Source organism: Pelecanus crispus, chromosome 6 (genome assembly GCF_030463565.1).
Source record: "Pelecanus crispus isolate bPelCri1 chromosome 6, bPelCri1.pri, whole genome shotgun sequence".
Taxonomy (NCBI): Eukaryota; Metazoa; Chordata; class Aves; order Pelecaniformes; family Pelecanidae; genus Pelecanus; species Pelecanus crispus.
The window spans coordinates 28974371-29045196 of record NC_134648.1 but is presented as its reverse complement, the minus strand read 5'-3'; the positions used below and the strand labels follow the sequence as shown (position 1 = coordinate 29045196).

The following is a 70826-nucleotide window of genomic DNA, read 5'->3' as shown; positions in this document are numbered from 1 at the left end:
ATACTCACCTTTAGGGTTTCATGTACTGCAGAGAGTATTTGAGATTTGTTCTGGGTCAAGAAATTACTATGAAGACATGCATTTCTACTTTGTAGTTAGTTATGTTTCTAAAATTATTAAATTACAGATGGAGCTAAAGAAGCCTACTGACTTGGTACTCCTAAGCTATTAACACTCCCAACCTCTTTAGCAGCACAAAGGCAGGAAACTGTGAAGAGCTTAAGGTTCAGGGAACACCCCTCACTGCAGTGGAAAACGACCGCTTTCATCACTGAAAGTAAAAACAACTTCTCTCTAAACCACTGAAAGGAAGCTCCAATACACAACTGAGGGATACAAACAGTAGCTGGTTCATACCTGCAGCTACACACCTCCCTCTAGCCGTTCCAGTCTTCACTCTGAAAGATAAGGAAGAAAAAAAAGACATTGAGTACTCCAGAGTTAAAATCAGGTAATAACAATCATCACAACATGAATTCCATCTTGTAAAACACTGAGGACTGTGAAAGTGTATTTCTAATAACAGAAGTCATCAAGAGGTGGTAACAATCCTCATTAGACTCCAAAAAAAAGTTGCACATTTCAAAAATACAGAGGATAAGTGAAAGGGTGCAAAAGAAAGGACTGCAAACACAACATGGCTGAAAACAGAAGTCTTGTAGCTTCCTAATAATATTCAGTGGACTTATCCTACCTGTCTGTTTTTTTGGCTCTCACGACAGAGGCAGAGTTACCAACAGCAGTACCCACAATCCTAAACTCCTATATTACATCATTTTGATAGCAGCAGCACTAACAGATGACAATGATCCTGCAGATGGGAACTCTAATATAAGATAGCATCGATGGAAACGTATGAAAAAGCTCCGAATTAGGGAACACAAAGAACTAGCAACACAAGGAAAAAATGTTATTTCTACATCTTAAGCAAATCATCAATCAGGAACCATACAGACTTTCTGTACTAGCACCTCAGAAGTAGGGGACACTACTCTGTGATTCAGGGTTCTCTTTTTGCAGATTCAGTAATTGACCCACAAGACATGCTAGCATGTATTTAAATACAAACCGTGGATTTTTTAGGGGGTTTGGTGGGTTGGTTGTTTTTTTTTTTAAAGGAATTTCTTCTCTCCTTCCTGCTAGGTTATTTTGCAGCACTACGCTCATGCTTGTCTAGCAGTATTTTACAGAAAATGCAAATCTGTTTATTTAACTATAGGTACAAAACCAAAAACTGCATCCATCTGCAAGAAGAGTTACGCAAGGCTATTTGAGTTCCCACATTTTCACCCTTCATAACCTTTGTTCTATATTCTTTGAGAAGTGTGGATAAGTGATCCAGATGCTCTTCTAACTTGTCTTGTAATATACTTGGATATTTATCACATACACTCATCCTCTCTTTTCCAGAGGGAGATCTCTTGAGAATTTTTTATCCCTATTTTGTAGTAATTTTCAATTTTTCTAATTTCTTCCTAATTTGTTCAACTGATTTAGTAAAATATTATACCTTCTAAAGGAACACAGAATCCTAAACACAACAACAACAAAATTTTCTACTAATACTAGTTAAGAACAATAAAAACTAATCCATGAATCCTCAGTTATCTGAAATATGTATTTTCAAAATTATGGATTTATCTTTTCTAGAACATTGCTGAAAACTGACTATTGGTCAGGGAACGCTTTACATACTTACTTTTGCTCTGTTTCACAATAACATTCTGGATTATGAAGCTCCTACTAGTGATTCAGGCAAATACGTTACCTGAGGACACCTCCTTCCACTTCACCTACATTCCTTTGCTTTTTTGAAGTTTAATTAAAGAATATTTGTTTATGACCAAAAAATAGTCTCAGATTCCTGCTAACAGACCTGGCTTCAAAACATCATGTAACACAACAGTTTTGTTTTCTTCCTTTTAAACCCAGTCTTTGCCAGCTATTTAAGCCCTGTGGAAGTTGTCATAAATGCTAAGTTATATTTCTGTGACAATCAGCTTTCAGAAAAAGCTGAAATACACAGCCCATCGATCTTGTAAATGCTGAAGAATATACTGGTAAACAACTTTTTAATGTTAAAACAAAAATCTTCCCTCTGCACATGTAACCGTGTAACACTCTAGAGAATTAATTTAAAAACTTCAAAGGAACCAAAAGTACAGCTAACATAGCCAGAGGAACCCATAATTCTTGGATACCTTTGGGAAAAAAATATACACCTCACTGAATCAAAGGCAAAATCCAAGACAATGAAAGTTTTAAAAAGCAAGCAGTAAATCTGACAACCACCTGTAGAAAGCCTGGGATAATAATCATAAATGTTTCTCAAAACAAAATTGTTTTGGTATGGTTCATTTAAGTGCATGCAGAACATAAATACACCGGATACTTTATCCAAGTTTATACATCAGACAAACCTAGCCCAAAGGCCAAAGAATCTGACAACCATATTTCTTCTCAGAAGAAATCAGGACTATGATACCTCAGATCAAGGTATATACAGCTGGCATGCTGCTAGCAATGCGTGTAGCGTAGCAATTTCTGTAATTAACTGACATGGCAGTAAGCTCTTGTGCAAACTGCAGATTCACCCTAGCGCACCATTAGATGCTGACAGTGAACTGCCTTCATAGTTGCATGAGTGTAGGTTCTTAGTGGGGATAGCAAAACAATTAACAGGTGTAAACTGGGACATCTCATCACAGCTTTTGCAAAGACCACTGAAGTTGCCCCCGACTGAAGTGCTGCATCTGTGTACAGATGTCACTTCCAACTTCTTCCGTACAAAGCTGGGAGAAACTATGACACCACCTGATAACTCCATGTAGAAAAATGAAGGTTTAATACTTAGATTTAACACTTAGCTCTGCCAGATCTAAGAGCGGCAAAATACACTCTCGCTGATGAACAAACAGTTGTAACTTCTGGTATGTAATATAACATAAATAGAACTGCAGCTGGTAATGAAAACAAGTGGCTCTAGCCACCAAGTACTAGACAACGGATACGAGCTCAATAAATCTAGTGATATTCCTTTGATACTTAGTGGCAAAACTTCAGTCTCACCAGCGCCCAGGACCACCTGTAACAGAATACCAGATCATTTAATGGATTCTGATCAATGAAATTACTGTTACAGTCAGCACTTGTCTAGACCAGTTAGTTCTTATTTCTCATTACACTTTCCAGGAATTAATGTTTGTGAGATGTCAAGATTACCACTGACAATTAAAGAGGCTAACAGATAAAACAGACCATATACCTCCACCTCAGATACACCCTGGCGTCAACACTCTTTCACATAAATCAACATTCGGTCTGGACTCACTGTGCATTTACGTACATTTAAGTACCAATATAGCCAATAACAAAAACTTGGAAATATAAAAATAACTATTTCTCTGGAGGAAGTGCAGGATGGAGATAACGACGCATCAGAGACTGAAGAAGCAAGTGCACTGGGTAAGTCAGATTATGAATAGAGAGGCTTATACAAATCAGATGAAGTTTCAATTACTGTACAGCTTAGGCCACAACCCACAAAAAGCCCGTCACTTTCTAGTAAACGTTACTTATGAGACAGCAAGACAACAGATAGCAACAAGAAACTCTAATAGTGCCAAAACCTTACCAAGGAAGCAGTCACACTTTCTTATCTGAGAAATGCCCGTCTTCCACTGCAAACTTCCACCCAAACCTCTCGGCACCAGAAGCTGCTTGCTCAATGCAAGGCAACAGCTCCTAATCACTGCGCCTGCTCACTTCATTTTTGCAGTCCGAGCTGTCAAATACTGTTTTCCTCAGTGTTCCCAGCACAAGTACTAATGTGCATACAGGTTAGCAGACAATCTGTACAGTTAGTAAGTAGACCAGTTGGATTATGACAGTATGTTCGACTATCAGAGCGTAAAGTTTGTTCAACTTAAGATATAATAGGAAGAACAGAATGAAGAATGGAAGAGGTGCACATTTTGGGACCACTGCAGATAACATAAAAAAAGAGAGAGGAAAACATTTTAAATGCCACGCTTCAAGTTACTGTAACCAGAACAGCATAAAATACTTAAGATTTGGGATGTAGACCATATCTGCAATCTCTGTTCCATGGCCAGTCAGCAATTACAGCTTAAACATTCCCAAGATCAATCATTAGTCTTACAACCCATAATGAAAGTGTCAAGAGACACACCTCGAGAATGTAAACCAATCCCATGGCCTACTGTTGAAAACATGAGACTGGGGCTTAGAAGATACGAGTTCTGTTACTAACTATGGGACTGAAAAGCATTGGACAAGTCACTTCGTGGTCCTAAGAGTTTCCATTTGGACAGTATTATCATCTTTGTTTTCTTTGTGAAAAGATATTTTGAGAACTAGTGACAGAATGTATTCAACAGGAGTCAGAGAGTATCATCACATTGTTACAGCTGCATCTCAGCTGAAAACCTAGTAAACAACTTCATTAGAAAAAAAAGTTTCCACAAAACATTTGTCTGTTAATAAAAACCAAAGAATCTCACCAACAAAAGATTTAAGATTTCTATATCATTCCATATTACGGCATTAAGGGACTGTCACAATATCTCAAGAGTGGCAAATACAGAAGGTACACACCAACACAACATTTTTACTTTTTGAATGAGGATCCAAAACATTCCAAAAACACGCATTCATGTTTTGCTTTACGGATACTGTACACGCCACAGGAAGAACTATGAAATGTAGCCAGCATTTTATGTCTTCTTTTGGATAAAAGATTGAGGTGTAGTGAACAGAAACAGTATTCTCAGTTTAACCACTAAGCCTACTTCTAGAAGCAACAACGCTAGCTGAACTTTAATAACCTTATCCATCTCAGCCACAAGATTCAAATACTAACACTTTCACTTATCTATCATTAAAGGCAAGATAAAAAAAATCTCAATGGAAAAATCATTCCTGTGCCGTGTTTAGACACAGTTTGCATAGCTCTGTGTTAAAATAAGTCTTTTATAATGGTATCAAGGTACTTACACACTTCTCATTGCACAAGACAACAGATTCAAATCCAAACAGAGAAGATGTATTGCAGGTGTCCCCAACAAAGATCCACAAATGCAATCGCTATTCTGTACTATTACACCAGAAATACTAAAGGAGGACATAGCACATATGACCATTTCCAGCACCTACTGCCAGCTTCAGCGGGAAAATAATTTTGAGGTGTCCCAATTCTGAAAGATCAGAGTCAAACTGGATACAAAATTCTGAGTAGACCTGAAATTCTGCATTTGCAAAATGTTTAAGTATAAACATTTATATTTTATTTCAAAGAAACACAACTAAGAAAGACTGATTTACCTTAAGCTTGTATGTGTCTCCTGCTTGGCTTATATTAGACAAATACTTGCCATGAACTCTACCATGCAGAATCTGCCATTGCCACGCCTGCAAACCAAAGGGTAAAAATATGCTCAATTTTTTTTTTTTTTTTTTTGGTAATAGGCACATAGTCAAATCCTTTACAGAAGTAAATGGATCCAAGACTCAAATTACACTCATTTACATCTGCAAAGAACTGGAGTCAATGCTCTATTTTAAGGAATGAATATTGATTCAAATCACTTTCAACTACAAATAAATTTCATTAACCCTTCAAGAGATTTAATATTGGGTGTGTAGAGCTGAAGCTTTAAAAAACCCCCACTTCATACTATTTCCTTTTCTTCATCAGAGGCTAACACTGGCGTTGCTGTGGGAACATTAACTTAGGAATGTCCTGACTTTTGTTCAAAAGCCCAAACGAAATAAAATCTAACCATTTCCCTGCAAAGCAGTTCTTCCTCAGCTTCTACTTGAGCTCTCTGAAGGTTTTTCATTTGCCATCATTTGCAGCATCATTATATATACTTTGGTATCTTTTTTGCAATATTTACTTCCCTCTTCAATAAATTTATACAGTATCTAAAGCATAGAAACCATTGTAAATGATATAGAAAAACCAAAAAAATTCTGCATTAATTTACAAACTAATACCTACTGAAAACACATCAATGCATAAATACATGCAACACCTTGAAGCATTATTTTTGTCTGAATAGCATTTACAAATACAATGCCACACTTAAGATGAACTTTTCTCTGTCTGAAGAAGCCTAACTTTCATTCTTAGTTATGAACATATAAAGACGACTAATAGAATGTCTTTCCTACTGATATCAGCAGCCTTTTACTCCACAAACTACCCTCAGGCCCATTTTGTGACCCTGAAACACCCCCTCCAGGCTGCTTGCCTGTGGTGATTTATGCTCACTGAATCTTGTGCCAGTGCAGTTTCACTTGCTCCTCTCTCTTCCCAAGGCCCCAGAAACCCTCCCTGCTGTACAAGGCTGGATCTGTCACCCGATCTTAAGACTTTAGCTGGGTGGGAGGGATCAAGAGTGTCAACACACTTTGCCAAGAACTAGAAAGTCTCAGTACTTGCTTGTAGTTTTATGCACGTATTTTCAGATGTTCTTCACTTACACTCTTCTCCATCAATTCTTTCCATTCACTTTTCCTGGAAGGAACAGTGTGACATCATCTGGTTTCCAGTGCTAGCAGGAGGAGACTCCAGAAACTTTATGACAAAAACAAGTGCTATAAATACAGTTTTGGCTGCATTAGGACTCAGAATAAACATAAAAACCTCTTATATATCTTGCTGGATTCTCAGGGTTTCTATACCTCTTATCTAGATTCTGGAAGTACCTTATATTTCCTGAATCAAAACCTCACATGTAACAGTCTACATGGTACATTATCTTCTCTCTGTCCTCGTATCAGGAAAGTTCACCAATTTCTTCCCAAATGAACAGCAGGCTTCTCTGTACAGCAGCATCAAACACAGCATGTATCAAATACTGCACTCAAAGAAATACGTTATGACAACATTTAGTACCTCCCTGTCTAGAACCAAATTATATGTGCCACAGCAGGTAATACACACAAACAATCCTTACTTCATTTTTTGGGGGGTTATATTACTAGAGAAGACTGGATATAAGCTGTCCATAAAGACTGGATAGAAATGGGGTGGAAGACAAAGGAATAGATCAAGATATTCCTACTGTAGATCCAGTTTAAGCCGATGCTCTTGCCAAAAGAATAGAGCACAAATCCTTCCTCACCAGCTATCCATCCCTACCTCTGTATAACAAGCCTGAGAAAGGAAATGATCCAGGTGTGATCTAGCCTAAAAACAACAACAGGAAAATAATAGTTTTAACCCAGACATGTTCCCTGATTCAATTCACTGCACAATCACACAGATGCTCTTGGCAGCACAAAAAAACAAGGGGAAACGCGTGAAAGATGGAACAAGCCTCTTTCAGAGCAATACTGGCATATGCTCATTCAAATTACTCATGGAACTACATAATCAGATTTAGGTACTGAATTTCACATAATTAATTCTCTACTGTTTAATCCTTTTTAAAGGCCCCAAGTGATAAATAAGGCTTCCACTACTTTCGTTACGAAAACACCATACTTGTAAGAAGTGTGTGCATGTTCTTCCATATAATCACCTTTACTGTCCCAATTCTTTGTCAGTGGACTGCCTCCAATATGTAGAGACATGTCACTTCCTATCCTCCACTAAACTATACGATTCAGCTTTTTAAAAATCACAAATAAATCCTTTTCAACTTTCACTTTTCTTTTATTCTTCCTGGAGTTTAATACCTGTAATTGCTTTTTAACAGCAGTTATAAGTTTAACTAACTTCAAATGAACAGTGGACTTAATTCCAAATTCCCATAATCTTCCCATACATCAACCCTTAACATAACTTTATCATTGAAGTGCACGATTATGACATTAAAAAAAGGGATTCTTTTCATAAAAAATAAAAGCAATAAGGTAAGAAGAAAATAAAAAATTACCCCTTCTTGTGGAATCTCAGGACCTTCAAAGGATGTCAGACAAAAGTTAATTTCTGACTCGTCTCCAACCTTGATAAAACCCTTTCGGCAAACAGGATAATAATTCAGTCAATCCAGAATGGGTTACTGGGTATTCCCCCTGAAACTCAAAGTATATATGGCAAATATGATTTCCTGACCTTATACACCTAAAGCACTGTATTTTGACTCACTTGGACTCCTGGAAATAGGCAGAGCACTAAGTCACCCTTTTTGCACTAGTGGGCAATAGGTGCAAGACAAATTTACTACATATGTAGCTCAAAGCATCTGTCTTCCAAGAAACACAACTGACAGCTTAGCTTGGCTCTGAACAATATAATTTTCTTACATATTGATTTAAGAAGATTCTTACAAAATGGAAGACTTGAATCCCCTAATGCCATTCTACCGCCTGGTTTTATCTTTCACCTACTCAATGCACTTGGTGAACATATATTTCTTCAGCCTTCTACTTTTTTATGACATCTTTCACAGAATGGACAAACAATATTTTTTAAACATGCAATAATATACTTCCAAGAAGTCTTTGAAACTGCGCAGTCATATTCTTGCTACAAGACTACAAGCAAAAATTAAGTATGCTACCAGAAAACACTTTAAAGTACAGGAATTGTACAACCCTGATCACTGGCATCAAACAGTACCAAGATTTGCTTTTAATTGGTATTGTAAACTCAGAAACAGTTTAGATTATGTTTTTTCCACTTTGCTCTGGCTAGTATAAATGAAAGGATGTCAACTGGGGAGTCAGGAAGTGGAAAATAGGGAAGAAAGGCAGGCAGAGGGCTTTAGGAGGATGCGAGAACTGGGAAACATCCAGGGCACTTACAACAACAAGCTTAATGTCCCAGAAGCTGCATATTCACAATGAATTCCATAGGTGAAGACAGAACAACTACCGCAGCGTGTCCCCGTTATACAAAGAATGATCAGAAGACAGCCACACAACAAAGTTGCTTGAGTTCAAGCAGTTCAAGAATGAGATGACCCTCTGTCACACATCAATCACAGTTCCCTGCCTGCAAACACAGTGCGATTCAGACATTGCTGGGCAGCTGACATCCCCCAATTTGCCTCCAAAATACACATAGCTTTCTCAAGAGGAAATACACTGAAAAGGTAGGAAAGAAAAATAATTCAGACTGAGTTTGTGGAACATGGTCCTCAAGAATTATTTTAGCAAGATACTGCCTTCTGTTTCACAAGTGAAACAATGTTTTCCTCACTCAAATTCCTGAAACAAAAGGCCTGATGCCTATTTACATAGATACTCAAAAGGCAAGAGAATTTTTAAGTGGACAACATCCCCTAAAAGACAGAAAAAGTACCCTCTAACCTATTTCTCTCTTTCTCCCTCTCAAAAAATTTATTGCCAATGTTAATAATAGATCCAGCTGCAGCCACTATTCTGAGCACCTTTCCGCTACTCAGAGTATCAAGTTTACTACAGCATCAGCAGCTAACACACTTCCTGCACTATTTGTTCACCTGATCTACTACTTAAGAAAAGAAATTGTGAATAGTCATCCCAATGTGTGCAGGGCCTTAATATGAAGTTTATGCAAATGCACAGCCAGGGAAATCCTAGTTACAAATTTCCAGCTCTTCCTAACAAGGTATTTCCTACAACCCCATCCCTCAACTCCAACAAACGAGGCTGGCCAGGGTCAGCCCCTTGTCCATAATCCCCCTTGCCCATAACAAGCAAAGGCAGCGCTCAGTTCTTCCAGGACAGGATCTAGTTTTCATTAGTCTTCATGGCAGACAGTGACAACAGACTTTTTATAGCAAGATAAAGGCCCTGGCTAATCACTCCCCAAAGCAGGCAGGGACATTAAAACCCTCATCCCAGAAGGCCGCAGCTCTTCTGGAGGTTAAAACTGTATCTTTCTGATGCCGCTGACACCCACTACATACTTTCCCTGTAAGACAACTGCAGGACCCTAGACTCCCAACTTGAACTGCATTCTACAAAAAAAAAAGAAAACATCCACAAACAGATCACCTTTCACTTGGAACGCCAGTCCTCCCCAGAGACAGACAGACAGACGTAACGACAGAGACCGTAAACCCCAGTTCTCAATTCTGCTCAGCAAATGCCAAATGCACGCAAGGCCGGCCACACCGCCTAGTTAGCTAGCGTGCTGCTGCTGTACAAATATAGAAAGCAGAAAGTGGAACAACCGTTTCAGCAGAAGAGATTCTGCTCAGCTCTCCGAGAGGGAGGAGCAGGGAGCTGAACCAGCCGAACTGCTTTACCCATACATGGTCTCTGAAAGAGACCATTGCAAAGGCAAGTTCCTTTATACACACACACACCCCCTCATTCACCGTCACACTGTACAGGGGAAGAAAAAAATTAAAGCATACAGACTTAAAGGAGGAGTTACTGTTTTGAAATGAGTTCCAAGTCTATTTTGCTTGAGCCCACCTTAATAATGCAGAAATGTCCAACACTCTTCATCCAGCAGAATCTGGGCAGCAACTCAGACACAAGACAAGAATCTCCCTTCCAGGGAATCCCACATCCACCAGCATTCGGAACTACTGAACTGGCCAGGTCTTCCTTGTTGCTTTTGGATGCACACATCCACACACTGAGTTCTTGGTTTCACCTTCCCCCGCTCCCCCAAACTGAATTATAGCAATCTTTTTAAACACTTCTCCCTTTTTAAGCATTTCCCTAAACCAGTAAGCATGACCTTTCCCATTGGTTGATACAAACTACTATGGTGACCTCCCATATCACATCCACTTTCCCAGCAGTCCTTTAATGCCAGTGTTTAAACACAAACTAAACTTTTTTTCTATGCATTCTTCTTAAAAACCAGAAGAAATCCACCTCTATGCAGCATCTCTTCCCCCCCCCCCCCCCCCTTTTCATGTTCTGGCATGGAGAGAGTAAAATTAGTGTAACTGAAAACCTGAATCCCTAGGTATTCAAAAGGAAAAAAAAAGAAAAAAAAAAAAAAAAAAAGGTGGCATAGTCCCTGAATTTTTTAGTACATAGGTATGACAGTCTGCAAACTCAAAAGCAGCTTCATTTATATACAAAAGCATATTTTTTCAATAGATTTATTATCCTGTGCTGCTGCCTATTTCTTATACTTCACGTGTCCCACATTTCTGTGGTGATACGCAACTATCTTACACAAGTTATCCGAAAAGTTCTCTCACACAAATAAGTGTAAGTTGCAACTTTCAGCTACACCAGGAATGTAGTAACCAGTTCAGAACTAGGAGAAGTGCACTAGTCAGGTAGTTCTGTTAATGTGACTTGCAAGTAGGTGTAGAAGTACTAGTATTTAAACCAACAATCTCAATATTTTTCCAATTACTCATGACTGAGAGAATGGTTTAGGCCCCCTGCAAATTCAGGAAGATATTGGTTTACTTGGTATTAGCTGTATGCCTAAGCATATCCTGAATTATCTCCCTCACAAAAAGGATCAAGAATATGCGTCCTAGTCCTGCTCCCCTGAAAGCAGTCATGAAATACCTATTAAACTTAGTCTTGAATTAAGTGAAAAATACTTTAAACCCCAAAGAAATGCTAAAGAAAATTCTGCAGCAGAGAATTGGTGTCATAGCTGCTTCCGCACTGCGAAATACAGACAGTACCACCTACAGCCAATCTTATAGTGATCAAACTGTGGCACTGAATGTACAATCCAAAATGTAATATGGGTGGCTTTACTCCTTAAATATCAGAATATTCTCACTTATCTTTTCCTAAGTCACCAAGCATATCATCACAGATTTCTGAGCAGTCAAAACTGTGCTTTAGAGAAGTAAATATACCACCCTCTTCTCACCCCCCCCCAAAGATTTTGCCATTGTCAATGGTAAATTCTAATACCACTTATGACTGTGCAAGGAATCTTTACTGTTTTGCTCATAAACTGTGCTAGACACTGTACAGTCATAACACAATGACAGGCAAGACAAAAAACCCAGAAGACATACAGTTCTCTGCTAAGTTGACCTGTCATCAAGATGTATGTTTTTAATTTAGAAGTTTCAATGGAAAACAGGCATTTTTGGAAGGGAAGTAACAAGGAGGCACAGGTGAGTTGGCAAAAAGATTTTGAGATGGTGCTCTACTTAGTAATTCTTCTCTCATTTATAGTCTTAGATTCTTTTTACACTGTGTTGTGCCTACAGGAAATGCAACAGTGAGACATGACATTGAAAATATATGCTTTCTTCCTGGAAGACCAGTATTTCATTGCCTTCTGAAGAATCATTTATCAAAGCTGTATTTTGTAAAATTTTGCAGAGATATTAAGAAGCCTGGTGTCCATCCTGCAAATCTCTACAAATAGCAAATTAAAGAAGATGCTACCATTTTTATATGTGGACTTTGACACTGTGTGTTAAATACTTCCTTTGAATTACAGACTTCATAAATAACCTTCTCTTCCACTTTGAAAAAAGAAAGATACATGAATATTCCCTTTCCAACAGATTCTGAAGGATTTGTGGATAGCATGCATATGTTAGAATATCTTTTGAACTGCATAGTTTGAGGCAAAAATAGCACAGAATATTCATTGATTCAGTGAAAACCTGAATTTTAAATAACGTTTGAAGAACAATAGTTTTACTTTGATAGGCGCAATACTGAAATCTAGTGGATAAGAACTACATTATTTTTGTGAAAGATGCAGTATGAAACAGCCTGCAGATAGAAGCGAAAGCTACCAGAAAGAACAATTTTGATGGAGGTGAAAAAAGAGCCAAGGTCCTGAAAAACTCAAACTAATTTCAAGTAAAAACTATGTAAGAACTCAGGTGAAGTTCTCTGATGTCTTATGGGAATTGGGATAGAATTCAGTTCCAAGAGAACACAAATATGCAACCACTAAAAAAAAAAAAAATAAAAATTTGTCTGCAAAGCAAAGTCCACCAGATATCATACCAGCATGACACTGGATACTCAACACACACTCATCCTCTTATCCACATGCTCATTCAAGATCTCCTTGAGGTGTGCTGCTGAAAAGGACAAAGAGCCCAAAGTGCCTGCTCATGTGCATTCAGCAATATCTAAACCAGTTATTCCAAGTTCCATGTGAAAATCCCAGAGAGATATAATTTTAAGCCTAGTTTATATAATCTTAGTCTACCTGGAACTTGACCACTGCAAGCCAAGCCATCAAATCAGTTCTAAATCTACTCTAAATCAGTACAGATTCATCACCGAAACTTGCAGTTTGCCACTAGTACTCTGCCTCTAACAGAGCAGCCAGTAAACCAGCATATCTTTTCTAAAAGCAAAACAAACCAAAACAGATCATGATACACTGAGGATACTGCAGATAGAAGGGCAACATGCATACACGGGACAGAGAAGACAGCTTATGGATGATGATTCCACTCTGACACAAAGCTTTCACACACATATACCTGTGCCACAAACTATCGCCTGAACTGAAATTCTTCGCTAGGAGTTGAAAACTACTGAAGACTTCCGTTCAGCTATCTAGCTGCTCACTGTTCATCCTGAATTCAGTTAACAATGTTTTTTCTTTTAAAATGCACAGGGCTAAGATGGCTGGAAGCTTTATGCCACTCAAGGTGTCAGAAAGCAGACTTCCTTTAACCTGGGATGATGACTGTGCCCTTCTCCATTGCTGTCAAACAAATAAGCCTGCTCTGCCTATCACAGTTCAGACTTGTGAGCTATTCATCCTGCAGCAAAGCATCTGCAGACTAATTTGCGCAGGAGCTTTAAAGCAATTTACATTTTCTCCCTATCTCTATCCAACTTTCCTGCTTTGACCTAATGTATATTGTAGCTTTACATGCTTGAATCTCGCATCAGGTGCAAAACAGATGATGTTCAGCTGATGTTTGGGAAACCTCCTCTTGAAAATGCGAATGCTAAAATGCTCTCTTTTCACTGTTATGCCCCAAACAAAGTGTCTTGGCAGGACAATCTAAAATAGGTGTAGACAGCAACAGGAGAACAGGCTGTATCTTGCATTGTTTCGTATAACACAAGCATCCCTACTGACAGGAAGAAGGGCAACAAAACTACTGGTTACTTTTTTCCAATGAAGATAATCTCTCTTGCCTCAAGAAATCTTGTAACAGGATCACGAGTCAAGATACTGTGTTGATACTTCAAGAGAAATGCCCATTTAAGGGCCTAGATAACTTTTCTCAATTTACAACTCCCATTCTAACAAACCCTGAAGTATTTTATTCTGCTTTGATTTATACTGTTTTTTCCCCTGCCAAATAACTAACTGATCAATGGATAAAAATTATACCTTCTTGCCTGAAGGCAGTTACCAAGGCAGTGAATAACTCTGCACATAGTCTTGGGGAATGGTAAACTAAAGGACAAGAAGCAATACTGAACAGGCCTAGATTGAAATAAAACATTTAAGACGTTCATGGAAAGACTGATACATAAGAATGCAGAAATATAAATCTGAGTTTGATGGACTGTTGCTGCTGTTTCAGCAGCAAAACTCACATTATGACTTGGAAAACTGGACTGCCTCACGGACATATTGCTGAACAAGTCTCTATTTCAACAGCAAGAACACTGGGTTCTTCTTAGATACCAGAGTTAGAGACTAATAATCAGGAAATCTCAAAACGAAGGAGATTTTGTATCACTTCCCACCTAGCCTAAAAAAAAGCACTAAAGAAAAATTAGAGCAGGTCCTCTAAAGAGATTTGTGGCAGAAGACCTAGAAGGCAAACAGATGAAATTAAGAAACATAGTAACTAATAATCAATAACCACATTTCAGAAAAAGATGCAAGAAATAGTTAAGGAACAACCTGCTCATAACAAAGTTTCTTACTAAGTTCAGTTAGAGACTGGATTATAGGTAGTATTTTACTTACTGCAAGTCTAAATATTTAAGAACCACATAAACATCCATCTTATATGAAATTCAACTAATTCAGCATAATATTGCTTGCAGTAATTTCAAAAGAAAAGTTATACAATATTATAAATATTTCTCTTACGTCAGAGAGAATTTTGTGTCTCATCTAATGATTCTTCAATTGATGTAAGGGTTACCTGTAAGGGACCTTGCAAATTATGGATTTATTATTGATGCGATATACAATTATTGCATATCTATGATATAGTCACCTTCCCTGCTTTTCCCATTAGAGAAGTACCGTCAGGCAGCATGTCTTCAGAATCCCTACTCGTAGCAGAAGAAATAAAAGTTAAAAACACCTTCCTCCACCATGTAATGATCATCTTTCAAGTGCATCTAGTTTTGAAGGACTAGCAAAGAGGTGGATACAGTAATAAGTACACAGTACTGCTGTGGAGTTCTTTACCACATCTCCCATTGTGAAAGACGCAGGCAAGTTCTCATTATTGTAAGCCACATACTTTCAAAATAAAACTACCTAACACGTAAATCTTCATGTTTTAGTGTTCATAATTTTATGACAGTCACTTTTGAATTGTCTACAGATGCTGTGCTCCTCCTTTCTTTCACATGTAAACACAATTTCCTAAGCCTGCATCTATTACTTTGTTTCATATGCAAAAAAGAAGCAGATACATAAGGGCAAGCACATAACTAAGGAGGCAGTATCTGGGACTGATTTTTCTCTAATGTAACATCACAGACTTTGACAGGGAAAGAAAAAACAGAGCCATCCAAGAGTGATCATTGAGAAAGGGTGAACCAACCCCACAAAACAGCATATACCTTCCCAGAATAAATTTCAGTAATAATTTTGAAAGTGAGCACAGGCTGGAAGAGAACAGTAAGCATCTTTTAAAAAAAAAAAAAAAAAAAAAAATCCTTTAGATCATTGTATTTTAAAATCCCTATTTAGGGATTTTACTGGTATATACGTCTGTGCCCATGTCCCTGAGCAGATATAAGAATTGTACTCCTGCCCAGGGGACTCTTCATCAGCAGGAATGCAACTGAACGTATTAAGTTGCAGGATGCAAGCTGCACCCACCTTAACATTTCCTATTACAGCGTAAAGACTAAAGTAGTATTTTTAAACATCTACCACAGCAGTAATATTTCCAACAAAGCTGCCTCTTAAAGACTTGGGTCCAGAAACAACTCTAGGAAGTACAGTAACTCACATTAGGCAGAGCTCTTAAGAACATAGCTGAGGGGAAGAAAAAAAAAATGTGATGGGTTTATTATGAATATGCAATGCCAAGTCAGTGCAGTAAAGTCTGATGAACTAATCTATAGAAAAGCAACAGAGAAGACAGCTAAAGGCACGAGGACATAATTTAGCAATTATTGTGATCACTAGTTCAAAGAGTAAGACTGGAAGGATAGCCAGACACAAAAATTTAAATAAATAAATAAATCTAGATACTCAGAAATTCCAAGCTCTTGTAGACCAGAAGCAAAGCACATTTCAAGATGTAAAACCCCGCCAAATATTTTTCTAAATCCCCGTAAAACACACCCAGTGACCACAGTCAAGCAGTACAATACAAGATAGCTGCAATATCTGAAAAATGCTCCCCGACAACTTCTGGCAGAAGAGAATGTCTGTGCTGTAAAGGTGAAAATGTCTGGGCCACAATTCCTCAGGAATTTAAAGGACTGAAGGTTCCACACTTCATTATAATGCTGGCTCTCAACTTCCTACTCATAAATAGTCCTATAAAAATCTCATGCTGTTATCAACCTTTACTGCTTCTTCATGTATTTATCACTCATTTTACTTTCAGTCTCTCCTGGTTTTTGTATTTCCCTTCCTACTTCGTTCCAGTAGTGTCCGTCACACCTTCTCACACTTGAGATCGCAAATCCTCACACCCTGCTTGTACTGCTCGTATACCAGTATACGTTTTACTACTCCAAAAGGCAGACCTCTACCGTGGCCCCGACGACATGTAACCGCACCCCAGGTTCTTGGGATAAGCCCCCGGGCCGCTCCGCGACGCTTCTGCCGCCCAGCCCGGCAGGGCGACTGCGGCCGTAGCCCGGGGCAGCCGCTCCCCCGCCCGCAGGGCCGCCCCGGGCCCGACGCAGCCCTCCCCCCCAATGGCGACGCCACCTCGGGCTGCGCTCGCACCTGCAGCGCCCCCCGCCGCCGCCCCGAGGCCCAGCGGCGCCCGAGGCGCTGTCAGCGCTCAGATCAGATACGACAACCGGCGGCCTCCGGTTCCGGGCCCCCGAGGGGGCTCCCGGCGCGGCGGCACGGCCCCCGGGGTGGCGCGCACAGAGCGGCGGCTCCCCCGCGGGCCCCAGCCCCTCCGCGCCGCGGCGGGGGGAGGCGGGCGGGCAGGAGCGAGGCGGCCGCCGCAGAGGCTGCCGCCGCGGCCCGGCACGAGTGGCCTCACGGCGGGAGCCCAGGGGAACGGGGGGAGGAGGAGGAGAAGGAGGAGGAGAGCCGTTACCTGCGCGAGGCGGATCGCGCTCTCCGCTGGCTCGGCTCGGCTCCGCTCCGCGCCGTCCCTGCCAGGCCCGGCCCGGCCCGAGCTCCTCCTGGCGGCCGCCGCCCTCACCTGCCCCCGGGGACCCACCCGCGCCCCGCTCGGCTCCTTGCGCCGCCTCAGGCCGGCTCCGCAAGATGGCGGCGCTTCCGGGAGAGACCACGGCGGGCCTGAGGTGGAGGGGCCGGCCGGTCGGCCGGGGAAGGCGGGCGCGCGGCCCCGACCCCTCCGCGCCCCGCCTGGCACCGCCCCGCCCCAGCCGCCGCCGCGGGCCCGCCCGGCGCCCCCCGCTCGCGCCAGGAGCCCGCCGCAGGCTCCCCCGTCTCCCCACGCTCAGTGCGCTCGTCCGCGGCGCTCCCCGCCCCTCAGGCTGGCGCGGCCCGGCCCGGCGCGGCGCTGCCCGCTATGGGGGGGGTGGCGGCGGCGCTGGGCGCCGGGGCGGCGCGGCTGCTCTTCTACCCGACGCTGCTGTACACGGTGGCGCGGGCGCGGCTGCCCGGGTCCCGCCGGCCCTGGTTCCACCGCATCGACGGCGCCGTGCTGCTGGGGGCGCTGCCGCTGCGGGGACGCAGCCGCAGGGTAAGGCGGGCGCGGCGGGGCGGGCCGGGCCATGCCTGACGGTGCCTGACGGTGCTTGTTCCCGCAGCTGGTGGCGGAGGAAAACGTGCGCGCCGTCGTCACCCTCAACGAGGAGTACGAGACCCGCTTCCTCTGCTGCTCCGCCCAGGTGAGCCCGGCGGCCCGGGGAGCTTGCCGGCGCTCCCTCTGGAAGGGTCTCTCGTCGCTTGTCCCGCGCAGGTGAGGCTTTAGCCTCCTCCTGCCGTGATTCTGGCAGCGACCGCCAAGTCCTCTGACAGCGAAGACGGGGCTTCTTCGTACCTAAGCCGACTTTTAAAACTATGCGACAAACCAGTAAAACGTGAGGATGCGAGTAAACGGGTGGAGAGGAGGAGAAAGGGAAGGAGAGCATTAATTCCATGCACATACAAGAATGCCTTTCTATTTGGGATGAGATCCCAGCTCACCTCCTTTCCTTTAGCTGAACCACGTTTCCAGATCCCTTTAACTTCTCCTTTCTGATAGCCAGCGCTAAAGTTTTCATACATCTGATTTAAAGGATTGACATTCAGAGTCTCCATACAAACCCACTGAATTTTCCAACTATCTCAACAGTTCTGGATTTTGTTTCTGGGGAAAAAAAAAAACCAAGAAGTTAACTGATCGAATCTATCTCGATTTCAGGAATGGGAGGCAATGGGAGTGGAGCAACTGCGTCTCAGCACCGTGGATCTAACTGGAGTCCCCACCTTGGAAAACCTCCACAAGGGTGTCGAATTCATCCTGAAACACCGAGCATGCGGCAACAGCGTCTACGTGCACTGCAAAGCAGGACGCTCCCGCAGTGCCACCATGGTGGCAGCATATTTAATTCAAGTAAGAAGGCTTCTATACTAAATGGGGTTTATTTTCATACAGTCCGGGCAAGTACAGCCAACCTTTACAATTTGCTTTTGCTCAAGAAACCTGAGCACGTACAGATGCATTAATATTCCATGATTTTACAGAGTTTGGACTGGAGACCCACTTGAAAAGAGGTAGATAGCTAGGCCCCAAACTTATGTTGCTGTTTTGTAGAATGTGGCAAATGCAAGGTAAACAAATAAGTGGAACTTAATGTTTGCTGAACTGTGGTCTAAGCTTTCTTTGATAATCTAGTTTATCTTTGCACACCTTGTTCATCTGTGCTTATGATACTGTTAAGATAATGCTTCCTGGCAATGAGAAAGCAGTGAAGCTGCAATATAGCTGCCATTGTAAGTAGTCTTTTCATTCATCTGTACAGTCTGCCTCTGCCAGCTCAGTTATTAGCACAGGCACTGGCAAAGATGTTCTGATCTTATGGGAAAGAGAAACTTGGTGCAACAAAGCTTTGAAACACATGGCCTGTAGTATCTGTTGATGGTTCTGGCAGATCAGTCAGGCTTCAGGAAGCTGCTTGGTTTTCTGGGCCATTAATATAGTAAGTTCTCAACAGGTTTTGAATGATTCTGCTGTTCTTAATTCTGTGGAAGAGCAGATTGAGATGGCAGTAGCAAGTCACTTGTGAAGGTAGGTTCACTGAGCAGATAAACATCCATTTTTGTTGTTCAGTTTTTCTTCTTGGTTAGCTGAAATGGCGAGACTTTCTAAGCTTTTCAATAAATACAACTCAGGACCAAAAAAGTGACTCTGTTTTTCTGAGTTCCTCTACAGACCCAACTGGCTAAGCTAGCACTAAGAACAAAATCCCACCTGTGGATTCTTCTGTTGGTGTTATTAAGTGCTCCCTGGAAAATTTTCTCTTAGTGCTAAGGGGAAAATTTTCTCACTAAGTGCTGAAGTGCGATGGGAGTGCTAGTAAAGTTTTTTTTAAAAAAAAAAAAGCAAGCTGCACTCTTGCTGTGGTCTGGTGGGACTAGGACAGGAAACCATTCACAACATGATGGAAGCATGAGTGAGACAGGAGATGGAGGTCCCAGGCAGCAACCATCCCTCTTTACCTGAGGGACTCATTTCATGAACTTGCATTGACATTCAGGCCCCTCTGAGAGGAACATGAAATAAACAGAAGGGGCAAAGCAGCAAGTTTTCTAACAGCTCTGATGTTGCCTGTAGCCTCCAGGAAGGCTCCATTAACTGGTGTAGGGATGGAATGGATTTTCACTTGCAGGGTTTCTGCCTTTTCAGCTGCATCACTGGAGCCCTCAGGAAGCAGTAGAAACTATTGCCAAGATCCGTCCCCACATCCTTGTTGGGCACAAGCAAGTCCAGGTCCTGGAGACATTTCACAGGAACATGATCGCTGGGACAACTGCGGAGTGTCAGTAAGAACTATCAAAATCTCTGTCTTGGCTGCTTTAAAAAAACTTTATGTTTTAATGATTTAGTGAAGGCTTAAGCGTTGTACTTCTTGACCATCAATAAAGAAGTTTTTACATAAATTACAGTAAAGGGGAGGTTGGGCTGTTTCGTTAAAGCTTTCTTTCCTTATGGCTAATCTCTTAGTTCTCTTGGAGCCCCACAGTTCTTCTCTCCCACACATAGTATCAGTGGCAATCAACAGGAAGTTCTATAATTGCAGCAAAGGAAAAGAAAACTTTGTCTCAGCAGAGACTTTATTCAGATTCTTACCCAATGGGTTACAGTGCCAACAGAGAGGGGTAGGAGGAAGTGGTCTTAACTCTGTCTTTCACCAACACTGTTTATTATTATAGGTGGGGATTCCCTGTACAGTAAAGGAAACCAATGCTCATAAAAATGATCTCCCTCTTTATGCTAGGTGATGACAGAGCAGTAAGCAAGTTCCCAGTTTGTTACCACTCCTCTAGAAGTGCTGAATAATGCAACCTTTAGTCTTGGGGTCAGCTCTGGAATCTGTCTGCTGTAAATACTTCTGCCAGTCCCTCCTTCTGCAGTAGGGACACAGGAATGTTTAAATGGGGACATCCCTGGAGGACACAGTGCACATCTAACTCTGCGACTGACATGGCAGCCAACACACTGTCTCCCAGGCAGTTAAAACTAGCAGTCTGGGCCAAGGAGGACGGCCGTATGCTATAGGATTTGTTATTGGCGGCTTGGTTCCAGGCTAAAAAAGCCATTTGTTGCAGTTTGGGCCTCAAACGCAAGCTTATCATCAAGGGATCAAAGTAATAGCATTTAGTCCATCTGAAATCTAAGATGCAGCAGTTCAACTTTAATAGTGCTATGCAGAAGAATAGGCCCACAGCCAGAAAGTCTGTACTTCCTCTGCACAGGTATAGAGGATGGGGTCTTTACTGGATGTTGTGAACTCATAGTAACTGGGACTGGTGCTGAGTGTGGTGGGTGCCTCTGAGCTGCACAGCAGAACACCATTGCTGCCGTTTCTATCACTGGGCCTGTTTTTCCCACTTAGGCCAGGACAAACTGTAGGTTAGTGAGCAGCACTTTGATGCCACTTGTGACTGTTACAACAGAGGTGGCTGGGTTAAGTTTAAAAGTATTTGCATCACCCTTTTTATAGCGGTCACGAAAGACATAGATGCTGCCATTGCAGCTGGCAATTTTCCAGAGGGATGGTACTGAGCTCCAGGCATCTGGCAGGCACAGCCGGGTGAAGCTATCCAGTAGGGGATTATAACATAGCAGTGAATCCCCCTCGGCTACAATGAACACCACATCCTTGTGTACAGCAGCATGCATGCGCCCTGCAAAAGGCAGTACGTATGGCTTCACGTGGCATTTCTCTGTGTTGGTATCATAGCACTGAATTAGCCGAGAGGGCTTGGTGAAGAAGTCCAAGTCATTTTCCTCCCCACCCAGCAGGTAAATGACACCATTAAGATTTACACCTGCAGCTCCAGAAACCGCCACTTCCAACTGGCTGGTCTCTGTCCAGACATTGTCTCGTACTCTGTAATATATGACAGCATTAGAGAGCGTGTCCTGTAGAGTTTTACCCCCCAGTGAATATATTGCATCCTTGCTTGGCACGGAGACAAGGGTGTGTTGGAGCCGGTCACGGGGCAGAGGGGCACACCATTCCCAGTCTATAGTCGCATTGTTGCATTTCCACATGCGTCGTGGAATGGAGCCACCAACGACGTACAGGTCACTACCGTGCTTGCAGGCTGCAGTGATCTGGTGACACAGGCTGTTCTGGCCACTCACGCTTATGGAGTCATCATCAGCACAATGCAGAGAGACAGCAAGTGAATGTGTACGTGATGACTCCTTTCCAATCAGGTAGATGTGAACATTTTCTCCAATCACCTGAGAGAAAGGAGGAGTGTGTCAGCAGAATTAGGCCTGTTTACACAAACATCGGTGATGCCTAAGACCAAATTATTCAGCATTTTAGGACCCACTTGTGGGCCTGAGGTGTGTGACCTGCTTCCCAAGTCCTGCTACCCTACAGCATTCAGGATTTGGAGCCCCAAAGCCTTTTCAAGATACCAGTCATATCTGACATAGCAGAATAACAACAGACTTCACTGGAACCCCAGCATCTGTGGTTTAGGTAAGGGCTGGTTACATCACTGATAGAGTAGAGTTTTTGTAAGGGGAATGCCAAACTCAGATTTCTGAATGGTCTCTTCAGTAACTGAGCATCTGGTGAAAAAGTTATTTGTGGCGTTGCTCAAATCACTAGTGAAAGCAGCCTCACGTTAAATTAAAAAAGCTGTCAGTGGGGGTGCTGTTTATGACAATGAAAGTATTCCTCACGTAAGCACCATGAATTTCAATGGCATTTGTGTTTTGCAAATTTCAAGTCACACCTGTGAGCAGAAAACCCTGCCTTGGAAAGTGTGAAACCAGCAAGTGCAACACCAACACTGGAACAGGAGGTCTTTTTATACCTTCAGACTCGATCGCAGTGTCTCTGAAAAGCCTGCTCGCTCCTCCTTGTTGAAGTTGATCCAGGTTTCTATGGCAACCGTTGGATTCTGAGAACATGGAACGCCATCTGTGGTTTGGGGACAGAAAGGCATTTATGATATCTAGACAAAGGTGTGTGTACTCAGGAACATCCTTTTCCTGCAACTCCCTCCCCCGACTCCCATCACAAACGCTACTTGCTAGAGAGGAAAAAAAAGATAACAGAGGTTTATAGATTTTGGCAGGCATGATCAGCACTGCCAGCCAGGCATCTACATGAAATTAGTTTGGATAAATATCAGAAGACAGAGCTGCCAGATCTTAAGCACTTTGGACGAGTTTCAACAAAGGAACCTATGTCCAAGAGAAAGAGGGCAGGAAAGAGAACTTACAAGCTTTGTAAGCTTTGTGAGCTTATTTAAGCATTTAGGCAAAAAGATTCTCTTACGTGAGAATTTCAGCAGCTGCCTTTCTTTCTGTCTGGTTCTAGAAACCTATCTAGCAAAAGTCATCTGCAGAAATTTTCCTTCTCTGAGCACCGTCAGACAGCTGACCCTCAAGACTGAACATCTGGTGTTGCTGCTATCCTCTTAGCATTTGGAAATCCCCAATGAGCTACTATAGCTTTCCTTAGCAGCATGACAATAGGAAACACTCAACAGTCTGCAACAGATTTCGATTTGTTTCCAGACATAATTGGAATTTTTGGTTATGCCACAAACTATTGCATCATCGTCATCAGTACATTACCTAGAAAATTTCAGGTATTTACTTCCCGTCTGAAAGCCAGCAATTATGCCTGTATTCATTGAGAGGCTTCTCTATGAAGGCTCTCGGATTTTGTCGTCTGCTCTCATGACAAACCCTGAATTCAACGATAATGAAGGCATCAGACAAATTCCAACACTTTTCTCTACACTTGAAGGGAGGCGGAAAAGCGTGGAACAAGAGCAAGTATTTCAACTCTGTTTATTAGTAAAAGGGTTTTCCATAAGCTATCCATCATACGTAGTAGTTAAATGGAAAAACTTTGATTTTGAAATGGGTCTTAGAGTGCAACAAGAGGTAAGCTTAATAAATTACTATTTCACGAAATTAATTTCAATCCTTGCCACTAATAGCTTTCTCTATTTAATTCTCCATTAACTAATCAAAGACAGAGGAATTGCAAACAAAAGATTTTCCCTGCCAGCAGTAGGAGTACATTTCAGATTATAATCCATTTTATGAGCTAAGTTGCAGCATAAGTATTAAGTAATGTGATTCTATATATGGAAATAGGTGAAGCATGGAAAAAAAATTTATTGAGCAACTATTTTAATTTAGGACCACAAACACTAAAGGCCATGGTCCTAAAGCTATGGTTACTACATAGAATCCCTAGGAAGTTAAGGGTGATTGACCTTGACAACTTTATTTCATAATTTTAGGATTTTTTTTTTTTTTTAATGAAGGCACAACTTAGTTTAAAAACTTTACCTAGATAGTTATCAACATTACTCTAATTTTATCATAGTTTTTTTGAGCTATCAGTACATACCCTCAATAGGTTTTTGCCTGCAAATTTCTTTAGATAAAATGCAGTATCTGTAAAGACTCACATATGCATAGCATCAACTTTAAAGGCTATTTTAAGTCTTATGGACAGATTTGCCACTATTCCAAAGAAGCTAGTCATAGTAGTTTTATTGTTGTAACATCATATAAAACACATGACACACAAAGTACAGTTATTTACTCATTTACAAAAGTATTTAATTAAAGCAAGAAAGGGGCAATCTCTCTGGTTCCAAGTCCAGTACACTTGAATGTATGAGCTGCTTCTACATTCTTGCTTCCTCTAGCAATGACACATAAATGCACAAAAATGGAGTTGTGACTGCAGCATCATGGAGAGGTTTTCAACTACTGGCTGTACTTACTAGGGCAGTAGAGAATCTTTAAGGATTGGTGGCAGTTGGACTAAGTTGTTGATGTGTTGACACATCCTTCATAACCCTGAGTCATTGCATCCATTACTATGGAAGGCTATTACCTTTACAAGAAGGGTAATTACTGTATTACCTAAGATGTTACAATGCCTCTATTTCAGTCAGCTGAGTGCCTAGCCTAAATAATCCTAACAATTATACACAACTGTTAATAACAGCAACATAGTCTAAAAATAAGGCTTGCGCTCAGCCTTCTTACAGATGTTGAGTTGTTGCATTCCTGTGTTAAATGATTAAGAACTAAAGAAAAAAAAAAAAGACTTCCATCAGATGTTCATTTCTGGTAAGGCTTCTTTGTTCTAATGCAAACAAAAATACAACAAATTGTCAAAAATTATTAACTTATGTTTAAAAAACCTGTAGTACTTCTGACCTGTTTACTCAGGAACTGCTGTGAATTACCCGCAGCCTCTGTGTCCCTTTTCTATAGCTTAGATGTTCCATGTTCAGTAACAATTAATAGTTTATTTTCTGATTAAGTTATCCAGAATGTTTTGCTTTACTTAGCTTAGCTAAGCCTCTTAATAGACAGTGATTATGAAAGCTTGGATCCTTCCATCTATTTTGTTTGGTCTGATAGACTCTCTGAAAGTCTACATCCACAACCTGGCTAGTCTCAAAAACTCCTTACCTGTAAGGATGTCTGTCAGTAGGCGGAGAGGCAGATGTAGGAACTCCTCTGTGTCTTGCAGTTGAGACAAATGTGACTTTGCACAGTGTTTGGCAGCTGTGTAGAGCTCCACGTCACTGTGTTGATCTGCCAACCACATGACCTGCAGACAGTTCCTAACCTGCACCGTACGGGCCAGAAAACGGGAGCACTCTTCAAAAAGGGCAGTCAGCTGGTACATGTCTGCCACTTCATAGGTTTCCTGCAACTCCTCTGCCCTCAGCTTTACAGTCCCATGGTAAATATAGTCCACAAGGAGCTGAAAGACACTCTCGCTAACGTCCTGCAGCTCAATCACCCGGTTGTGGGCCTCCTTTAGGTTGGAAGTGAACATAGAACGAAAAAAGCAACTCTGAGCTGAGAGGACCAAACGGTGCAGCTGGAATTCTTTGCCTTCCACTGATATTGTAACATCAGCAAAGAGCTCATCCTCCAAGCATAATTTCATAATACCCTGGGCCACACGGCCTGAGTGGGAGCGGTCAGTGAAGGTGTAGTTCACAAAGTAGTTCTCTTCTGCAGAGGAGCCTCCAGTCTCTTCTGACGAGTCCATGGTGCTGCACAGATCAGACCTCCAGCAATCTGTAAAATCACAATAATTATATGGCTTTCTCTCTCCACTAACAAGATTATGCAGTACTTCAGGGTACAGGGAAAAATGAAACATACTGGTAAGACGCCAGCATATTTTAGACTGAATATAAATAGCGCAGCCAGAAACTTCTGCTTGAGCTTCAGAATCTCAAACAACAAATGAGAACTTGGCATAATTAAAATTATAATATATACCAAACTTCCAGTACAGTGAGCATCACATCCCAGCAGAACTGGGAGACGTGCATATCTTTTCACCACTCATTTCACTGACACAAAGAAACGCAGCAACAATTATTCAAGTGGAAAGTCCAGCAACTGCACCAGGAAACTCACAAAGACAAAGGAATGTGGCAACACCATAGCTGGGCTAGATAGAAAAAGGATTACGGTATCATACTAACAAAGAGCACAGACAGCAGTTCATATCATCAGGAGGAGTTAATTACCATCCAAAACCAACATGATGAATTTGTGCAGTGGCATCAAGTAAGATGAACTTGTTTTTACCAAAACGATGTGCAAGAAGTCTGCCAAACATAACCACCAGTCCTTCGACCTAACCAAATGAGATAACTGATGGTCACACGCAGTTTGTTAATGTGCCAGATATCTTCAGCATGCAAATAACCTGCTAGATGTTGGTAGCCACTGTTTCCCAAGTGGCAAGGAGAACTCATTTTAAAAGATAACATCTCTTGGTAGGTACCAGAGATTGTTTGCAGAGGTCAAAGCAGTTTGTGGGTTGAAAAAAGCTTCTGAACCAGAGAAGGACTGCTGTAGATAAGAGCTCTTCTTTAACATGGCTCTTGACAGTGTTAGGAGCAAATAGATGCCTGCTTGCATTCACTTTAAACTTATTTTTACACCTCAACTATCAGCCATGATGATCGATATCACAAATTTCTTCAATTAATACTGAACATGATTTCCAATACAATATTTCACAAAGACGGGATTTTTTTTCCAGGAGATTCAGTTACTCTTCCATGCTTTATTTTGTCAAACATGCATTTTCTTACAATAGCTCTGCTTGACGCAGGAGGGCTCCTAAGTTCTTTACTCAAGTTCTGTTCACAGAAAGTAGTATCTACATCCCTAATTGGCTGCACAAGTCCGTCCCATCCCTGATGGTGGCCTGTCTTAATTATACCCTTAATGTTATTTTACAATAGTTCTGGTCTGTCTTAAAAGTACCTATACGTTAATCTGTAAGAGACTGAGGAACTGCAATTGGCACAGCACATATTGGTACTATTTTTCCAGCTTTAGCAAGTACAAGCCTATCCTGCAAACCAGCTCCCACTTCAGTTAAAGCTCTCGATCCTTACAGTCACGATGCTCAGAAGCTGCAGCCCAGAGCGCCAAAGTGACCACGGAGAGCACCAGCATATGGATAGATGAACTACTCTGCCCTCTTGGCACAGCAGAACCAGCTGCCCCCACTGCCCTGCACAATTTCCAGAGCGCTGGTGCCAAATCATGAAAGAAACGCCAACAGCAGGTAAAGACTACCGTAAATCTCACATGCTTCTTTGCGAACACAAAGTTCCCCTTTGCATCCATGGCATCTCCACTATAAAGAAACAGAGGTGCAGGAACAGTAAAGCGTCCCACAAAGCAAAATCTTACAATCCGTGTACATTTTGCATTACCAAAGCAATGACCTGCTGTATGCCAGGCTCTAGATGCCGATGGCGTAACCAATACCTGGCACACCTACTTCCTTCCTTGCTCCTGCCAGGGTCGCAGATGCCATCAGGACGGCATCAGAAACCCGCACACGCAACTGGCAGCGCCTTCACGCCTCGGGGGCGGCGGGGAAGGGAAGGAAAGGAAAGCCAATTCTCGGAAAACTAAGGACCCCCGTTAGGGCCACACCAACGCTATGAAAACCGCCGGAACGACCTCGCCCCCCCAGCGCTGCTCCAGCCCGGGGCTCTGCCAGCCGCCCCCGCCCGCACCCGACGGCGGACGCGTTCCCGCAGAGCTCGCTGCCTCCGCGGCCGGGCTGGCGGCAGGGCTGCTCCTCGCCCGGTCCCGGCCCAGGCTCGCCCCCGCGGCCTCCCGCCGGGCTCCCATCCCGCCCCAGAGCACCGGGGCTCCCCCGGCCCCGACCCCCGCTCCGCCGCAGCACGGCACCCACCTGCGGCGCCTCCCTTCATGTCTCCCTCCCGCCGCCGCCGCCCCAGCGGCTCCTCCGCGTCCCTCACCCTGCGCCAGGCGCCGCCAGGCACTCGCCGCTTCCGGCCACCGACCCGGAAGCGTCCCCGGGAAGCCCGGCGCACGCTTCCGCTCCCCCCCCCCCCCCACGGGGGGAAGCGCGGCGACGGTGTCGCCTTCCGCTTCCGGTCCGTGCCCTTGCCCGTCCGTGTGCCGGCGGGGATGTTGGCGGCGGCGGCAGCGCGGGGGCTGGCGCGGGCCGCGCTGCGAGGTGAGAACGCCCGGGGCGGGGCGGTGCCGGCCGTCGCCTGTCCCGGGGAGGCGGCGGGGCTGGGCCAGCCCGTGGCCGCGGGCCGGGCCGGGCGGCGGCGGCGGCGGCGGCGGCGGTGGTGGTGGTGGTGGTCAGCGAGACGTGTCCGTTTCTTTCCGCAGCTGGCGCAGGCCCGGCGGCGGCAGCGGCGCAGGCCCGGCTGGCGGGGGGCTCCGCGGCGGACACTCGCCGTAAGTGAGCGGGGCCGGCGGCGGGAGCGGGGCGGGGGCCCCGGGGCGGGTTTGCGGTTGGGGCCGTTGGTTTGGCTGAGGGGCAGCCGGAGGGAGCGAGGCGCGCGCTTGTGTCCCCGCCAGCTCCCGCCTCGGCGTGAGGGCCTTTGGGTGCCCTTGGGAGGTTTGTGCGCGATACAGCCTTCCGACGACCGCGTCGGAAAATGGCTGGCGCCTGTCGCGTGTAAACCTGAGTTTTGCGTAGGAAAGTGGCTCTGTTGGCAACCGTGCCCGCGCTGCGTGCGTGCCCCGCTGCATCCTTCCTCGTGGGCCTGCCTGCTTGCTCCGTGCAAAGTTGTGCCTGGGCGACAGCGTCATAGCCCCTCGTTGCCCTGGATCATGAGGAGTATTTGTAATCACCACAAACAAACAGACAAAAGCAATCATAGAATCGTTTAGGTTGGAAGAGACCTTTAAGATCATCCAGTCCAACCATTCACCTACACTACCAAGTCCACACTAAACCAGTTAAGGGTAGAGTAGACTAAACCATGTCCCGAAGTGCAACGTCTACCCGTTTTTTGAACACTTCCAGGGATGGGGACTCCGACACCTCTCTGGGCAGCCTGTTCCAATGCTTGACCACCCTTTCCGTAAAGAAATTTTTCCTAATACCCAATCTAAACCTCCCCTGGCACAGCTTGAGCCCATTTCCTCTTGTCCTCTTGTCATGTACCGGCACTGAATTCTGTTACCAGAAGAAAACTCTCTAGTCTATTAAAAAAAATTACAAAATGTGAGATCCTAGGATGTCTTGATTATGAGGGGGTTGCGTAGATGCTGGCACATCAAACAAAACCAGGATTATTTTGTCTAGAAACAAAGATCCTTTCTAGACCCAGGCTGAATGTCATGAGTAGTGCGTAAGTTCAGATTGTGCTGTCATCTTTGCCTCTCTCTTTTTCATCTTGTTATTTGCTTCTCCGTCATCTGGTTGGACTGTTCTTCTTGCTGTATCTAAACACTGTACAAAACCACTTCTGTCTAGCACTGACGCAAACTTCCTTCCTTATCAAAGTCTCTAGTTCCATGTTGTTCTGTGTACCACAACACGTGTATGTTGCTATCGTCCAGTCTCTATTTTTTCCTGTTTCTTCTATTTTTTTTCTACTGTACGTATATGTTATGTTTAGCTTCGGTTTTACTATAAATAAACTTTGCAGGTTACCTGAAGATGAAGCTGCCTGAATTCTGCCAGAGCTACCAAGAGGCAGCTAGACTAGTTAAAGGGATATTTAAGTCAGGGATGGGAGTTACTGCTCTTCTTTCTGTAGCTTTCTGTATTCCCTGCCATAATCTTGGGACCTTTATTTTTCTCTTTAGCTACTGTCAGACCAAAAAATGAAGTGGAACAGAAGCAGCTATGTGCTTTTGGGGAGTACGTGGCTGAGATTCTGCCCAAGTATATCCAGCAAGTACAGGTAGGTGTGGTTCAAGAAATTATTCGGCAGAATGCGGGGGATGGGACAGGACAGGACCCAGTGAACACACTACTTGTTTGTTAGATGTTTTCAGAAGTTGTTCTGGGGAAGAAAGATTGTCAGAATTACATGAAAGTTACTGTTGTTATAAAGCCCTTTCATCTAATGTCATTATGTGTCTGCTCTACAATATACTCTCTTTGTTTAGGTGTCCTGCTGGATTCAATGTAATGTTCAGTCCTGTTGATATTTGTACTCATGCCCTTTCCACTGTTTTCATCAGGTGACCTGTTTCAATGAGCTGGAACTTTTGATCCATCCAGATGGGATCATTCCAGTTCTGACCTTCCTTCGAGATCACACTAATGCCCAGTTCAAATCCTTGGCTGACTTGACTGCTGTTGATGTCCCATCTCGGCAGTACCGTTTTGAGGTAAGAACTGCTCATAGGTGCAGGTCTTGGAGAGTTTCACAAGTGCTGATGGCTGCGGGTGCTGTTGCAGCTCTGACCACGTTTTTTGCTTTCTGACAGTGAAAAGAAAGTCCACTCTGAAATGCTGGGTTTTGTTTAATCTGTTGATCATGGAAGCAGTAGCAGAACTGATATTGCATGCATTCCTAGTCTGGCTTTCCTTTTGTGCTGTGCTGAAAGTCTCTCTCTTTTTTTTTTTTTTTTTCTTTCTCCTTTTTTTAGTTGTGTTTTGGTTTTACTAAAGTGTCTAGAGACTTCTTTCTGGCCTGATGGAATTGGTGCTCTTCCTTCTTCCACTTAGGCCTGTCAGCTGCTGTTGATATAACTGATCATGTTTTCCTTTAAGTCCCATCAATCTTCTTAACAATTTTCCTCTTTTTAAAAAACGAAACAAAAAATGTTGTAAAAACATTCCCTGAAAGTTGGGACCAAATAGGAGACAAGGCATATTTTCAGAAAGCTCTCAGAAGATTTGGGGCACTGAACTTCCACTGACTTTCAGTGGATATTGGAGATTTGGTTCCCACAGATGCTTTTGAAAATCTCACTGTATAGCTTTTCAGCTGCAGAAAAAGTTGCAGCTGCAAATAGAAAAAGAAAAGATACATCTTTGGGGAAACCACAGACTCAGCATATTGTCTTCTCACCTACTATTAGAAAGCTTTGTTCACAGTATTGTTGTAAAGACATTATTGTAGTTTAACCTTGGAACATCTGTAAAACACAGCAGCAGAAAATCCCTCAGGCTCACATGCTGTAGGAGGCTGGCTATGGTTTAGGCAGCCTTATGGACGAAATGATGTCTGTCTTCCCTTGTCTAATCTGGGCAGACTCTTTCAGACAAGAGATGTGAATTGGTAGATTTTTAGTTCCCAGCAAGTAACAAGGGCTGACTTATTTTCCCCCTTTGGTTTATCTTTTGGTATTAAATCACTTACCAACAGCCACTCGGGAAGCGATGGGTAGCAGGTATACCTTATCTGTATTAGCTAATCAGATGCCTGTTGTTTTCAAATATAGCTCCCTCTTGCTTTGCTAATAGCAGCTTTGACTTTTAGTAACCCAACTCATGATTAGGCAAAAATCCTGAGAGTTGTAGAGAGAGGTTTTTTAACTCAGAGGCCTGCAGTCCCTGAAGAAGTTGAAGACTTTTTTAATTCAGAATTTTTCTTTTAAAAATCAGGATAGTAGATTCATAGAAATAATAGAAATATAGACCTTAATGAATTCACCTTTTCCAGCCATCTTCACAGAGGCAGTATCAAACAAGGCTATGCAGTTTCTTGCAAAGGTTTGGGGTTTTTTTCAATCTGCCCCCCCTCCCTGGAGGTTCTAGTAATTCTCATAAGCAGCCTTTTTATTAGTACTTCATCACCAGAAAAGTTAGAAGTTTTCCCTAGTATCCAACTTCTTTGCTGAAAATTAAGTGTATTTCTTCTTAGGTTTCTCCCACTGGATGCTGAGAGTAATTGATAGCCATTTTCTTTGTCATGGACTACTGAAAGACTATTGTGAAGTGTCTCCGTCCCTTCAGTATTCTCTTTTTTTTTTAAGATTTGGTATCCCTCTTTACTTCATTTCTTCTTCATCAGTCATGTTTTCTAAATCTGACATCCTTTTTGTTAATTTCTAAGGATCAAAGTGGTAAGCTATTGGAACCTCAGCTGTAATGTCTTTTAGTGCCCAGCTCTGAAATGCTGAATGTGATTCTGCTGATAAAGAATATTTGAAATAGTCTTCATGTGCCTTTGCTTAGCCAGTACTGTACTGCAAAGAGAACCATAAATGCCGTACAAGACCAATGCCTCCTTTTATTCTGCTTCAGATTGTGTACAATCTCCTGTCTCTGCGGTTCAACAGTCGCATCCGTGTGAAGACGTACACTGATGAGTTGACACCTGTTGACTCAGCAGTGTCTGTGCACAAGGCGGCAAACTGGTATGAAAGAGAGGTGAGTGCCAGTGTACTTGAGAGCCAAGTCTTTGTGGAGAGGGGCTGTGTTTTCCTGATTAAACTGATTCCCAGGGTCCTGAGGAAGAAAGAGAGGTGTTTCCCTGGCTGTCTTTTCAGAATAGGAGATAAAAAGGTGTTTGATTTGCTTTTGAATGGGTTTCTGCATCAGTTTCACTGGCACTGCACAAAGCCAGGCATGTAACTGCAATTTTATGGAAATAATATATGAAGTTGGTTTTGGTTTTTTTTTTTCCCCCCTGATCTAATTCAACTTACTTGGCTCCTTTTCATTTAGGTTTGGGACATGTACGGTGTTTTCTTTGCCAACCACCCTGATCTAAGGCGAATCCTCACAGACTATGGGTTTGAGGGCCATCCTTTCCGGAAGGACTTCCCACTCTCTGGTTATGTGGAGGTAGGAGATACGCTCATGTCTAAAGTTATGCAATCTCTCCAATACTCTTATCTCTTAATGGCTCAATGTCCAGATGGAGATTAGTGACAAATGGTGTTCCTCAGGGGTCCATATTGGTACCAGTACTGTTTAGTATCTTCATTAACGACATAGTGGGATTGCGTGCACCCTCAGCAAGTTTGCAGATGACACCAAGCTGAGTGGTGTGTTTGATACTCTAGAGGGAAGGGATGCCATTCAGAGGGACCTGTACAGGCTAGACAGGTGGGCCTGTGTGAATGTCATGAAGTTCAACAAGGCTGAGTGCAAGGTCCTGCACCTGGGACGCGGCAACCCCCAGTATCAATACAGGCTGTGGGATGAAGGGATTGAGAGCAGCCCTGCAGAGAAGGACTTGAGGGTGCTGGTGGACATGAGCCAGCAATGTGCGCTTGCAGCCCAGAAAGCCAACAGTATCCTGGGCTGCATCAAAAGAAGCGTGGCCAACAGGTCAAGGGAGGTGATTCTGCTGCTCTACTCTGCTCTGGTGAGACCCCACCTGGAGTACTGCATCCAGCTCTGAAGCCCTCAGCACAAGAAGGACATGGACCTGTTGGAGTGGGTCCAGAGGAGGGCCACAAAAATGATCCGAGGGCTGGAGCACCTCTCCTACGAGGACAGGCTGAGAGAGTTGGGGTTGTTCAGCCTGGAGGAGAGAAGGCTGCGGGGAGACCTTACTGTGGCCTTTCAGTACTTAAAGGGGGCCTATAGGAAAGATGAGGACTGGCTTTTTAGCAGGGGCTGTTGAAATAGGACAAGGGATAATGGTTTTATACTAAAAGAGGGTGGATTTAGGCTAGATATAAGGAAGAAACTTTTTACGCAGCTGGTGGTGAAACACTGGAACGGGTTGCCCAGAGAGGTGGTAGATGCCCCATCGCTGGAGACATTCAAGGCCAAGTTGGATAGGACTCTGAGCAACCTGATCTAGTTGAAAATGTCCCTGCTCATTGCAGGGGGGTTGGACTAGATGACCTTTAGAGGTCCTTTCCAACCCAAACTGTTCTATGATTCTGATTCTGTGATCTGAGTTTCGGTACAGAGATGTGACTACTTTACAATCCTTTGTCTGAAAAGTACTAAGGATGTTTCACTTGTCTGTATTCCAGAGAAGTTGTATACATCTCTTGCATGGAAATTTGAAGTCATCACAAAGTATCATCTGTAATAAGGCAGCCTAAGGCCAGAGACATTACGCAAATTTCACGTGCTGTATACCAAAGAGATTTGTCAGGCAGAGAAAGTGCTTCTGCTTTTAGCATGTCTTCTGGAAGATTAAACTTCCCACTGCAAAACTGAAGATTCCCAGAGGAATAAAGGACTGAACTGATCTTAATGGAGTTGGAACTCCACTTTGCTGAGTTTTTGTAGGCTGAGGTTATAAAACTAGCTGAAGTGACTGTTGCCATTTATCAAATATTTACCTCTGTATGTCAAACCACAAGTGAAATGAGTGTGTTTGGTATCTGCCTAGTTTCAAATGACCATCTTGCAGAAGCAGTCATATTTGGTGCAGTTCTAAGACTGAGTTGAGTCTCAGGAGAAAACAGTGAGTTTCTGCAGGCAACAGAGGGTTTAAAAAAAAAATAGAAATAACAGTGATTGAGGACCAGGCAGCATCTCCTGAGCTGTGGCTGGAGATCTGGACTGGCACAGTGAGGATGAATCCAGCCAATCAGAAGTGTCTGGTACTCACCTGCATTTCACCCTGGTTGTCTTTTTGTCCCGTGTTGTGAGTGTTACGCTGAGAAGCGCAACTAAAACCAAACAAACTGCCATACTATAAAGATTCATGAGAGCAGTCCCCAGCTATGCCAGGTGGATGGGCCACCTTATTGCGGTGACTCGGGAGCAATTCCTTTGTCATATGACAAACTAAAAGTGTTATTCCATGTGGACTTCATATGGACTGTAGGCTGGGCACTCCTAATGCAGGGTGGTTAGTCAGGACACCGGAGGTACGTGGTAGCAGAGAGGAGGGTTTTTCTGGAGAGTCCAGAGGTCTTGGTGGCATCTGGAGGACTCTTGTTTAATAATGAGGAGAGCTGAAGCTGTGGCAGAGGCCTGTGGCCTATCCATGGCATAAGAATTAGGACTGCCTGTACTGGAGGGTGGTCTGAGTACAGCTGTACTGTGTACGGCTAATAGCAGAGATAACTGTGGAGACTGTATAAAAATGACTGGCCTATGTTCTTTGCACTGTTCTAGGTGCGGTATGACGATGAAGTGAAACGGGTAGTGGCAGAGCCTGTGGAGCTATCTCAGGAATTTCGCAAGTTTGATTTGAATAGTCCTTGGGAGGCATTTCCTGCGTATCGTGCAGCTCCAGAACCCCTGAAAATAGAAGCAGGAGCCAAGAAAGAAGATGCAAAATAGCAGCAGAATGGAGAGGATGCACAGCACCATCCTTTCTGTTCTAACATAGTATTTATAATAATAAAAATTGATGTGAGATTGCTGCCTGTTGTGGTCACATGAAGAATGTTGTTTTCAAACAGGGTGAGGGATGCTAATTTACAATCCTGATAATCCAACTGGTAGATGTTTATCTGATGCTTTGAGTTGTAAGACACTGGATTTGTCTTTTTGGTTTGCAAATTGAATGGAGTCTAGGCATTCCCCATGGCTAAGATGCTTTATGTACACTGCTGCTGCTAGCTGTCCCTGCGGGCATAAATGATAACCTGAGCACTCACTAGGAGGCTGTACTGAAGCAGCTGTGTAGCTTAAGCAATGGAACAGCAGTATCTCGGCTCCAAGGTGGGTGTTGGGAAGACTGTAATAATATAGCAAACAGGCAAAGCTTTTGTAAATGGTTCTAATATAGTTGTTATTAGAACGACATGAGGAGTACCTGGATCCAGACCAAATCAGCTGTGGAAATCTCTGCATTGTTTCTTCTAGGTCAGTGCCTGTTCTGGCAGAAGGAGCAGTTGCAGGTAACCTCTCACGTGCCACTCCTTCATGTTGGCTTTTTCTTTACAATCAAGCGGTCTTTACTTTTCCAGCTTCTTTGGATTGTGCTTTTTCCTGCAGTCAAAAACATTTCCCTTCCTTCTCCCAGAGGCAAGAGGCTATGCCTTTTTGTCACTATTCCAATTATTTTGAGCTGTATGATATAACAGCATTACCGCTATCTTTGCTCTTGTGGAAAATCTCAGCTCTTTCCAAAAAAACTGGAAAATACTGTTGTTTCAGTCCACCCACCGCCTGTCTGAATGGGATTACATTACAGTGTCATCAATTAATAATGTCCCTTGTCCTTAGTCCAGAAAATGTGTAATGCAGTTCTGCATCAGAAAGTTGACTGACCTCATTAAGGTCTCAAAACTATTGTATAAGAGATTACATAAAACAATTCACAAGCTGTTTGTAGAGATTCCCTGAATCACTACTTAAGCTTTTAAATCGTAAGAGCACTAATTAAAAAAGGAGTTTGGGCCAGATCAGAGTATGGGATGGAGGAAGGGATAGGACAATAACAAATTCAGTTAAGAAAAAGAAGGGACAAGTAGGCATCGTGACTAGAATTTTATCTGTTTGCAAGAATAAAGAGCTGAACTGTATGGTAAGAATCAGGTTTCATGTTTGTCTGTTTCCACCCCAGCCTTGTAAGCATTTATTTCTTAAATTCTTTTTTTTTTTTTTTTTTAATTTGTTTCAGGCTGCTATGGCTGGCAGTGTTTGGGATGTGACTCAGTGTTTTTTAGTTAAAATGAATAGCATTTGCCACTCACCTTAAAACTTACAGATCTTATGGGAAAGAAGAAAGCGAAGGGAACACAAATCAGCAGAAGTTTGGGGTTTTATACAATTCTTAGCTCCACTTGAATCTGCCATCAATTGAGCTGATTAAATAGGAAATGTACTTTTAGTCCATCCTACAACGTGTTCCACAGCTGGTTCTGTTTTCTGTTGCAGTGGCTCTTTTTGCATGCCGATGCCTATTGCACAAGACAGAAAAGTTCCTGGCGCCACTTCTGTTACTGTGAAAATTCTTTATAAAGCTAATTTCCCCACCCCGTTCTCCCTCCCCCATCCCAGGTTGCTTGAGACCGTGCCAAGACTCACGGTCTGTGTATCATAAAAAATACGTATTTCCCAGTACGTTAAGTCAGAAGACTGATGGTAGCAGGAACAGAAGGAAAACTGCCCTTTAAACATAATGTTTGTGCAGAGGAAGAATTTGATTGATGTAACATCAAGAAACTTAAGACACAATGCCCTGTCAAGTTAGACAAAAGGCAAGGTTTGCTGAAGACTCTGTGTACTGGAGTCAAAGTAGTCAGCCCTGTGGGGACAAGCATTGGCTCCAGCAGGTCTTTGGTATGTGGAATAGTTGCTAATGGACCCAAATCTCTTCTCGTTAAGAGAAGCCTGGGAGCTCATGAAGAGTGCAATTCACTCACCCAGATGCATTATCCCAGGGCACAAGAGGTTACACAGCCTCACAAAGCACTGCCAATGTTGACACACTACCTCCTCCACTGCTCCTGAGCCTCAGGGGCCATCCTTGCCCATGGAGCCTGCTCGCTCTGTTCCTTGCGGCTGGTGGGCACGCACTTCATGCTGGGGAAGGTTGTGGTCAGCTTGGTCAAGCACACAGCTGTCTTCCAAATCCTCTGTCCCTGCCTGGTCCACGCTATCAGCCTCCATGAAGCTTTTTTGCCTGGGTTGGACTTCCCAACTGTAGGAGGATGTTGGATGAGATGTAAGTCAGATGTAACTGACTTACACACTATTCAGAAGAGAAATTTTCTGGTACTGCAGGGACAAACAGACTTTAGGTGATGACTCACAGTCACCATGTTGAGCTTCCCCAGCTGAGTAGGTTTTGCTGGTGTTTTCCAGAACCCTGGCATTTCTCCCTACAGATGGGTGAGCAGACTCTCCTCCATTTATCTCCTTCTTCCTTCCCCTCTTTCCTTAGCCTCATCTTCCTCCCCCGAGCACCTGCCAGACAGGCCCACGCTGGGGACTGAGGTCTCCCCATGTTCTGGGCAAGATGTTCAAAGCAAGAGGTTTCTCCCATTCTATAAGCAGAATTTCCCTTTCATGGAGGAAAAGGGAAGAGTCTGCCTGTCTCCCCACAGTCCCATCTCAAAGAAACCTCCCTTCCAAAGAGGCTTTTCTGGTGCTGTTAACCACATGTTGTGCCTTCTGCCACTGCCCTGGACCACATGTGTCTCTAAGCACAGCCTGCGTGGGTCCCTGTGACAGGATGCCTGTCCCAGCATACAGATGTAATCTGCAATGGGACAAGGAAGCAGCAGAAATCTACCATTGTTGAGAGGACGGGTAGCTTCAGCTGAGAGGCTGGGTAGCTTCAGCTGTATAAACACTGCTATGTATGTGTTTATAATTGAGAAATCAAAGATCCAAACAAGGTAACAAAATAAAAGGTCTGTACAAACAATGTAATGGTGGATGGAGGCGCTAAATAAGCCAAGAAGCAGACACAAGGATTTAGGGCCTGCAGGAGTCTGTAATGTAAGAACCAGATGAATTCTTCCCAGCAGATGTGGCCACTTGTGATCGTGGAAAACTGAGGTTAGGGTGGCTGCCACCTCACTGCTCTCTTTCCTTAATAGTTTCTCACTCCATTGCCCCAGCTCCCCTGTGACAGGCAAAGCTTCAGCCACCTGGAACAAATTTTGCATCAGTGTCCAACCAGCTCCTGCAGTTTTTGATCCCTCATATCTCGTTCCCCTTTCCCATCTTTTTGCTTCAGGAGGTCATAGTGGAAATCATGAAACCAGTCAAGGTGCCCCTGCAGAAACCTGGCTTGATGTGACGTTTTGAAACTGCTCCTACAACAGACGGTATGACCAGGGGGAGTGTGGAGGGGCAGGGTTGTGCACACTCAGCTGTGAATACCTGGCAAGGACAAGATCCCTTGGGAGGAACAGGTGCACCGCCTAACATTGCAATCGCACATGCTGGGACTATGTGCAGCTATCAGAACTCAGGCTTGTTTCTGTGCACCATATAACTACCGCTGCTTTACAAAAAAATAAGGCATATGTTTATCACTCTGCAATTGCCTTTCTGTGCGGGATAGTAATTCTACAAAATCCCCGCTCAGGTGAAGGCAGCATCTACCACTGATGCTTGTCCCCCGCCTGCCACTGTATCAGTCACATAAGCACAGCCTCTGAGCGTCCTCTCTTCTCCCTCCCACCATGTGTATCCTCCTCTAGGCACTTCAGCTGCAAGCTGTTCCTAGGAAATTTTGCTGTTGACAAAAATCATATATGGCCTTTGCAGATGTTGGCCAAAATCCTGGACTCCTCCTTGTGTCACATGCTGCGTGATAAAGGGAGGTTCTTTCATGGCCCATGAGCTGCAGGGCTTTTTTGTGTAGTGACTTCTAGACAAAGTCATGTGTACACTGTGGGTTGTAAGGGACTCTGGCACAAAATAGAAGGCACATCAATCTCACTGCACAGATGGGTCATTGGAGTCTGCCTCTTGAGTAGCATATTATTCACAGTTTAATAAAAGATATCGCATCCCAGAAGAAAGGGGTGCAACTAAAGAGTAAGCAGCAGAAAGTAATGAAAACTGAAAGAAGCATAGTCTGACTTGAAGGTAGCCAAGGCTATGACAGAAACACAGGTCTTGTTTTGATTCAAATGGCTCTGGATATTGAGGGCCCCTCCTCCCTTGATAAATCTGTGGGCCTCTTCCATTTTGTGCTGCTGTTCTTCATAGCTGGTGAGAGTCCACATATTGACAGGTACAACTATAGATCATGGAAGTTTCAGAAGACTTGCTACTTTGCACACTGATAACTTACTAACTGGAACATCATCCCTACTGTCAGTAAACTATCTGGTGATAGCAGTCATTACAAACTAACACCCTGTAACTTGCTGAGAAAGATACGCATTTCAGCTCTACCTCCTCTCTTTTCCAGGCAGACTTCTTTCCCCAAAGAACACCTTTAACCTGAGGGAGATGGTATTATTACTTCTTTATAAATATTATTACTTATTTGTATAACCCTGGCATCCAAGAACCTTTTGGAGAACCCAGGACAATACTGTGCCATACAGAGTAGAAATACAGAACAGCTTGACTGGGGATTGGACAGTAATAAAAGTGCAAAGATGTGTAGAGAACAGATATCTGCTGTGAAGGGAATCAGAAGAAGTTTCATCTATGTAATTCACAACATCTAAGACAGACCATGCTCATTGTAACCCAGAAGTCCTGTCACAGGAGAGGACCATGAGGTGCTAAAGCTTGGCAGGCTCTGATTCTTGCTGTTTGCTAGGTCAGTATACTGAGTTCTTCCTCCGGGAGAATGGAACAAGTGACCTTTCTTCTGCCTGCTTGTATATTTTGGCTGCTACTGCCCTTCCATGAATCTGCACAGACTGCTGGCCTTATCTGTTTGTGATGCTTCAGGATTGTTTGCAGATTTTCAAACTCAGGAAAAAGGAAAACTGAACATGAAGCCAAGGAGCTGAGCAGAAGTGTCACAGAGATGTGACAGAGGTGCTGATGGAGGCTGAAGGGGCCAGGAGGTCCTCCCTTGTCCAGAGGCAATCATGTGGTGAAATTTCTTGCAACTAATAGCTTCCTATAATAAATTGCAGTCTTTGGAAAAGAAGCTCAAACAATTCTGCCAAAAACTTCACAACAAAGTCTTCCAAGTTTCCAAAACATGATGGAAAATATCCTTCGGGGTCAGCAAGTTGAACTGCAAGCCCTTCCCAGGACTTCAACTAGAAACACAGAAAGATGGGTCGGTTCCAACAGAGGCTGCTGGGACCAGAAGCAGCAGGGGAAGACACCACAGCAAATCGCTCTCACTTCGCGCCCGGCACTGTCCGCGGAGGGGGTGGCAGCCGCACCAGGCAGGGCTGCTATGGCCCAGGCGCAGTTCAACGCCTGGCTGATCCTGTGCGTGTTTGCTGGATCCCAGAGGCTGACAGGTAGGAATTGCACCTGTTAGCGATGCGGCTTTTTGGCTTGGTAAATGTTCCTACAATGCCAGTGGCACGATGCTTTGCCTCCTTCTTCAGCTATGGTCAAGCGCTTCAGCCTTCAGCTAGCTGTGCTGACACAGGAGAGGGCACGGTAGCTGGAGTCCCAGCTGGGTTTGTTCAGTGGGGGAGGCACTTGTACCTGCTTGCAGGTTGAAGACCTGCTGCTACTTTTGGTGGCAGGGGGAAGGGTTTTCTGGGGTCTTTGCTGAAAAAGTCTGCTCCTGCAATAATGTTTGTGGATTTTCTAGACGCTTTTTTTGGGGAAAAAAAACGTGTCAAATGATAAAGGAAGTAAGGGACCATTTTCCCATCTCCAGAGGATATTTATGTTATTGTTTCAATACATTATTTGTCATGCTTTGTTTAATTTTTGTTTTACTCTACTTGAAAATCTAACACTGCATATATTTATGAGACAGTTACTAATAAGAGCAATTTGGTGGCTATTCAACAAATTCACTGACTTTGCAGCCAATCAGATATCTCTCAGTAGAGGGATCTGGGAACCTAGCTGATCGGTTAGCAGAGAGAAGCCCAGCAAAGAAATTTTAAGATGATGTAGTATCTTTACCTGAGCTAAAAGCCTTGCTGGCACATATATGGAGGAGTAGGAAAGAGCAGCTACATCTGTGCTCACATTCCAAAGCCACAGCTGGCTTGGATCAGGGAGCCTGCAGCTGTGCAGAGAAACAAACCTCAGTCCTCAGTAGCCGGGGGGGGTGGGGGTGGCAGTGCACTTTTTCAGGCAGCTTGTACATCTCCTTGAAAAGCTTTAATCAAGAATGAAAAGTTGGAAGCGGGGTTTGGCAGTAGTCATCACACACATACAGTATTAAAACATTTTTCTACTTTTTATAAGCACCTGCTGACCTTAACTCTGGAGTACTCAACATAAAGTCTCCCTTTTTATGTAAAAAAGCTTTCATCCATATAAAAATAAATTTAAAAATGTGTCAGAGAGCTTACTGTTTTATACGAGCTTTTTTCCATTTCATGTTTCTTGACCTGAAGGATGAGTCTGTAAGAAGTAGAAGAGGGTCTCAGCTACACGACTATGCTGATCAACACAGAGAAGGGAGGGGATGCAGCCTCCCTCTCACAGTCCTGGACCGAGGCTAACTTGTGCCTCCTTTTTCACAAAGAAATAAATAATAAAGGCAAAATAAATGCAGAAAGTTAAAGGACTAGAAGTATTACTAAATGAAAATTGAAGAATTCTAGGGATTAATGTGACTCATACTAATAAACTCCCATTCCTCTGGCCTCATATCCATTTTTCCCAGTTTAAATGATGTTGGGTGGCCCAGCAAGGAATTAGCTGGACATAAGAATGGATCTGACTGGGTTTCTTTTACCCTCACACTCTGCCCCCACCAGCGGCAGATGCCCAGGGAAGAAGTATAAAACCAGGATAAGCATCAGGTTATGTTTCCAGCAGCAGGTCAAGGAGCCTCCCAGCACCCTCCTTCTGTTGGGCAGCATTACTTTCTCCAGCAAAAACTGGCAAACAACCAAAACCTAGCAGTTCACAACCCACCCATACTTGGTGTGAGGGGCTTCCGTGCTGCCTGTCAAAGCAAGTGCCTTTGCTGCCGTGTGCTTTAGCTCTGTTGGCAGGATTAAGGGCTGTCATATCCAAAACTTACACTTGTCTCTCTTAACCACTTCTGCTTCTCTTAAAAAGCTTGTTTTGCTCATCAAAATCCCGTGGTCAACATCTGTCATGTTTGGCAAACGATGAGTGGCAGCTCAGAAATATTGAAGACATTATTAACAACCAAATGACAAAAATAAACAGGAAGGGCCGTGGTCTTGTGCTACCAAACTCTCCCTGATGTCTTCCAGATGAACACGCTCACAGCAGGGATGGTGCCAGCACCAACACACCCCGTCGCGGCCCAGAGGACGCCAACGTCATGTTAGAGGTCTCCTGGGCATTGGGGGCCCGTGGGCCGAGGCACTGTTAGTGCCCACAGCTCCCACCTGCCTGCACGTAAAAACTCACATGTTCTGCTTGTTCTCATCCCTGTTGGTTTTCGGGAGTGCCTGGAAAACCACCTCAGTGATGCCCTAATTGCATTTGTGCTCCCTTCCATCATGGGGTGCAGCCGAAGGGGGCTCTGAGCCCCTCCACAGAACCTCCCAGCTCTGGGGTGTGACAAGGGACTCTCCCCACCTAAGGTGGCCATGCCAGGGAGCTGCTGCGGGTGGGACTGCAGCAGGAGAGGCAGGGCAGGAGGCGAGATCTGGATGGGTCCCATGGGGAAACCGAGGCGTGGGGCCGGTCAGAAAAGGGGTGTGGGGGCTGGCGGAGAAGGACATGGAGTGGGACTAGGCGGGCCGTGGGCAGCGAGTCAGGGAGCAGCTGCCTCTCGCTCCGGCCTGAGATCTGGCAGCGTTCAGGTGGCTTTACAGCTCGCTTATAACTGGCAGAGGGTTTGTGCTGGGCTTCGCGTGCGCATGCTGCTCTTCTCTTCCAGATGCTCTGGGGAGGGCTGGATATTCAGGCCAACATGACAATCCGGCTGCGGGATGAAGAGCTGGCCTCCCTGCGCCCAGCACGGCGGTTCATGCAGATTTTAGCACATGAAGTTCCCAAAACACCGACAGAGATCAAGCAGCAACTGAGATATTATTCACTGACCAATACACCTTTGCCTCTAACAGAGTTTGACCGTCTCCTTTTCACCAGTGTTTACTGTGCCTATCAGGTTCGCTCCATACAGGGTCTGGAAAAAAACCTCTGGATTAGTTTTTTCTCTCAGCTGGTTGATGAAATGTTTCGTGATCTGTGCAAGGGGCTTTGCCCTGCAAATACCACCCTCCTCCTGGCTTCCTGGCCCTGGAAGGAGAAGCCTTCACATTTAGCATCCCTGAAACATTTCTATCATTCTAACCTGGCCAGGAACAAGAGAGACGCTTAATAAGGGAAACTATGGTAGGAAAAGACACACCTGACTTCAGCTGCATCCTTGGTTATTTTGAAGGCTTTCCACATTATTCAGGACTTTGTAAAAATACACCACACCTTTTTGTTCCGCTTCCTGCGTTGTGTTGGCAACCCTCTAAGGTTTTATACACCAGCTTTTATTTCTAAATTAAATAGGACAAAACTAGAAAATGCATTTCACCCTTTCCTGTTTTCTTTTTTTTTTTTCTGTTTGTTTTCTAAGTGGGCTGTGCTGAAGGGGGCAGTGCTGTTTAGATGTGTTATCTATCTTGATCACTGATGCTTGCTAGGGAGATGCCCTGGCAGTTTTTTTCCAGGATGTTACGCTGGTGTCCTAGCTGAATTAATTTCAGATAATTCAGTTCAGCCTCCTTATATTCCCCCTGTGGTTTCAGCCAAACACAGTATCTTTTCTCCTCTCCAGTAACCAGCTAAGCAGATGCCATTGTGTTCCATGATATAGGTCACATATTTAATTTCAGCTTTCTGCTCATGTGGCATCACATTTTATGTGTAATTTCCCATCTCATGTATTCATTTTTCTTTAAAAAGCAACCTGAAAATGTATGTTTTCCATAAGGCTTTCCAGTATTTGCATTTCATATTTACACATGTACATTGCTTTGTGTCAGTTATCAGTTTGGAATACGCTTCCTTAAATCTCATTTAAATTCCTTAGGATCATGACCTAGTTATTTCTTCAGCAGATTTTACTCTTCTATGAAGTTTTTTTTGTACAGCTATGGCACTTTACAAGAAAAACATAATAAATACACAATCTCTATCCTCAAAATCAGAAATACAATTACTTTATAGAAAGAGATCTTTAACTTTTCTCCATCTTACACATTGCAATGTGGAATAAAATAAATGTAATTATCTACTTGGGAGGGTTTTGATTTTTTTTTTTTTTGTTTTTGTTTCTACTGGGTTTCCTGCTGCCATTATAGGTACATTAATTTGGACATTCATTGCATGTGCTTAGATGATGGGATCCATAATTCCCTTTCTGTCCATACACTCTTCATTTTCCATGCTCAACAAAGGAGGCATGTGTGACATTCAAAGTGGGAACTGCTAGCTTTTGACCTAGTTAATTTTTTTCCAAGCCGCTGTTGCCCAACAGATGGAAAGGAGAAATGGTGAGGCAGGAATAAGATGCCTGGAAGCAAGATGCCACAGAGAATGGTTTTTGAGGTCAGGTTAGGGCTATTGCAGGAGAAGATAGATTTACACAGTTCGTAATGCAGGTTGTTTGTTGCTTGTTTCTCCCCCCCCGCCCCCCCCCAAAGGATGTAGGAATTAAGATTAGCATTTTATTTGAAGTATAACTTCTAGTAAACCAGTGTCCCACCTAATGTTCTCCTGTTTTTATGCTAGTTTTTTATATACCTCCAATCTCTACCCTTCATCCTTTTCTCACATATGCCCTCAGTCTTTAATGTCTAGGATATGTACGGAGTGACGGAGGCAGGGAGTGGCTGCAGACAAGTTCAGTTTGAGCAGAGAACATCATCAAAAGGCTGAGCTGGGATGGCACTAGTGCATAAAAGTATTGTCTCGCTGGAGAATACATGGTCTGAGCTATATCAATGTCTGGATAAAGGTTGAGGGGATTGGCTTGGTGACTCGCACGCAAATGCACTGTTTTGAACCCAGGATTTTGTTAGGATCAGTTTAAGAGCATTGGTATCTATTGAGCAGATTACAAATTAAACTCAAGCAATGTCACTACAAATTAAACTCAAGCAATGTCACAAAGTTTCGTGCATGCTCAGGATGATGCACATTTGCAGTTTATGTAGTTTGGGAGACAAACCAGAATTTAGCTCAACTGAAACAGCACCAATCGCACTAGGATGAAGCCTCCAGCCTCCTGGTTTCTTACTACCCCAGTGGATCCTGCCGTCAGTCCTGACTGCCCTGCAGGAGCACACCAGTGCTCTCTACAGCCACACCAGTCTCTCTACAGCAGTACTGCGGCTCGGCGGAAGAGTGTGTAAGAAACCACTGGAATACAGATGCTGAAAATATCACTTAATGGTACCTTTGATCCCATTTGCACCAGGTTACCGATACAGCATATGGTAGGTTAGCCATACCCCTGTATTCAAGGAACTAATTTCTGGCGAATCTAGTGTCCCTGCAGTTAACACTTCCACTGCATGGCATGGTACTACTCACACTTACACATTATGAGCCTGCTCCTGACCCAAATATTAAAAGATTTAAGAAAACATTTTTTATTCTTCTTACTTACCTTGCTTCTGAGCTTTCAGAGGATGGTCCATTCATAAATTTAAGCCCTCATCCTTTACTACAAGGGCTAGAAGCCTACTTTTTTGTTTGTTTCTAAATGTATTATTTTCATTAAATGGAAGCTGAGATTCTCAAAACACAGCTTCTTGACTTCAGCAACTTCAGGTTAAGAAAAGCACCAAATATTGTGAAACTTGCAATAAAATCACAAGAGGTACCAACATTTCACACACATGAATGATAAAAAAGCGTATACACAGACAGACTGGCTCAGTAACACATACTGCAGCTCATGCAATCACCACGCTTCTTTCTCTCCTGAGCTGGTACCTCAGGCAGTGACAAACACACAAGTCTCCCAAGTAACAACAAATCCAATGTGAGAAAATTTTGCATCTTTTGTATTTTTATTACATTCATTTTCATTACATTTATTCCCTCCCCAGACACGCAAGGAAAGTCACCACATCTTTTGCTTTCTGGATGCTGGGGATCTGCAGTAATGTTACTGCAGTGGTTCTCTGATCCTCAGCATCTCACTACACTGCCCCACCCCTGCCCCAAAACTACCTCATGCTTTATGCTTGAATCAAACACCAACACAGGACACACACATACAACCTGTAAAGACCTTTCTATGGATGAATGGCAGACACAGCAGTGGCCCTGCGGACAGGGCAAAAGCGTGCAGCGTAAGGAAAGCACTGGACACATGATAGCATGCTCAAAGTAGATGATATCGGAAGAGGAGCTATACCCAAGTTCATGGCACCTTGGCTTTTCTTATGCTCCTTTCACATCTGCATTTAATTATTTGACCCTTGGGGTGAGCTGGCACCTGGAAGCCACTTTGGCTGAGCATCTGAATAGATCAGGAAGCCCGTGAAGGTGATGTACTTGCCATGGTTGCTGTAGGCACCATAGCCATCATGCTGATGGCTGTAGAGCCAAACAGTGTCCCCATATTGCAGAGGCAGCATGATACTCTGGCTCTGCATCTCTCGCCTCTTGGAGTGGTTGTCATCATAGATCATGGCCTGCACCTCATTGTGGTTCTTCATAAGTTTCACTGACATAGTCTTAAAGGGCATTTTGCCAATGGTGAAGGAGAAATAGTATGCACCAGGTATACGGCATGAGAAGATGCCAGTGGAGGAATTGAAATCTTTTCCAATGTTCACAAACTCTGTGTCAAATGTGATTGGCTCATGCTGGGTTTGCTTGTCATCTGTCCCCAGGAGACTTTGTGAGCGGGCAACAGAAAATGCAGAGCGAGGGTCTTGTTCTCTGTTTGGTTGATCAGGTAACACGTGTTGCTGTGAAGCTTCATTCTGCTCTCCGGGAAATTGCTGAATAGTGTGATGGTGTGGCCCCAGCTCTTGAGAGCTAAGAGCATTCTGGAAGAAGGCAGAAGTGTCTGGATAGATTAGATAGCCATTGAAAGTTGTATAGGGGCCTACATTGCTGTAAAGAGCATACTTGGGGTCTCCATGTAAGCGCAGCCAAACTGTGTCACCATAGTCAAGCTGCAGCATGGCACTCTGGCTGGCTACCTTCCGTTCCTTGCGGTGATGCTCATCATACACAATCACTTGCACCTCATTCTTGTTTCTCATCAGCATGACAGACAAGTTTTTCTTTGGGTATTTCCCAACAGTGAAGGAGAAGTAGTAGGCTCCAGGGATCCGACAGCGGAACAATCCAGTCTTGGGATCAAAGTCATTGCCAATGTTCACATACACTTTATCAAAGGTAATGACCATCTCAGAGCTCCCTTCCATGCTGCTGGTTCTGGCCACAGAGAAAGCAGAGCGAAATTCAGTACTGGTGTCTGCTGGGAAGCCATCTGTAGGCAGAAAAATTGTGCAGCAAAGGAAGCCAAACAGGATCTGAACCTTCAGTGTCATCATTGTATCTGAAAGCAAGAAGAAGAAGAAGCAGCATATTTTAGCAGGAATCCCATTAATTTCCAGCTCATATTCCAGTTGAAACCCAGACCTGAATCTTGCTAAATAGACATGAAGGTCTATGTCCAAATATTGAGAAGTTTCCAGTGCATTCTCTGATACAGGACCATAACTCAGATCCCAGCACCATTTGGATATTTTCCTAGCAAGACCTGGATCTTTTTTGCCTGTACTCATATGAAGAAAAAGAATCTTCTCTTTTAAAAGCCTGGCTGTTCTACAGTTTGTCTGCAAAGCACTGTGTTGCTCACGCTGCAGGGGGATCTCACAGCTTGCTGGGGCTTTGCCAGAGCTCCCCTTTGTAGTGCTTTTATTCATAAGACCAAGGATGAAACAAAGCCCTACACAGACCCTGTATTATACAACTGAGATACAGCTGAAGGGCAGGGAGAAGAGGACATATGCTCTAGAGATTCCCATGCAGATGCCATTGCCTAGCACTGCACTAGCTGTTTCACAGGATGTGGAAGCTGGAAGCCAAGGAAGATGGTAGACCCCGTTATTCAGACAGGATTCACCATGAATCTGTGAAGAGTGTAAAGAAACTAGAAGAAGAAGGGTTGTTTGGGGAAGGAAGGAAGACAATGGAGAAAATGAATGAAATGAAAAAAAGAAGGAAAACAGAAGATAAATAAAAGGCAAGTCTCCCAAAGTATAGAATCCCTGAGAGAGAACTGAAATACCAAAACCAGGGAAACAACTCCCTATCTGGATAATGGACCAGAGAGAAAAAACTTCTTTGACCCTTAAAAAAGAGGGATAAGTTAGGAGCTAATGGGATTTTCTGCTTTTAGTTTCTGTGATTTTTTTTTTTTTTTTTTTGGACTGAGGCCAAAAATCATCTATTAGTGCTTTCAGGCTGAAAACAAAACTGCCAGTCATTCCAGTGAGAAGCTTCTCTCTCTGTCACCTCTCTGTGCTTATTAAAATATCATTCAAGCTGGAAGGAAACTGCCTGGTTTTCAGTCTGCCCCATCTGTCACCCCAGAACTGGTGCCTTGCCAGCCCGCAAACAATGAATTCACAGACCAGCAGAACAGGAGCAAAACATGCTACTCATTGGGGGAAGGGGTGAAGACAAATCCTGAATTAAAAAGGATAAAGGGGTAAATATTTGAATCAATTGGGATGACCTAGTAATAGAAGTAAAACAGACGGAATCCACATAGACTGTGAGATGGCAATGAAATCCTGTTTTAACAAGATGTGATACTTAGAATCACTCACCAATAGAAATTCAGCTTGACCTACAGTCCCTGCTCTTTCACACTTGAGAATAAAACTGAAATCTGAAATGCAGCTCTAATAGATATGAACCCACAAATGAATTATATTCTCACTTAATTACATGTAAGTGACATATTAGCAAAGAGAAATAGAAACATCCATCCATGTCCTAATTTTACATTAGATCACTTCTCTCACAAACGTCTCAGTATTTTCCTCCATGCCCCTGAATTCAGAATGTTTTTCCTGACTTAGCCTGCTTCTCCTGAACACACCCATGGGACCCCATGGGATGCACTGAAGGGTGTTGAGAGAGCTGCGTGTTACCATATTGAGGCCACTCTCTATCATCTTTGAAAGATCATGGAGATCAAAGGAGGTCCCTGGTGACTGGAGAAAGGCAAATGTTGCACCCATCTTCAGAGAGGACAAGTGAGACAGCCTGAGGAACTACAGGCCGGTTGGCCAGTTAGCCACTCACTCTGGTCCCTGGGAAAATCATGGAGCATTCTTCTTGGAATACATTTCTAGGCAAAGGACATGACATTTAGCATGTGTTGATCAATCGAGGGTAGATTATGTCTAACCAAACTGATTGCCTTCTTGTGAGAAGAGACCAGTGGATGTCACCTACCTTTTAGCAAGGTACCTTTTTGTTACAGTGTCCCAGAGCATTCCTGTATCCAAGTTGTGATGTTGCAATCTAAGTAAGTGGACTACTAGATGGGTGAAAAACTGGCTGGGTTGTCAGGCTCAAGGGCTAGTGCTTAGTATTTAATTTCAGATGTCCTCTTTAATATTTTTTATCAATGACCTGGAGAAAGAGACAGAATGCCCACTCATCAAGGTTGCAGATGACACCAAAACAGGGGGTTTATCAATACACTTGTGTATTGGGTTTGCTTGGCAAAGTTTTGGTAGTGGGGGGGCTACAGGGGTGGCTTCTGTGAGAAGCTGCTAGAAGCTTCTTCCCCTGTGTCCGACAGAGCCAATGCCAGCTGGCTCCAAGATGGATCCGCCCATGGCCAAGGCTGAGGCAATCAGCGACAGTGGTAACACCTCTCTGGTAACATATTTAAGAAAGAAAAAAAAAACAACCAGTGGGACACAAACTGCAGCTGGAGTTGAGGAGTGGGAATATGTGAGAAGAATGACTCTGCAGACACCAAGGTCAGTGAAGAAGGAGGGGGAGGAGGTGCTGTAGACACTGGAACAGAGATTCCCCTGCAGCCCATAGTGAAGACCATGGTGAGGCAGGCTGTGCCCCTCCAGCCCATGGGGGTTAACCGTGGAGCAGATACCCACCTGCAGCCCATGGAGTACCCCACGCCAGAGCAGGTGGATGTGCCCAAAGGAAGCTGTGACCCCGTGGGAAGCCCACGCTGGAGCAGGCTCCTGGCAGGACCTGTGGACCCGTGGAGAGAGAGGAGCCCACACTGGAGCAGGTTTGCTGGCAGGACTTGTGACCCCGGGGGGAACCCATGCTGGAGCAGTCTGCTCCTGAAAGACTGCACCTTGTGGAAGGGACCCACACTGGAGCAGTTTGTGAAGAACAGTAGCCCATGGGAAGAACCCATGTTGGAGAAGTTCATGGAGGACTGCCTCTCGTGGGAGGGACCCCATGCTGGATCAGGGAAAGAGTGTGAGGAGTCCTCCTCTGAGGAGGAAGGAGCGGCAGAGATGACATGTGATGAACTGACCGCAACCACCCCCCCCCATTCCCTGTCCCCCTGCACTGCTCAGGGGGAGGAGGTAGAGAAAAATCGGGAGTGAAGTTGAGCCCGGGAAGAAGGGAGGGGTGGGAGGAAGGTGTTTTAAGATTTGGTTTTATTTCTCATTACCCTGCTCAGTTTTGATTGGCAAGAAATTAAACTGATTTTCCCCAAGTCAAGTCTGTTTTGCCCATGATGGTAATTACTGAGTGATCTCTCCCTGTCCTTATCTTGACCGATGAGCTTTTTCATTATACTTTCTCTCCCCTGTCCAGTTGAGTAGGGGAGTGATAGAGCAGCTTTGGTGGGCACTTGGCATCCAGCCAGGGTCACCCACCATAACTTGAAGGCACAGCTGTTACTCAGACGGACCTAGACAGGCTGGAGAAATGAACTGAAAAAAAATTCAGCAAGGATGGGTGCAAATTCCTGTACCTGGGATGGACTAACCCTGTTTGGTGACTGTCTGGGGAGCAGTGCTGCTGAAAAGGATCTAGGAGTCTGGGGAACAATAACTTGAGTTAGCGCTGTGCCCTGCAAGTAATGAAGACTAACAGCACACTGGGGTGCATCAACAGAATGTAGCCAGTAACCACAGGCAGTGATTATTCCCCTTTAGTTGACAACTGAGTGACTCCAGAAGAGGGCAGCCAAGATGGCTGGGGTCTGGAGCACTTGCCCTATGAGGAGGGGCTGAGAGAACTGGGCTTGTTTAGCCTGGAGCAGAGAAAGCTTTGAGGAGGATCTAGTAGTAGCCTTCCAGTACCTACGAAGAGGTTAGTGAGATGACAGAGCTAGGTTCTTCACTGATGTGCATGGTGGGAGAATAACAGACAATGGTCATAAAATCCAAAGGGAAATGTTCACACCAGATATAAGCAAAATAATTTTGCACTGAGGGCAATTAAGAATGGAACAGTTTGCCCAGAGAGACAGTGAAATCTCCATCCTTGGAAGTTTTCAAGACCAGACTGGATTAAACTGTGAGTAGCCTGGTCTGCATTCAGTGTTGGCCCTGCTTTCAGCAGGAGGTCGGACTAGACACCTCCTGGGTCATGATTCCTGATTCTATGACTGATTCCCATAGCTACTGTCTTCTCTTGAAAACTAACTCACCACTAACCCTAGCTATGACACTTACATGGAACTAACCAGCTAACAGCAGGTCTGACAGACAGACTATCTTTCATCCAGCAAATTAATTTAAGAAAGCATTTTCAATGGAACTATCAAGCCATAGCTAATTGCCATGCATCTGCTTCCATGCTGTCTTTATTTTTCCTCACTTGGCCATTTAGTTTGTGAGCTCCTCAGGGCAAAGACTCTCTCTTTCCATGTCTGTACAGCATTTGGCCATTGCTACCATTTAAACAATACTAATAGGCCCTAACATCTCACCAAGAACTAAATCCCAAACTGTCACACTGTGAGCTCAGCCTCTGGTTCAGCAGTATTATTTTTGCAGAGTGCAGAGTGCTACATCTAGCACGGCAGGCTCATTTCAGCTTCTAGCTTAGGAAATAAAGCCCTAAAGGCAAACTTATAAGGGCTACTAGACATTTCTGATTCATACTCATCCATTGTTATTCCAATGATCACCATGGTGTGGCCACATGGAGAACGAGGATGACTGTGACATGGTTGCACGCTCTTGAGACAAGAAATGACAGGAAAGGATATGGCATTTGCATTTTTAGCCACACTAACCAGCTTGGTTCTAAAGCACGGCCTGTGCTCCAGAGCTTGCACAGTGTATCTGGGAGTCAGCGAATATACTGCAAGCACATCACTGCTGGCCAAAAAAACACAAAAAGACTCAACAGTTTCATAAACTCTGTAGTGAAACTGACCTTATGTTCCTTCAAATGACCACTATCCTTGTTTCTGTCCCAAAGCTAATTTCTGTGTAATAAGGTCACTTTGAAAAAGGTTGGATCACGCAATTACAGTTGCAAAGACTCTCTGCTGCTGCAGTCCCTTATTTATCAGCTCTTCCCAATAACTCACTGGCAAGCCACTTAAACAAGGCAGTTAATGATTCTGTGTTTCCATTAGCAAGTTGTTTCCTTGACAGCTCCCACTCATGACTTTCAGGACTATTTAGGTTCTTTATCTTTTTTAAATAATTTAGAAAGTACCTAATAACTGCCTCTCACACTAAACAAGTCTAAGAATAATTTGCCAGTCATTAGGAAGACTCAGCTAGCTACAGGGCTACCATAAACAGAGGCAACTTACGACAGCTCTTGGACTTGTCATGTTACTATGCTAATGCATACTAAGTCTGAAAGATAAAGCTTCCAAAATGCTCTGTTGGTCCCCCAGCAAATGCTTCTGGTGCCTGAGTCTTTTACTGGGATAGCTTTCTTGCAGCAGGGAAGAGAGCACCAGGGATGTGAGGCTGGCCATGGACACTGTGGCATCAGCCTTAAGTTCATGCTACGGCATATGTTTTAAAACTGAAGAGTGAGGTGAAAGACCCAGGCCAGAGGTGAAAAGTGGGCCTTCAGCATAGGCCATGTACGTGTCATACATAGCAGCTGTGTTATTCTCATTACATTTACATTTGAATCGGGGCCCTTTGTCCCCTACCCTACCATTCCTCATTGTGGTAACACCACAGAAGTAGGCAATGAAGCTAAGCAGACCCAAGGGATAAACAAGGTATGCTACTGCCTTTACACCAGGCAGTACCCACAGGGACAGCAGCCCACAGGGAAGAAGTCAAGAAACTAATTTTGGAATAGGAGGCACAAAACACATGATGGAGCTAAACAGTTCTCAAAGGCACTGACATTAAATTAATGACGTGAAAAGAAGGGGCTAAAATGGCAGTGACTCACATAGCAGAACAAGACTTGCAAATCTTTTTTGAAAAGAAAGAAACAGAATTCACCATTTGCATGACCCAGGAAACTTTAATAACTTTGTGCTTGCTGGAGGTGATTTTTCTGTCCTGAATCAGGAACAGAATCAATCCACCTGTGGAAAGACAATTAGCTTTACTGTTCTACTGAAATCCATGGATTTAGAAAAGGACTTTCTAATAGAAATATATTAGAATAGAAAGGTCACCCCATTTCTACACTTGCAGGCCAGACCTTCTTGTAAAACTCACAAGGGTTTTCTTTTTATTCCAAAAAATTAATAAGCTAGATTCCCTAGTCCTACCTTATGCAAGAGTCCTTTAATTTCAGTGGGAGTTTTACCCAGAAGATCACTGAAGAATGAGATATGAAACAAAAGTGAAGCAGGGCAGTTGGATTAACTGTTAGTAAAAGTTCTTAAAATCCTGTAAGCTGCAAGAACAAAGCCTGTTCTTCCTAGCTCTCATTCTAATATCTAAGGACAGCTGCAAATGTTTCAATTATTTGAATCTGTGAAAGCCTGTGTAATGAACAGCCTTCTTGGACTATAGTTAGCAAGATTTTTTTTCCCCAGATACCACATACTGTCTGTTCCAGTCATCCAATACAGATTAGGAGCATCAGATAATGATGTAAATGCATCACTTCTTCCAACATCAAGGAGAAATTAATTGTAGCAGATCTTCAAAAGCAAAATCTGTATAAAGAGTACTGTGTGACAACATCAGGGATTCACTTATGGCTTTGGCCTTTCTCTCATTTTGATGAATGTGTTTTTTTGAACTCTGAAACAATTCTGAGAGGCAAAACATTGTCTGAAGCATTCAGGATGCTTTTTGGAAACTATAAGCCACACTCTGAATGACAGAACTGTATGGCATTAATACAGAAAGTACTTAATTTTAAGTGTTTCCTTGTGTCAGGGGAGTCCTTCAACAAAATAAACCAGCTTCTGTGTACTCAAAGATCTGTGGAGAGACAAAAATTCTTTTGAAGTGCCTCAACTCCAGCCACGCTCAGGAAAAAGAAATGGAGAGACTGTATTTTGGCATAAACCTCTAATGTTAGCCTGCACTTCAGAATATTAATTAAACCTGCTATATTTCAACTAAAGCCCTAACAACTCTGTTTAAGCTAAAATGATGATATAAAAGATAACATATATTCACTGATCAAAACAGAAACATGATAGATCTGACATTAAGATTTTTCTTCCTACAACAGCATTCAAGGAAATTTGTTACACGTATTTGAAGTGCCAGGGTGACACACTGTATCTTCTGTTTTGGCTACCATATATATTCAAAAATATATTCATTTAGATAGAAAAAGTGGTGTTTTAGTAGAGAAGGAGTTACTCTAAAAACTAATGCTTTAAAATGTAATTTTTTTTTACATCCCTTTCTAAATGAACAAATTACACAAATCCAACTCTCCACCACATACACGCTCCTCAAATAAACAAGACTAAAAACTGTAAAGCAAAGAAACATACTCTAACACTGATCAGAAGTGGAATAACAGAAAACATTGTTAGAACATTTGAGTTTAAGCTGTAATTCATAAAATGTGTTTAATACTATAAAATTGTTCTGCACATGCAGTTAAACAAACTGTTGAGAAGCCACCATTGAAATCACAGTAGGAATTTTTGCATGGATCCAGTTACAGTTACAGTAATGACAAAGTTAAACCATCTCTTTTCCACCCCCAAACCTAATTTCCTTTTTTAGCCTGGTTTATGTGTGCATTTCTTTCTTGTAGTATGCACAAGAGATGCTGAGCCTGTGGAGCAAGGCTTTGTTGAAGCATCCCATCTCTCCAGGAGGAACCGGATTGCTGCACCAGAAGGCAGATCACAGTGGCATAAAGGATTAACAGAGACAGTCTGGCCTGGAATACCAGGAGGTATTTTGATAGGTAAAAGAAAGTAACTGACACTTTGGCAGCATATACTGTAAAGATCTCAGTTAAGACAGAGAGAGAGGAAGGCCCCAAAAGGCAGACTAGCCAGTGGAAAAGCTATCTCTAAAGAGAGCGAAAGGCACAGAGACCGCAGAGAATGGAGTAGAGGGCAGCTTTATTGTACCAGGTGGCTGGGCTAGAAGCCATGTAGCAGGAGGACTTTTTCATAGAAGTCCTGTTTTTTTTGCTTTGGCTGTGGAGGTAAAACCATATGAAGCACAGGGACACTGCCAGGCAGACTGCCCCAGTAACAGACCTACTGGAGTGACAGACACAGATACCAGGAAGAATGCTGAGCACAAGCAGCACAATTCAGGCTATTCCAAAGGCAAATGGTAAATTATTATTTAGAAATGAACAAGAGTTATAAGGATGATTTTATTTTAAAACTTCTCATCTTGCTTACAATACTATGGTATATATATATATACTGGCTTACAAAACTATGGTAGTCTGCAAAGAAGCCTGCTGAACTGCACATTGCTGGACTCTGTAGAAGAGCTTTTAAAAGATGCTTACAGTCTAGAAGACATAGGATAGGGGACATGGGTAATAACATGCAAATGTAGCATAAGATTTCTTACTTTTACTATGCTATTAGTAAGAGTTTGGGCAGGAAAAAGATTAATGTTTTTCCCAAGAACTAACAAAGCATAGGGACTTTAAAGGGTTGATAAAGAATGAAAAGGGTGTTTAGACAGCCCCACTGAACACAAGCTTGTTCTTAGGTTTTCCTGAAGTGGTGGTGTAGCTCACATCCTTAGGGATATTCTTTTTTAAAAACATCTCTGCTTTATAATCAACAGGGAAAACTGAGCTGTGAGTGACAAAGTGGAAACACTAGGTGAGCAGAATGACACTAGACCCAGTACTCTGGAATCAGCTCAGATTCTAACCCCTTTATTCTTTCTGTTTTATGGTTACATACCATGGCTCAGTTTTTCTAGCCCACTTCCTTTCAGTGAAAGGAAGTTTAGCTCTTGGGATAATCCCTACTCCTTCTGTTAACAAATGAAAGTCTAGCAACAGTTCAGAGACTATAGGTAGGTATTTACAGTATTTATTATAGGTAGGTATCTACAGTATAGGTAGTTATTGTTTGATTTTTTTAAACCACACTTTCCTCTATGCATCTAAGCAGCAGTTTCCTTCAATGCAGCTGAATGAATATTTTCATCCTCCAACCATGCAGACCAGAAGAGGAGGGTCCTATGCTGTTCTCAGAGTTGATGCCCTATTTGTCAATTTTCTTTCAGTCCTGAGTTGTAACAAATACTTATAGACATTAAAGGAAATTTCATTAGGATGAGAGTAAGTGTTCCAGTTAAACACAGGCTGTACTGGCTTTCCTTCCTGTTCCATACTGCCACTTTCATTCACGTGTGCAGTCGTCCAGCAGACCTGTCAGGTACAGCACCATCAGTTGGGAAAAATCTTGCAGTGATCCTTTCATGTTCTCCTCTCATCCCCTCATTAAGAATGAAAACAACTGTTATAGTAGGTTTATTTGTCCAGAAACTAATAGGAACCTGTGGAAGCTGCCACCCATGAAGGTGCACTAAATGGGAAAGTAATTTTGACTGTCTGTACATTACAGGAATCACAACTTTTGTGTCATACCTTCCTGTTGAAGACTGTTGTACATGAGATTGTGGAGATATAAGAGATATTGGAACCTGTGGTGTACTGTCAAGGTTTGTTCATTGTCCTCTCTGTAATGGTTTTATGTCATCAGTTTCCTTTCTGTGAGTCTGTGCTCCTGCACTTTGTATCAGCCAATATATGATTTTAATGCGACTGCTATGTAAAGTCCTAATCAAAAAAAGGAACAAGTTTTAGGCTTTTCTGGTCTGTTTTCTTCTCTAGCTGCATAGCCACACCTTCTCTTCCTCTCTCTCACTTGAGTGGGCGCATAACTCTCATTTTTCCTGGAACTCTGTGCCTGCAGTTGTTGCTTCCAACCCATTCCCCCACTCACTGGAATTCTGCCCTCCAGTCATTGCTCTAAAACCTGCTACGTCACCCACCTCGGTAAAAGCTAGAGGCAATATGCTGGTTCTTGCTGGTTGATCATCAAATCACAAGTTAGGATGAGCCTGCGAAGTCCAGTAGCCATCCCCTAAGGGAATTAATGGATAGCTGAACGCCAGCTGGGATTACGTGCAATGACAACAAAAAGCATTTTTGTTTCCTAGTCATGCCTGAGTTCACTGACTGCTAAGAGTTGATTTAACAATGCAACCAAAGATGTTCTCAAGTTGGGTAACTCTGTTCCTCCTCTTGATTACCTACAGTTAGCAGAAAACTTTCAGAACCGATGAGATTTAGTTCTCTTTGCTTGATAGAGCAATTCATAACAATATGTTTCATCAATGGAAACATAATTGCTTTTGTCTTTTTATCCATCAAAAGCTGCACTATAACATACGTGGAGAAAATGTCACATGCTATTGACTGGTATTTTCTGACAGTAGGCTTTGCAAATCCATCTGAAAAAAACCTCTGCCTGTACTGGGGAATTTGCCTACAGGAACGCTGCTCTCCTTGGAAGTTTTCTTCCTTGTCTTGACAGGTAAGGCAGGAAAGCATGCTGTCTTTTAACATCTGCCATCTCACTCAGCCAAAAATCACATTCATTTCTTTTCATGCCCTGCTGTTTCATTACTGTGAAGATACTCTGAGAACACTGTGAATTGCACTGCAGTGCTGCTCTTCACTGCCAACATGCTGCAACATCTCAATTTGGAAATTCACTGAGCTCTAGTTTAGTGAAGAAGGTGATAAAAGACATTAAGATTTGTGTATCTTCGATTTCTGCTCTGGCATCTTTCTTTCTGCTCCTCCTGCCGGGTCAGGACACAAGGCCTGGAGCTGGAGAACTGGGAAGAAACAACATGTGCTCAGCACCAAAGCACAGGCCAGTATTATTACAGAGTGAAAACTCTGCTCTGCCAAACTCTGTCTGGGGAAAGGAAGGTTTCAGTCAAAGCCCACATAGGCTAATGAGTCTTTTTTCTGGTCCTGTTCTCTAATTGTCTGACATGACAATCCTGTTGCTTTCATACCCAGTGAACTGGTAGACAGATAAAGAACCAATCATTTAAAGAATAATCATTGCATGTGACTCCCCCCATTTTTGCCATCAGCCAGTCTCTTGAGACCCAGACTTCCTCTGTGTGGTACAGAAGTTCTTGGTTAACAGTGAAATTCTGCAATATACATAGTGCTCTTCAGTATCAGTTTTCATGAATCAGGTTTATAAAGTTCTCCGCCCAGTAGCATTCTTTCTTTTATGTCTACAGATACACAGTTAAAAGTAGCAAAGTAAGTTAGCAAAGTTAGTCATTACCTGTTTGTTAATACTGACCCTTCACAATCAGCAATGTGCAGTTCCCCATTTCCAGTGGTCTTCCCTGCCAAATCCCTTTTAATGAGACCTCTCTGAGGAATGCCTATAGACAGCTGGAACCTGGGCCCTTTCAATTTTTTAGCTTTTTTACTACCAACTATTTCTCAGAAGGCTACAGCTGCTGCAAATGAGACATCCCAAGGCTGTGAATTGATAGCTGATATCTTCAGGAAAACCCCAGTTTCTGCTTCCACTTTTTAAACTCTGAGTATATTTTGGTCCATGGATTTAATCAGCTTGTCATGTTCTTCAACAGGGAGCTATGAAGTTCCTCCCTTAAACACTGTGCAAGTCAAGTTTTCACAGTTGTGCTTTTGAACTCGGATTTTTCTGTGACAACCTGACACAGAGGTGCTGCTGCCCACAAGGCAGAGTCTACTGCCCTGGTTGGAGGGACAGAGACTCCTCAATACACGCATAGTTTTACAAAGTTTTCCCATATCTGCTTTCTGGCTTCATATTGTTTCCAGTATTTAAAAAACACCAGTCCCCTCATAATGGCAGTAGAAATGCTTGTGTGACTATTTCTGTAAAACTCCATCTGCACTGGGAAGCTGCTGGTAAAAGGCTTTGGCATTACCATCAAAAAGCGCTGCTGGACACTGCTGTTCACTCATCAGTTCCTCATTCACAGTGAGAAAATGCTCAGAGCCTGTCAAGTGTTCACAGATTCCAGGCTCATCTGCGTGACCAGCCAGTTTCCTCCTAGGCAAAATTGCCTTTGACAGCTTGAAGCTGCTGCCTCTGATTTTTGCTTATAGGAAAAGAATTTTGCTAAAACACTGAAATAATGACTGCATCAACCCACTGGCAGGTTTTATGTAACTTTTAGACCCTATCTGGACATAATATAGAAGAAAAAAAAAGAATTAACATGAAGGATATTGCTGCTCTGAACACTGTTATGCAGATGCTTTATTTAAAGCCAGCTTGGATATTGTAACATTGCATTAAATATGCAGCTCATAATGACAGAAGTGTCATTTGCAATAGCCTACATGATTTCCTCACAACCACACCAAGAAATTTCAGCCATGCACCTAAACCCAAATGTTCACATTCAGTTCATACTCCAAGCCAGTGCTCCCTCTACTCAAATTCTTTTAGTCCCCTACCTTCCCTCTAGCTACTTCTAACACCTTTCCTTTCCAAGACAATTATCAACAACTTCCAACAGATTACCATCCGCAGAACCCCCTCCAGCATGTTCAGTAGTTTTCTGCCCAGCCTATCTCAGATTGCCTCCCAAGTTTCCTAGAGAACGACCCCCCCTCCTACTACTAGTAAAAAGCAGATTTTTTACGTTAGCTATCCTTTGCCTTATCTCCTTCCAGAACCACCTTGTTCCAAAGCTGAACCTCATTTAGCATGGGGTCACAGTAAGCCTCTTTTTGGATACCCTTTCTGTCTCCCAAATAAAGACCAGATTTCATATACTCTAATGAGAAGTAAAGAAAGCAAAGGGAAGGATGGGAGAAGGAGCAATGAAATAAACTCAGGCAAAGCAATACAAGCTAATGTGAAACACTGGTTAGTCCTTGGGTGGAAGGTGAATTTACTTTGAAATATCTGGGGCATCAAGTGACCAGCTTTCTAAGCAAATTATTATTTTTCCCAAAGTGTTCAAGCAGCAATAGAAGATGGGGGCAGGAGGAAAAGCAATCAGAGCTTATATAGTGTCACAGTTTGTGCTCACATGTCCCAGAGTAAATCAAAATATGAGGATTTCCATCAATTTATGAATAATTCCAGTGTAAGAGTGTTTAAACGACACCAGATTATAATGCTAATACGCTACAGTTCACTGAGCAACAGCTCCATGAAAACAGCCTTCTAAAAAGCACGGCCTAATTTTTCATTTTCTCCTTGTCTTGTTCATTCAACAGATTCTTTCCAGCAGTTGCTCTGCAGCCTTTCAGTCCCAGAGAGTACCTGTTACCTGTTTTGATAGAAAAAATTCCCTATTGCGTGGTTGATATAAAAACCACTTCCACTGCTCCCAGTATGTCTTTAACTTCTCTAAGAGCTTTTCTTCTTGCCTGAGTGGAAATGTCTAAAGCCTGGGGAGAGAGAAAAATCCTTCTCCCTTTAGAGGATTAAAAAAATTTTTGGTTGGACTCAAAATGTGTTCTATTCAGGATCTTATGTGCAGCTCTCCACTGCAGCATTCAAAAGAGATGATCATTGCTCTCTTATTTCTTTCTACCTGTCTCCTCACAGAGATCCAGCATTTTTTCACCATGCACAGGGGACCATCTGTTCTATTTATATTAAACAATATATGTTAAACCATGAATACTACAGGACCTAGATTTTCTCTCCCTGAAGAAATGCCTAAAAAATCAATTGTAGAACTATGCTTTATTTTAGTCTTATTCTGAATTCCATTATTTTATTTCATTTTATCCCTAAAAAAGCAATTTTGGACCATGGTCTTTCATTCAAGCAGTAAAATACTAGCAGAGTTTGTATTTGCAGTTCAGATAATTTTGCTAACTGCTAATCCCAATTAATTTTTCCTCTTCCATATCATTGTTTTCAGCATTCATAGACTCAGTCAAGCATCTGCTCCAGGAAAATCAGAATGTCCCGTTCCCCATGTCTTCTCTAAAAAGAGACACCTCTTTTAACCATCTTCTAGTAAGCTCCTACTTTTCTTTCAGGCTCTTTTCAGAAAGAGCTGCACTGTATTCTTGGTGCTGTGCTACCCTTGAATATCAGACAAACATCAGAACAGGGCCAGCAGACAGCTTTTATTTCACTTACATGAAATGAGCATGTTGCCTTCATAAAATGACAGAAGAATGGTCTAGAAAAGAATTTAAGATGTCAAATAGTCCAAAGTACGTCCCCATGATAAGACCACTAGCCTAATTGCATTCTTCACAGATAACTGTCTAACTTGTTCTTAAAATGATGGAGTCTTCACAGCCTTCCCAGACCAAATATTCAACAGGTTTTATTATCCTAGGACCTAGAAAATTATTCCTGCAGTCTAAAATAATCTTTCTTTCTGCTCCTTCTTGCTTTCTGCTCCATCCACCATGAGCCCAAAGAAAAGATCATTCCCTCCTCTATTTTGTATCTGAAGACTGTAATATTCCCTGCCAGTTTTCTGGTCTATGGGCTAAATAATTTCAGTTCTTTCAAATCATCTTGCAGGTCAAGTTTTTCAGACCTCTGATGAGTCCTGCTGCCCTTCTCTGGACTCTCTCTGACTGAATTGCACCTGTCTCAAAGTGTAATAACCAAAACTTCACACAGCCTCCAAGCTGAGGCTTTAGCAATGCTGAACAGAGCAGAAGGATTGCTTCACATGTCTTCCAGGCTGTAAGTCTTTTATATATCCTAGCAAGATGTTTGCCTTCATTTGCAACAGCATGACATTGACTCATGTTCAGCTTGTGATCTATCGTAGCACTCAGATTATTTTCTGCAGAGTTGCATCCTAGTCATTTGCTTCTCACTTGTGCTTATGCAGTTGATTATTCCTGCCTTACTGTAGTACCTTGCATTTATCCCTACTGAATTTTCATCCAGTTCTTTTCCTAGCAGTTCTTCCAATTTGTCGGAATAATTTTGAATTCTAATCTTTTCCTTCAGCATATTTCACGTCTCACAGTTTTATGTCTCTGGCAAATGCGATACACCCACTCTTTATATTACCATCCAGGTCATCTAAGAAAACACTGAACAGATCCAGGACACACCGACACAGCTATCATATCAGTTTTAAGCAGCTTGTGGCCTGTCTGAAGGACTGGCACAGACTAAAAGCACACAGATTGTAAGCTCTGAATCTTCTGATATTATTTAAAGAAGAACTTCCTGTTCAGAAAATCATGTTTACCCAGTTTATAGCCTCCTTCACCTGCTATGCCCTGTGCCTCCCCAAAGCAAATATTTAAAATTAATGTACAACCACGATCAAGAATCTCAACTTTTACTTAAAAAAACCTAAATGAAATCTCTCACTCTTATGCCACAAAAAATCTTTTAATATGTAAAATGAAGAAAAGCCAATTCTGTTAGAATCTGCTGGAATACTGAAACAATGAATGGGAAAGATGTGACCAGCTCTCTTCATAGACTTAGGGATATATTAGAAATGTCAGCATTTATTACATTCACTGTAGTTACACCAGCAGCACACACCAGAAGGGACGCACCGAAGCAGCTAGTTGATTTTGATGGACTAAACATCTTCATTGCATCTGCCCTTGACCAAAGGACTGCAGGCTCCTTTCCTCAGAGCTCAGATGCCAGCCATGGTGGTCACAAGCAGGCACTGACAGATAGTAAGCCTTTGTGTACATAGGAATAAAGATGATCTGGTATTCCTCCTGACAACAGTGGCTTGACTCTCCCTTCTGGCTCTGGCTCTCATTCCAATAACGACTTCCAGAGTGTCTCCAGATTCCTTAACCCAATATGGATGGTTTTCCTGGCACTGTGGCTGAGGCCCTGGCACAGCAGAACACATGCATGGGATGAATTAACCAGCTGGAGGGTGAAGAGGGAGAAATGGGACTTTATCAATTTGTACTGTTTCCCAATGGGGCCCTAGTAATCAGTTATTAGCCTCTGGAGTAGCCACTTACTGCTTGCTCTGTGATCATCTCCTTATTCTGGCTGTTACCTCTGCTGGAAACCTCAGACCTTTGATTAGATGCAGCAGGGATTCCTCCTTTGTTCTCTAACCTGTCTGGAGGAAGTATGCAACTAGAGAGAGGCTTTACAGGCTTATCTCATTAGAACATCAGGGAAATTTCCTTTCCTGGGATAGGGTCAAAGGAAAAGGTAAAGGAAAGCTGAAAGGAAAAAAGAAGTCCTGACTTTACCTCAGCTTGGATCTGCTGGGCAATGGGATCTATACTAAATTTCTGGGTGTCAATCAAGAAGTAAGAGCTGAAGCTTTTAATGTCTACTCGGTGAAAATCAGAGTCAGTCAGGTAGATTCTTTCAAATAACGTATGACAAACTATCAAATTGCCAAGCCTTGAAGTGTCTTCTAAGACAGTACAAAGATCCTTGCCCCTACAGATTAGTCAGTAAGCTGTAATTCTAAGGCAAGTGGAACATCATTTTCCTTAACTGTGCACCTTGGAGCAGAATGTACACTTCATACTTTGGGCATTTAAAAGGATAGGTGAATGGAAGAGTAAAACCCACCAAATCCTAACATCTGACCTCAGATGCTGGTAACAAAGCTCTAGACTTCAGCATTTTTAAGACTAGCATTTTTAAGCCCTATTTTTCCCTCTATTCTCATGCCTTAGAGTCAATGTAGAGATGAGTATCTCTTGGAGGGAGACGTTTCTCAGCTGGGAATAGGATATTCTCAGAACTACTCTCCACCTTGGAAATCTACCTTCATTATCAGATTAGTTCATTTCAATGCTCTCTGCCTATAATGAACCACAGGAATGTGGAAATTTTGGCAGAATGACAGTGATCACTTGGAGGCTCCCTGCATGTTCACTTCCCACTAGCACCGGCCTCTTTTTCTTTTGGTCTTCATATTATTGGGTGCTGTGCACAGAAGGTTCAAGTTACCTTGGCTCTTTACACCATAGACATACAGGATTTCTGTGTGTGCCTGTATTCATCCAGATTACTATTTGATACACGAATGAGTATTCCAAGAACTGGGGATCAACAATCAGCCTTGCTGCTATTTGGAAATATGTCTATTATTAAAAGGGAGAATATAAAAGTTACCATACACCTACTTGGCTACAGGTCACAGTATAGTTATCCTGTATTTCCATAAATATAGCTACTGCCATTGTGAGTCCACCCAGCCTCCTGCAACTGGAAAATATTTATGGTTCTCAGTTTATCAATGAGCACTCTCTGGAGAGCACAGTACAATGGACAGATGATCACACTAGTAAAACATAAATAACAACAAATGGGATTCCAAGTTTTGCTGTCAGATCTCTGGTTCCAATGTATTTAATTTCTGCACCTGTTTCTTCATCTACAAAACAGCAAATGTCTACCACACTGACAAATTGCCAGATTTAAATCAATTCCATGTCAAAGCCATAGGTTCTCCGTTATGGAGACCAAATGCACTTTGAAGGCTTTGTTTCTTCCAGGTGGAAAATATGAAACTCATTTGTAGAGCCTAGTCCACTAACCATTCAGTACTCTGGCCTCACCTTTTTAGAGGGGAACAGAAGGAATGTAGATGGTAATGCTGCCCTGGGAATCCTTATTCTTCCTTGACATACCTTTTACTGCTACAAATTAACCCTTAAGAATGGCTAGACAAGCAAACAGCTGCCATATGCCTAGATAGGATTGCAGCCTGGTTGGCAAAGTATTTCAAAGTCTTGTTACACATCATGTCCCTGGAGAAAAGAAACTGCAGAAGGTTGCAATAGCATCAGAATGAATAATTGAAGCATGGCTCATTCAGTATGTGCATAAACTGAAGGGTCACAATGCTGCCGTCTAGTCAGCTAGCAGTGCAGAAACTCACCCAGTGTCTGATAGAAACATCATCTGGAGATGCTGACCCACTTCCCTGGGAGCTTTCAGGGAGCGGGTTGAGGAGATGATGGTGGGATTGCCAAATACAGTGAAGGATTAAGATAGATTATCTGACAGAAAATTGTACATTACAGAATCAGTCGTGTATGCTAGTCTCAGGAAAACCCTTGAGAGTCAGTTCCCCCAGGAAACTACAGTAGAGATCCACGCAAGCTTAATGCTATTTCCCACCTGAGAAACTGCCCCTGTGGGAATTTTCCAGGATGCCCTTCTCCATGGCCAACCCCTGGGAGGTTCTCCAACCTCGGCTCCACGCTAAGCGGGACCACAATTCATACCCTTTCCCACATAAACTCTACCCATTTAATATGGGAAATGAAAGGGGAGGGGAGGGGGGGTAACTCAGGCATTTCCCGCTATTGTCCAGCCTCTCAGTGGGGACGGAGAGGGAGCGCAGCCCGCCCGGGCGACCGTCCGCGCCCTACCCGCCGCCCCCGAGGGCCACGGGCTGGGACACCGCAGCGCGTCCCGAGCGCCCGCCTTCCCGAGAACCACGGCCGCCGCCGTGGGAGCCCCGACGGCCCCTCCGCCGCCGCCCGCGCACCGCTCCGTACCGACGGCCTCACCACAGGCGCCGCCGCAGGGCAGGCCCGCCCTCGGTCCCCCTCCCACAGCCCCTGTCCGGCCGGGGGATGCCAATCCCCCATCCCTTCCCCTCCAGGTGCAGCCCGGCCCCTCCAGCAGCGGCTCCCCCGGCACGGTACCTGCTGCCGCCCCGCGGTGGCGGCTCTGCGGCGGCGGCGGTTGGCGGCCGTTGGCGGCGGTTGGCGGCCGTTGGCGGCGCGGGGCTGTGCGCGGGGCCGCGGCGCTGCCTGCGCACTGACAGCTCGGGAGCCGCGGCGGCGGCGGGGGCCGGGGCTGGGGAGGGGGCTCGGGCACCCGGGGCTCCGGCGCCGAATCAGTGACGGGAGGAGGGCCCGGGGGCGGGCGGGAGAGGGGAAGGGGAGGGGGGCGGCGGGGCGAAGGGGGTTGGCGCCCCTGTCACAGCCGGCGGCAGGTCGGCCTCCGGCAGGCGACGACGCCCGCGGGCGCTGCGGGCGGGGGAGGAGTGCGAGCGCCGACACGGGAAGGGGCGGCGGGGCGATGCGGCGGTGTCAGAAAGCCGGGCTGGGCTCTCCGCTGCCTTCCCGGGAGAAGAGGGCGCTGGAAACCGGCGCCGTGGGATTATGCACCAGCCATTCAGCACAGCGGCGGCTGCGGCGGCAGAGGGAGGCGGGGGAGTGCCCTGCGCCGCTCCCCGCCCGGGGCAGGCCGGCGGCGGGGGCACCGGCCGGGGGAGCGGGCGGTGAGGGGCGGCGGCAGCGGTGTGGGGGCGGCCGGGCCGCGGTGGGGTGGCGGGGCGAGAGCGCAGCGCCCTCCAGTCCCGGGCGAAGCGAGCCGCTGGGCAGCGCTCCCACACTGGCGGTCCTCGGGCAGGTTGATGAGGGAGAGGTGATAGCGTTAGTTAGACTGCACATGTAACTGGCGGAAACGACGTGCTTTTGGCTACCCAAGGCCGTGTTCGTGTCTGACCTTCTGCTCTGGAGATTTGCGAGTCCAAAAGCTTGTCTACAGACCAGCTGTGTTATTTGGTCCAACAAAAGCTCGGATCTCTCTCTGGAAAGCTTGGCTTGCCTTAGATCATCACCTAACAACAAGGCTGCTACTTGTTCCTTTGAAGGTCGGCATCGATTTTTGCTGACAGCAAAATAGCAGGCTTTTCACATTACTGTTCTATGTTGAAGAGTAAATTTGGGGGTTTGTAAAGCATGTTTATTGTTAGCCCTGTAAAATCTAATGCAGACTTCCAGAAAGAAGATATAAAGATCTGAATGTTTAAAAATGTTCTAGCTCTCCAACACCAAAGGTCTTTCACTCTCCTATACCCACCTGCTTTGGGAGCAAGTGTACTCATCCCGGAGTACAGATGGAGCACCTAGTAATGCTGCTCCTGGAGGATGGCCCAGCCTTTGTTGCCCTGTGTGGGCATGCTCTGCTTTCCAACCTCCGTTTCCCCTTACCCCTCAGGTGGCAGGCACCAGGACTTTCCCCTGGTGCAGCAAGTGCTGGACTGGTGCACAGACACATATGAATCATTTTTCACATAACTCCTTTCCCCTCCCTTCCTCACGAGGTGTCAGAGCTCAGGTACACCCATGTACCAGTCACAAGGCTGACCCCCACAATAGACAGTGAGAGAATTAAAAAAAAATAAAAAGGAATAGCTTTCCTCAGAGAGAAAGAGGACTGACAGGTGGAATGACCAGAAAGTAATTTCCTTTTTAGTGCAAGGATGCAATTTATGGCATAACAAGAACTTCCTCCTTCCACTCTTTTCCCCAACAGCATGTGTAACGTGGTGTGCACATCATATTAAATACCCGCCACCATGCAAATCCTCCCTAGCTCTATGAGCAGCCACTGCATCCATCCCTATGTTATACCTTTCTCTTTCTCCCCTCCTACAAAGCAAAACAAAGGGGATGATGACAAGCCAGATGAGACATGAGAGAGTTAGAGACTAACCCTCACGTGGTTCTGGGAACAGCTGTCAGCTGAACGGAGTATCCTGGATGGGCTCACATCCAGCTGGTACTGCTGGCTAAACATATTTTGTGCTCTCTTAACAGCTTCTTCACACATTTCAAAGGACAGATTACTCAACACCCCGTTTGCTGCTCCTGGAGGAATGAATGGACCACTGACTCCCAGGAGATGAGAATGCTCATCTTGAGCGTAGCCCAGACAAATGCATTCCTTTTAATCATCTAGCAATGATAACAGTGATGAGTAATTTATCAACAGTATGATAGAATTGCCATTCTAAATAGATATGTTGCCACTGGGGTCAAAATGATTGAGTACTAAGCTTCTACAGTATTATAAGCTAGGTGTATATTTTGCATTGTCCTGTGTAATCCAGGTGAACTGTGCTCTGCTCTGCCTCTGCCCGTTGTGCCTATGCCTCTGCCAGTTTTTCTTTCTCACTGGGGCAATACTGCTACAGGCCTTCTCTGCCCCTGCTGAGGGGAGGCAGAGGGCTGAGAAGTAGGCTGAGCTTCTACCCAGTAGCACCCAGTGGATTTACTCCTTTTCCCTGGAAAAAATGTTGAAACAGCAGAGATGCCTCACCTGTGGGTCCCTAGGAAGGAGGCAGGAAAAGGAAGAGGTTTTGTGAGGGGAAAAGAATACGCTTCCCAAAAATGGAGAAGGGAAGACAGAAAAGTGCTAGACCTCCTAGTACTATCTCATACTGTTGCCTTCACTGCAGGTGAAAGTCTTCCCCCCAGGGGCATATCCCTTGAAGCCCCACGGGTGTACTGGAATGCTTTTTTGGTGTTAGTATGATGAAAATTCTTATGGCATAACTCATTAATAAATGGCAGCCTTAGAAGTGTGAGAATCAGTGTTACAAAACCCAGTTCAAGACTCAGTGGAAGAGGATGCTCATATTTATTTTAAACAAAACTGATTTCAGTCACTTGCACTCATTCACTCCTATTTTACTCACTCATTCACTCATACAAGCACCAAGAGGTGTGTCTAAGCGGTCTGCTCAGGACCGTGTGTGTGTGTGTGTGTGTGTGCACGCACATGACACAAAGGAGAGGGGACACTAGCTATTGAGTCCTTGGTATGTCTCTTGGTTTTTCTTGATCAGGCACAACAAACAATAATTTGGAAAGCTCTTTATATCATCTGGGACTGAAACAGTCATTATGACATGATTATGGCATCAGTTTTGCATTCTTCATCCTCCCTAATTCTCAGGCAAGGCTGCTGCCCATCGTCTTTGTTTTCTCATTCTGGGTATCTTTATTGCTGCCTTCCTCTTGAGAGAACAGGAATGGCCCATGTGACATATTGAAACCTTGTTCCCATCCTCCTGTTATCAGACCCCAGGCTTTCTGCTGCTAAGCCATCTTTGATATGGCCTTATTGGAGAGCAGACCTTCTGGTCTTGATATAGGCATATTCCTTATTACCAGTTTTATTGCTGTTGATTGTACCCTTAGTAATCAATATGTGCCATATTTTTAATCCTTGATCTGTATTGTTTCACTATAAAGATGAGAAAAGTCAAAGTAAGTAGTGATTCAAACAAGCCTAAGGATTAAAAAGCATATCCCAAGAATACATAAAGACTCACAAATAGGTAAACCAACTTATAGTGGGACAGTATAAGGCTAAAAGAAATAAACCTGTATGTGGTCCATTTTTTATGTGGTAACATCAAAACATTAACAGTGAGGTGCCTCAGAATTCTATATTAGGCTGCTGCTGGTTTGTATATTTTTTACTGACCTGGAAATGGAATGATCAGCTGTTAGCAGATGGCATCACTTGACTTACAATGAAATCTCAACAGCAAAGAAAATATATCATTGATGACTATCATGGGTGAATAACAGGATTTTTGTAGAGCCCACCTGCAAATCCTGTTCTTGGAAATGAAGGGATTTGGTGAGCTTTTGTTTGGTTGGTTTCTTTTCATGGTCTGGGGTTCTGTCATTCTGAATAGTCTACTTAAGGGAAATATGCATTTCCTTTATCATAGAATCACAGAATCATAGAATGCTTTGGGTTGGAAGGAACCTTTAGAGGTCATCTAGCCCAACCCCCTGCAGTGAGCAGGGACAGCTTTAACTAGATCAGGTTGCTCAGAGTCCCATCCAACCTGACCTTGAACGTTTCTAGGGATGGGGCCTCCAGTACCTCTCTGGGCAACCTGGTCCAGTGCTTCACCACCCTCATTGTAAAAAATTTATTCCTTATATCCAGTCTAAAACTATCTTCCTTTAGTTTAAAACCATTAGTCCTTATCCTGTCACAACAGGCTTTGCTAAAAAGATTGTCCCCATCTTTCCTATAGGCCCCCTTTAAGTACTAAAAGGCCGCAATAAGGTCTCTTCGCAGC

At 43.7% G+C, this 70826-nt stretch overlaps 5 protein-coding genes across 6 annotated transcripts; 3 read left to right on the top strand and 2 right to left on the bottom strand.

Moving 5' to 3' along the window:
- The first annotated feature begins 17762 nt into the window (after positions 1-17762).
- PTPMT1 (protein tyrosine phosphatase mitochondrial 1) lies at positions 17763-20225 on the top strand. Its single transcript, XM_075713017.1, has 4 exons — positions 17763-17936; positions 18004-18084; positions 18600-18791; positions 20085-20225. The coding sequence occupies exons 1-4, from the start codon at positions 17763-17765 to the stop codon at positions 20223-20225; spliced, it is 588 nt and encodes a 195-aa protein (XP_075569132.1).
- Positions 20226-21284: 1059 nt separating this feature from the next.
- Positions 21285-28177, bottom strand: KBTBD4 (kelch repeat and BTB domain containing 4). Of its 2 annotated transcripts, XM_075713260.1 has the most exons (4): positions 28159-28177; positions 25380-26000; positions 22739-22845; positions 21285-22151 (listed from the first exon to the last, which is right to left on the bottom strand). In XM_075713260.1, the coding sequence occupies exons 1-4, from the start codon at positions 28175-28177 to the stop codon at positions 21291-21293; spliced, it is 1608 nt and encodes a 535-aa protein (XP_075569375.1). In that variant the 3' UTR covers positions 21285-21290. The 2 variants fall into 2 exon arrangements, with proteins under 2 accessions (XP_075569375.1, XP_009491212.2); XM_009492937.2 differs by lacking the exon at positions 28159-28177 and having other exon boundaries at positions 25380-26016.
- NDUFS3 (NADH:ubiquinone oxidoreductase core subunit S3) lies at positions 28176-35466 on the top strand. The gene is made up of 7 exons (XM_075712462.1): positions 28176-28446; positions 28608-28676; positions 30039-30136; positions 30420-30569; positions 32434-32559; positions 32857-32976; positions 35224-35466. The coding sequence occupies exons 1-7, from the start codon at positions 28176-28178 to the stop codon at positions 35389-35391; spliced, it is 1002 nt and encodes a 333-aa protein (XP_075568577.1). The 3' UTR covers positions 35392-35466.
- Positions 35467-40891: 5425 nt separating this feature from the next.
- FAM180B (family with sequence similarity 180 member B) lies at positions 40892-44045 on the top strand. Its single transcript, XM_009489462.2, has 3 exons — positions 40892-40958; positions 42858-42937; positions 43493-44045. The coding sequence occupies exons 1-3, from the start codon at positions 40892-40894 to the stop codon at positions 43934-43936; spliced, it is 591 nt and encodes a 196-aa protein (XP_009487737.1). The 3' UTR covers positions 43937-44045.
- A 2982-nt stretch (positions 44046-47027) lies between these two features.
- Positions 47028-48131, bottom strand: C1QTNF4 (C1q and TNF related 4). The gene has a single exon (XM_009489461.2). It carries the CDS (start codon positions 48129-48131, stop codon positions 47028-47030), a length of 1104 nt encoding a protein of 367 aa, XP_009487736.1.
- Between the last annotated feature and the right edge of the window lie 22695 nt (positions 48132-70826).

Coding starts and splice junctions, on each gene's coding strand:
- PTPMT1 (XM_075713017.1), top strand. CDS start 17,763: ATGGGGGGGGTGGCGGCGGCGCTGGGCGCCGGGGCGGCGCGGCTGCTC. Junction 17,937..18,003: donor TGCGGGGACGCAGCCGCAGG/GTAAGGCGGGCG, acceptor TTGTTCCCGCAG/CTGGTGGCGGAGGAAAACGT. Junction 18,792..20,084: donor TGGCAGCATATTTAATTCAA/GTAAGAAGGCTT, acceptor CTGCCTTTTCAG/CTGCATCACTGGAGCCCTCA.
- NDUFS3 (XM_075712462.1), top strand. CDS start 28,176: ATGTCTCCCTCCCGCCGCCGCCGCCCCAGCGGCTCCTCCGCGTCCCTC. Junction 28,677..30,038: donor CTCCGCGGCGGACACTCGCC/GTAAGTGAGCGG, acceptor TTTTCTCTTTAG/CTACTGTCAGACCAAAAAAT. Junction 32,977..35,223: donor CACTCTCTGGTTATGTGGAG/GTAGGAGATACG, acceptor GCACTGTTCTAG/GTGCGGTATGACGATGAAGT.
- KBTBD4 (XM_075713260.1), bottom strand. Junction 22,846..25,379: donor ACTGACAGACATCCTTACAG/GTAAGGAGTTTT, acceptor CCCAAACCACAG/ATGGCGTTCCATGTTCTCAG. Junction 22,152..22,738: donor CACTGCGATCGAGTCTGAAG/GTATAAAAAGAC, acceptor CCTTTCTCTCAG/GTGATTGGAGAAAATGTTCA.
- FAM180B (XM_009489462.2), top strand. CDS start 40,892: ATGGCCCAGGCGCAGTTCAACGCCTGGCTGATCCTGTGCGTGTTTGCT. Junction 40,959..42,857: donor TGGATCCCAGAGGCTGACAG/GTAGGAATTGCA, acceptor GATGTCTTCCAG/ATGAACACGCTCACAGCAGG. Junction 42,938..43,492: donor ACGCCAACGTCATGTTAGAG/GTCTCCTGGGCA, acceptor CTTCTCTTCCAG/ATGCTCTGGGGAGGGCTGGA.
- C1QTNF4 (XM_009489461.2), bottom strand. CDS start 48,131: ATGATGACACTGAAGGTTCAGATCCTGTTTGGCTTCCTTTGCTGCACA.